This window comes from Agelaius tricolor, unplaced genomic scaffold (assembly GCF_023055355.1).
Source record: "Agelaius tricolor isolate 1412-34295 unplaced genomic scaffold, bAgeTri1.0.p SCAF_14, whole genome shotgun sequence".
Classification (NCBI taxonomy): Eukaryota; Metazoa; Chordata; class Aves; order Passeriformes; family Icteridae; genus Agelaius; species Agelaius tricolor.
Genome location: NW_027269274.1, coordinates 10358673 through 10429978, shown reverse-complemented (window position 1 = coordinate 10429978; position 71306 = coordinate 10358673). Strand labels below are relative to the sequence as shown.

At 42.0% G+C, this 71306-nt stretch overlaps 1 protein-coding gene and 1 long non-coding RNA gene across 5 annotated transcripts; one reads left to right on the top strand and one right to left on the bottom strand.

Moving 5' to 3' along the window:
- Positions 1-25314: 25314 nt before the first annotated feature.
- TXNRD3 (thioredoxin reductase 3) lies at positions 25315-57448 on the top strand. Of its 4 annotated transcripts, XR_011681162.1 has the most exons (20): positions 25315-25734; positions 31130-31190; positions 32793-32902; positions 33085-33201; positions 35013-35085; positions 35939-36058; positions 36463-36605; positions 38004-38119; positions 38231-38456; positions 38674-38766; positions 39183-39259; positions 39794-39950; positions 40149-40256; positions 41137-41232; positions 41439-41573; positions 41698-42038; positions 49696-49943; positions 51862-51999; positions 52268-52383; positions 56407-57448. XR_011681162.1 is itself a non-coding variant. In XM_071439648.1 (17 exons), the coding sequence occupies exons 1-17, from the start codon at positions 29202-29204 to the stop codon at positions 41758-41760; spliced, it is 1815 nt and encodes a 604-aa protein (XP_071295749.1). In that variant the 5' UTR covers positions 29187-29201; the 3' UTR covers positions 41761-42931. The 4 variants fall into 4 exon arrangements, 3 of the variants coding, with proteins under 3 accessions (XP_071295747.1, XP_071295749.1, XP_071295748.1); XM_071439648.1 differs by lacking the exons at positions 25315-25734; positions 49696-49943; positions 51862-51999; positions 52268-52383; positions 56407-57448 and adding exons at positions 29187-29236; positions 29647-29731 and having other exon boundaries at positions 41698-42931; XM_071439647.1 differs by lacking the exons at positions 25315-25734; positions 49696-49943; positions 51862-51999; positions 52268-52383; positions 56407-57448 and adding exons at positions 29187-29236; positions 29644-29731 and having other exon boundaries at positions 41698-42931.
- LOC139595874 (uncharacterized) lies at positions 25402-31134 on the bottom strand. The gene is made up of 2 exons (XR_011681163.1): positions 29627-31134; positions 25402-26247 (listed from the first exon to the last, which is right to left on the bottom strand). It is a non-coding gene; the product is annotated as an uncharacterized lncRNA (long non-coding RNA).
- Positions 57449-71306: the final 13858 nt, after the last annotated feature.

Below are 71306 nucleotides of genomic sequence, written 5' to 3'. Positions count from 1 at the left end.
TTTTCTGAACAGCAGCAAGTGAATATCATCAGCAGCACCTCCCAGCCCCTGCACTAGAGCTTTGTTTGCTTTACTGTTGGCTTGGTAACAGCTGCTGTTGCTGTTTGAGGTGGCAGGAGGGCAAAGAAGTGCTTATTGCTTCAGAGCTCTTCAGGAAAGCCTTGTAGCCAGCCTCCTTGGCAGGGTTTAACAGAGGCCAGGTGCCCTCTGGAGCAATGGCCAGTGATGCTCTCAGGTAAGGCTCTTTCCTGCCCTAGCAGTGTCCCTGTTTCCTCCACACAAGGCTGGGGCAGGGCCGAGCCCAGGGCTGGGATGAGGAACAGCAAAGGAGCAGCCCCTGGACACAGAGAGTCCTGACATATTCCCAGTAAGTAACAGGGCAGTGATGTGCAGCTCTGCCCCATCCTGACCAGGGAACACTGAGGGTGAAACAGGTCTTCAGGCAGCTCCTGAAGCAGACACTCCTGGCTTTTTCATACTCAGTGGGGCAGGTGATAGGACACCCATCCAAAATGCCACTTGCCTCCCTCCATCAGTGCATCAGCCAAGACAGACATCTGGAAGGAAAACTTGGGTCTGTGTTCAGATTTCACCAACAGCTCTGTGTAATGCAGCATGTAATGCAATTACCACCCACCCTTAATATGCTTTAATTCAGCAGGCTGTGTGAAATCCAGGTCTAGGTCCCATTTTTAGTACAGTTTGGGTTTGTCTTCAGTGACAAGCACATGTGGATGCAAGAGCTGCCACTGAACACCACCTTTCTGTCCGTGATGGCTGGGGAAGTTGAAGCTGTGTTTTCATCCTCAGCTTAAAGCCTTGAACTTGCAAAACCACACTAGGTTCAGGTGACACAAATGCTTTGGAGAGAGAGGAAGAGTTTTTTCCTGGGTAATTTTTTTGTTATGCCCTTACTCTTCTGCTTCCATCTGATTACAGCCAGGATATCGCCAAGTTTTCCAGACCACTATTTTTAATTCTCTCTCCCCTGCAACTCTCTGACTCCCTTGACCTGCTACCATAATGGGCTGGCAGGGAAAAGCAATTGTGGGAACTCTGGGCCTTTCTGCTTTGTGAAGGACAGGACTATCTCTGGGCTGCCATTCATCCCATCAGGCAGAGCCCAGGGAAAGCACAATTTGCTGCGAGCCGATAGCAGCACGCTGACACTCAGCAGGATGGGAACGTGCTCCAGCCTGACAGGGAACAGCCACACATCACATTACAGGGAAAAAAGGGGACAGGGAGGGGAGAGGGAAAGAGGTAGAGAAAAGGAGAAAAAGAAAAAAAAAAAAGAAGAAGGAATTGTTAGCTATTCAGAAAATGCCCTGTAATTTGGGTGTCAGTACTAAAATGTTAGGTCAGATGTTTTGATTGAATGTCAGTAGGAATTGTATGTTGGAGAGTCGTGCTTCCCATTTTACTGACAGAGCAAACTAATGGGAGAATATTCCAAAGTGACTGATTTTTGTGCCAAGACTCTTTTACTGATATCTCAAAGTAGCACAGGAAATGCCACTGCATGAATAAACACATTTTTCTCAAGACATTTAAATAAATATATATATTTTAAAAAAATTTGAAAGTAAACTCAAATTCAGCTGGAAGAACAGCTGAGTTGGTGCAGCCCACAAGCCAGAGCTGCCAAGTCCATAAAATAAGCAAGTGGTTTTTTTATTCTTTTTCTTTTATTTCTTTTAAACTCTCTCAGTGATATCAACTTGATGATCTTCCCTCTACAGCCCATGTCTCTTTGGAAGAACAGTGCTGTTAATTTGCTCTCTCACATGACTGGATGTAATACACTTCTATAACCTTTTAACATTTTGCTGCTTGCATGGCATACCTGGGTCTTATTGTTCATCAAATTATGCAGGGAACTCAGAGCCCTGCTTAGATGTCTTAAATACATCTGCATCAAAAATATGATTCTGTAATCCAGGCAGCACAAAATCATTATCACAGCCTCATCTGCATATTAGGATTCATTCTCCCAGCCTGAGAATGCAGCACTGAAATAGCCAAGCATAAAAGAGATGGAGAATTTTCCTCAGGTGGTGCCTCATAAATCATCAGTTTCTTATTTACAGATTTTTTTCCTCTGGATTTCCATCTATTTATTTATTTATCACTTTTCAGAATACAGAGTAATTAATATTATCTTCTCTGCAGACAGGAAAAAAAAGGAAAAAAGAAGCTGTGTTGCCTGAGCACATTTACCAAGAGTCTCCATTTGAGCTTGTGGGGATAGGCAAGTTGTGGAGCTGGAAGAGAGTGGTTTAGGTTTTGGCCAAGAAGTTCTGAGTTCTGGACATGGCTGCTACCTCTGCTCCATATGCCCTGGGCAACCTTGAGCAAATCCATCAAACCATCAGGACAGCTGGAATGTCTCTGATTATCAGTGGGACACTCCTCAGTTTGGGCACTGGCTCCTAAATGCAGATGGCTGGTTTAGAAATCCTTACCTTTTATCTCTCTGTGCTTTCCCTCTAACCCTGGGGCTGTGTAAGTGTGTTTTGGGCTTTGTGCTGCTCAGGCCATGGACTTTTTCCCATTGAGTGCCTGTAAGGTATTTTGGGAGACAGGCTCTCCAGCCAGCTTCACTGTATTCATAAAAGCAGGAGACATGGCATCCTTAAGTGTTTCAAAGCTGGAAACAAAAATAAGAATTTCCCCAACCTGCTGGTGGTTTCCAGTGGCTCTGCTTATGGGTGTCCAACGTAAGAAAAGTTAAGGTGACCTGATTTAGGGACAGTAGATTTTCAGCACTTTTGGTAAAGCTGAGTGCCAAAAAAATTTCAGCTGGTGATTGAAATTGTAAGCCAAAGCTTTTTACTTGCAAATCTCCTGTTCAATTCTGGCTCAGGCAAGCAGGCACTGGGAGTTGTTCCTGTCTGACAGTTGCATCAGTGGCATCTGGAAAATGAGCTGCTAAGTTTCAGCTTAATTTCTAGTGAATACATTACTAAAAACCCATTCAGTGCATACATCCTGGTACCTACCAACCACAATTGCCTATGAATCATCAGGGATGCGTTTGTACAAACGATGCTACCACAAACAAATGGTGGTGATTGCATCATTCTTGCCTCAGCACAGAAATCAGACACTAAATCATAAAACCCATTTTGTTTCTTGAGGCCAAGAGCACAGAAGGAGAGGAAACAGGCCCAGATTTTGGGATCCAGAGCTAGATAGATTTATCAAGCCTATGAGCTTCTCCTGAAATATTGCTGAGAAATGCTCTGTGGACTGACAGAGGCAATGGCCTCAAGGGAAGGCAAGGAGAGCAAATTAATTATAATGTTGAAGTTAAACTGGAACAAAAGCAAGTGGAGGCAGAGCCAACTGTGAGTCCAATGAACCTCTCTAAAGCAGGAATTTTCCAGCAATTAATAGGGACTGTACCCTGATAAAGGTTACCTTGTCACTGCTAACACTATGTGATTTCCCCCCTATACCCATATCTATATCGTTTGTCAGGAATGAACTTTAATAAGATTGTGCTGTCAGAACTCATCAGCAGAGTGACCACACACATAGTACAGTATGCAGGGCAAAGATCTGCTTTAATTTTCTCCTCTGAGGTGCCAAACTAGTTTCAAACATGCATTAGAGCCACTGGCACCAAGACAAGTCACGCAACACCAGGGCAGGAGCCTGCACTCAGAACAGCAAGGAGAGGTGCAAAGACAGGCTGGTAAGAGGTGAGATGTACAGATTCTGGTCCCAGCTCTGCTAACAGCTTTTGATAACTGTCAGGCTGGCTGGGTCATGATTTTTCCAATAGTGCAGTTTCATGTGTGAAAATGCCCACACAACTGGATCCTCAGCTCGGCCAAAAATTGCAGTGGTGGAACATAATGAGGTGAGGGATCCCTATCAAGCCTACACCTGCACTGGGGTGTGCAACCTAGCTAAAAAATTACACCTCTACATTTGGAGTCATAAATGATCATGTGAATGGATGAATCCTGTACCTTTAATCCTCCTGAGTATTCACATCCTTTTCTATTTCCCTCTCCCTACACGTATTTAGAAAATGGACAGGATTCTTAACTACTTCACCAGATTACCTTTGAAAATGAATTAATGCTTGTAAAGAGCTCTGTGATTCTTGGATGGAAGGTGCCATAGGCACAGAGATTATAATTAAACTGCTAAACAGTGCAGCTGGATTTACTCAGAGTGCTGCCAACAACTGTGTGCCATGCTTTCAAGTAGAGCATAACACACTTCCAACCAAAGGGACAGACATGACCCACATTTGTGCCCTCAAGGGCTGTTTGGAAAAAGAGTAACCAGCAAACTTCATCAAGTTTAGAAGGCTGTTTATGAAACAGAAAACTCCTTAGTAGTTCTTTGGGGCCATGAGCACATTGAAAGCCACCTCCCGTGACCCATCACAACAATATTGGGTGGAGGTGAATATTGTTGTTTTATTCAGCACAGGAGACTGAACTGAATCCTCACTCTGCTCTGTGATGGAAGAGCTCAGTGAGGTCATTTTAGCTTGTATGAGACTGGGTAGGCTGGCTCTGTTCCACCTTCCAGACATGATTTTTCATGAGGTCTCCTCCAGCAGGCTGGGTGAGAGGTGCCACTTGCAAGTCTTCAGAATTGCATCCTGAGTCTCAGCCATCCAAAGTAATTTTGGCTGCTATGGAAAGGTGCAGTCACAAATGTTTGCAGCTCTGATCTACCACCCCCAAATAATAACATGAGGATGTATGAGGTCAAGTGGCCACCAAAGGATTAAGCAAATCATTTTCCTGATGTCCTTTCTAAAGTCAGTTACCCATGATGTTGAGCACATTATTATGATCTGAATCAATGTTAGGATCTGTGGAGAGGTAAAGCCTGAAAATACCTTTAGTGTGACTACTTTAACTCGAGGGAAGCTCATGACAGCCCAGCCTGCAACAGCCCAAGGTGAAGAGAGCCAAGGTAAAGAGCCACAGTGATGCTCATGGCCTTGGCATGACAAGCCTGCTCTGATGCTCACTCCTTCTCCTCTACTCTAACCACACTCCTAAGAAGTGTTCCCAGTTTTTCCTCCAGGCATTCTTAGTTCCTACAGGGAGGAGAGGACCACTGTTGGGTGCTCAGCACTTACTGGCACTGAGGCTTTGGATAAGTCAGGGATACAGATACAATAGCAGCCTCCAAAGCATTCATGCATTGCAGTGGTAATATAGGGTGGAGGAAGTGATAATATCTGTCAGACTCATGTTTATTAACCATTTTATAATCACAATACATGCAATTACAGTTTGACAAGACATTGCCAATGTGAACAATATCTGGAAGTGTACTGGGGTCTTCAGAATGAGTACAGTTTTATTTGCATTATTTGCTTCTGCTGAGAGCGGCAGTAAACCGTAGTTAATAAAGGAAAGCCAGCTTTTATGGGCTAGGAAGACTGTAAATATATGCAAAATGGTTTGTTGAATCTAGCAGTGGGGTGCCATAAGAGGCTTCATAAAGCAGGGATAGAGTTTAGCATCATTCTTTTAGGGTTGGGGGTGATGCAGAATAAATCTCTCTTGAGTCTACTTACTGACAGCCCCAGTTCAGATGGTGCATACACAGGCAGTGCTTCTTTCTCTGCAGAGTTTCTGTTAATCACTGTTAATGCTAGTCATCAGATCACTAATCATTTCAAACAAGAAGCTGCAGATATTAAGACAGAGATTCAAAACAAGATAAATAGCACAGATCTCTCCAGGGGCAGGAAGCAGGTCTGAGCCCACTGATGCTGCCTGGTACAGCATGAGGCTGCTTGCCTTCCTAATCTTTATTAGGATAGGAGCTACTCTACTCTGGCACAGAGAAGGAAGCAGGAGGCTTGAGAAAGCTTCCATGGCTCATGGATCCAGGGGTAGATGTGGCCAGACCTGACCATGTCTGTATGTCTGTCTGCAGAGGATGGGGAGAGCACAATAAACCTCCCCCATGGCTGTGCCCTACCAGACCCAAAGTCCACATGTTTTGCAGCAGTTTGGCTATCAAGGTGCAAATGCCAATAGCCACACATGGAATCAGCAGCCTGATGGGAAACAAGGATTTCCTAAGTCCCACATCACTCTTCTGGCCCAACCTGATTCTTTCTGTTGACTACACAAACATGAGAGCTGAAGCAACACCATTTTCTCTTGCCGCTGGGGAGGGTTTAAGAGCAGCTGCATGGGCAGAAACTGGTTCTCCTGATGGCCACTTGTGTCTCAGTTTATCACTTGTGGTCCTGAAAACGTGTCCTGAGTTGTCTGAAACAATTCATTTTTCTGCTCAGAGCAAAGGCAGTGAAAAGGTTATGCCACTGCGGTGCAAATTTTCCTTGTAAATCAGATTCAGAAGTCAATGCCTGGCAGCCACCTCCTCTGACACTGTTGAAATCCTGAACCAAGGGCATGTGCCTGCAGATGTCAACATGTGGATTTACATGGCAGCTTGGGATGTGGGTCTCTGGCTCAATTTGCATGTACTACCAATGTCAGCTTCACCTCATCTGACAATGGCATTTGGTGTCCCCAGCATGAGGCATCTTGTGGTACAGGATCTGCCACTTTAACACAGGCTCACCTCAGAGGGGCTGGAAGCAGGGAGACAGCAGCAAAAATGCAGGACCCAGGGCCTCTCACAGGCAGGACTTGACAAGATAACAAGCAACAAAACTGGAAGTGCAGGGGAAGAGGAGGGGAGGAGGCAGAACAGACTTGTGGCTTGATCTTGCCCAGAGCTGATTTCAACAGGCTCCATGGGGGTCAGGACTATTCCATACTTAACAGTGGGAGTGCAGGTAATTGAGAGATTGAACCTTACAGGGGACCATGACTTGCCGAAGGGGAAGTCAAATAACATCAAAGCAATCAAAGGAATTCTTCAGGAATTACTGAATGAAATTCTATGGCTCAAAGAGGACCTTAGGCTAGATTAATTACAATTGGTGCCTGTAGAGCTAAAATCTGCTCACAAGTAATGTCCATTTCGATTTTGTTCTTGCTCCCAAAATTTTATCTTGAAATCCAGATCTGACTGAAGCAAAATGGGGAACAAGACAATGAGAAGGAGCAGTGCCACGTGATGTCTTTAGAAGAAAGTATGTCTAGAGACAGGCAATGTGAATACCTTTGGAGAAGATGGGTGAGGGCAAAGTTCTGCTTGCCTTCAGTGAATAAATGGAGACAGAGCCAAGCAGGCTGGTGAGATGGCCCCACAAAGCCTGGGTGTAAACAAGCCTAGAGATACCTGCATAAACAGATTCAGTCTTGCTAAATTCCTTAGCACAGCCCAGAGACCCAAAACAACCACCAGTGGGGCTGGTTCCAGATCTGTCTCTGCTGTACAACACAGTACAGACCAACATCACAGGCATTACCTCACCAGCCACAGAACAACTGTGGCCCCCCAGGTCTCCCCATCAGATTACATCCCAAGCAGAAGGCAGTTGTGAAATCCTGCAGCCCTGCAAACACTCATTTAACGAGTGATGAAGGACAAGGTGTGCACATCAGCACTCCTCAGGCAAAAGCACAGTTCAGATCTTGCCTTCAAGACCACTTTGCAGCATAGCCCTGAACCTTTCAAGTCCTATCTGAGCTGAGGAATCTCCACTGTTATTCTGAGGATCTCTTTGGGGCTGTGCTGGTAAATGCTTCATTGGATTGGCAGTGATTCAATGAATTGTTTAATCTCTCTCAATCGATTCACAGAGGAAAGGATGAGGAGAGTAATTTTTTTTTTAATCTCCTTTTTCTCTGAGCTTCTTTAAGAGTGAGTTCCCTCCTCTCTCCCCACTTCCAGCACTCAGCTGCAGTCACATGCACACTCTCAGCCTGGACCCCAACACGGGCTTCCCCTGGGACAGACTGGGTGCTGTATCACTGCTGGTGGATAACATCTCTGAACAAAAATATCTGGGAGATGGTGACCCTTTCTAGAGCAAACAAGTGATTTGCTTTTATTTTGGGTCAAGTGCAAGCCAATGAGCTGCTATGTTAACTTCAGGAGCTCGAGTTCCTCCCTATCTTCCCCAACTGCCAACAAAAAAACCTCGCAAGGCATTTGCGCAATATCAAGGTTGCTTCTCCAGATGGCTAAAGCAGCCCTTCGTGCTTCTTTTTAAAAACTCCCAACTGTTGCTGTCCATTTCCTAACACCATGCTGCAGAGCAGCATGTAAACCTCAGCCCCTCTGAAGAGAAAAGTTTTGCTCTGTGTTGGGTGCAGTTTATACACCCTTGCCTCATCCTGATGGAGTTAATATCCACAGCTGCGATGTCTGCAGCTTACGGGGAACATTCTCCTCAATTAAATCCTTATGCAGGCAAAGAAGTGATTCTGTATTTCCCCATTTCAAAAGCAGAAGGTGAAGCAAGCCCTCAAAGCCTTGCTCAGGAGCCTCATGAAGTGGTTGGACTTCCAGGAGGGGCTGAGTACCTGGCAAGTCTGATGTAATATCAGGGGCTGGGAATCACACAATTCTGCTGAGGCATGGTTTGTATTAGACCTACAGAGAGGTCTCCTCAGCCTGTCAGCACAATGGGGAAGCCAAGTTTGTACTCCAAGACAGTGTATAAATCTTCCATCTGCCAAAATTCAGTAGTATTGGTTCCAGAGCTCAGGTTTAGCTTTATTCCAGAATACATGCACAAATGTAACATCAGAAGGTAAATAAACCATCCTGATGGGAAAATACTCATCATTTTACCCTTCTAGGAGAACAAAGAATTTTTCTTCTTGCTATTAGAGCTATTAGAAAATTGGCTTAATGGAACTACTAATTAAGCTAGTGGGGTTTTTTTCTGAATCATCAGCTACATTGTAATTTCTACCAGACAAAAGGGCCCCATGGTTCATCTGGTGAGGCCAGAGAAAGGATATTGAAAATTATTGTTGTTATTTTATGACAACCTCTCTCCCCCATCCTGTTTGAACCCTTCCTGTGTAGCTTCCCTGATTCCCTTCTGCATTCCTAAGCTTGGAAGTTATGGCATGGGTACTATCTTAAAGCTGTTTTATAAATGGCAAAGATTTTTAAGTAAAATAAAACATTAAAACATTAGGAACTACTTTTATTAGAAGCACCAGATCCATCATTATAGATATTATTCTGTTTTATTTACACTATATATGTCCTCCTAATAGTCTCCCTCAGGTGACCTAACAAAGATTCTTCAAGTCCCCTTCTAGAGACATTTAGGATATTTATGATGAATGAGCTTCCAAAACCTCAGATATTTAATTTGCAGCTACCACGCTTAGTGATGATTAAGATCCCTTTGTTTTTACAGTGTTTCTTAAATAAAGTGCAAACACATCCTGTCCAACTTCATTAAAGAGTGAGACACATGGGAATGCTAGTGGAATTGCTAAGAGAGATACTGAAACTGTCCAGGTACAGAGGAAATACACATGATCACACTTATATGCACCTATGCATGTGTTTGTGCATGTGCAAACAATGCACCTGACACAGATATAGATGTATATAGATTTACAGGCAGTTATTTGTACTCCTTCTGCCTGGCCTTGACTGCAAGTTGTCTTAGTATCTGGGGATTGCCACTAAAATACCAGCTTGATTTCCCACCAGGAAACATGGGAAAATTTAATCAATCTGTCTGGGTACTCATTGAATATAATTCCCTGTTCACAAGTGATGAATCCAACAGACAGGCCCAAGCAAACAGTGCCTGCTGGGAAGTCACACGAGAGCTGCAAGAGGAACAGAATAATTGGCAAGAAGAAAGCCCAGTCCTCAAATAGTCCCTTCCCAGCACAACCCCCCCCGAAGGACCAGCTGGGTTTGTTCCTCCTGTGATTGCACCACACAGAAGTTCACTGAGTTATATGGGGGTTTTAGAGAAGATTATTGCATTGCAGCTTGAAGCAAAAGATTTCACATTCATACATGGAAATCTAGACTCTCCTCATCAGACACTTCTTTTAGGTCCTTCCCCCAACTTCCATTCCTATAGGATCCTATAACAATGCCTATCAGAAGTCCCAGGAGTTTATTCAAAGCTCTGCTTTTCCTCATTCCTTGGCTCACCACTTCTGTTCTCTGTCTGCAAGCTGCAGATCACATGAAGATTCCCCAGGCTTTTCATAACACAATTTTATATTCTGCATTTCCTTGACTGTACAATATAGCTGACTTTAGCAGAAATTGCCCCAAAATGTTGCAGACCATGAAATGTGAATTTCCCTGTGAAGTGACTGTCTATTCAATCTCCTCACTTCTCACCAGATATCAAGGAAATACTTTTATCCTTCTTGTTTTCTGCTCCTCAAGTGCTTTCCAGATACAGCTGATCTTCTCTCCTAAGCTTCAGTTCACCAGGCAAATATCTATATACATTACACACACCCATACATCTATATACAGTGGTAAGAATTAGCAAATAACTAAATAAACAAACAGAAAAACCTGTTACACACTACAACTGCTTCATGAATTTATAACATATGGTGGCAAAGCACTATAAAAACTGTAAACTACAAAGAGGGTTACACAGCCCCATTCATTTATCATGTTACAATGAGTAATTTGTGCACTAGGCAGGGAAGAGAAAACCCACACCGTTGGAGTGTGAATATGTATTTCTGAGGCTCACACTAGAGAGCCTTTTATAAAACACACACATGATTTGAATTCCAAAGCAAAAGCACTGAGAGGCAGTGCATGGGCTAATATTGTTATAATGGTGTATGCAGAGCTTAGGAAGAATGGGCACTAGCTGACCTCCTTTACTGATAAGAGTACTTCCAAACACTCCACGTTTCTGCACCATTCAGAGTCTGTCCATTTAGAAGCTGAGCTCCAGCTGATAGCTATAAAACTTCTCCTTGGTGTTGTTACAGAAATGGCAAGATGGTTCTTGAAGAAGAAACCATGGCTGGGTGCTCCTTCTGCCGATTCTGATCAAGTTTCACTCATTTTTGCCTCCCTTCACATGTCTGGCAGGGCTTATGTTGAACCACATTCCCAGCTGGGTGCATGTACTTCTGGTCCAAGCTGTGTTTCAGACCCAAATCCACATATTCTGTACAGAGAAAACCAGACCAGTGAAGTTAAGTGCTGCATTTCCCTAGAGGGCTTCTGACCACTGCAATGTCTCACAATAAATCCCATAGATTTTCCAGATAGCGCAGAGCTTCGTAACTCACATCTACCTGCTCCTGATCTGACATTTCATATTTTTCATTTCCAGCTGGCAAAGAGCTTTTATGAAACACATAACACATGCCACATGCTCTGTCCTGGAAATGGATTCAATTTCCCAGTGGGGCCAGCAAATGATGTAGGCTGTGTCCCAGTTGTCATGTCCCAGTGCAAATGGTTAAGATCTTCTTTTTATCTCAGCAAATGCCCCATGGAAGCTTGAGCTGGGTTTGGGCCCTTGGGTCATTGCTAAGCAGTTTCTCTTTCATCCTTTTCAGCACCAGAAGACATAGCTTGAAACATGTATACAAGATGCAGCTTTACAGCATCCCTTATTCACTGGTACCTTGGAGACTCCAGTTCATTGAAAGTAATAAAACCAGATCATCAAAAAGAATTCTTTTGAACAGGCTTTGGGCTCTGCTGTGCTACTTGGTTACGGATATTCATCTTCCTGGAAACTGTGCTGTTTGATACAGCACCAGCACGAAAGCCTCAGCTGCCTCCCCCGTGCATTAACCCCCTGAGTGTTGAAATCACAGTCCTTGAATACCAAAATAGTTATCACTTATAATTGCTCGAGGGGAGAAGCAGATTTGATTCTCCCAGATGCACCAAGGGTGCACACTGGGGTCACAGGGTTTCCCTATCCTCATCCTGCTCCAGTGATGCAATGGGCTGTGCACAAAAAGGGAAGAGGGAGCAAAAGCAGCAGCCTCTGTTGGTTACAGCTACAGGCAGGCTGGAACGTGACTCCTGTATCAAAGGGTGCCACAGCACTTAATCCAAACTGAAAACACAGATGTGCTGAAAACACAGGCATTCTGGTACTTGTGGCTTTAACTTTCTGTTAACCTTACATATCTTGTGATCCTGTGTGTTTTACAGAGCCCTGATGTCAAGGCTTTAACCCAAACCCCTTTGATTTGGCAGGGGGAGTGTTGTCACTGTTGTCAGAGTTGCCAGAGTTCTGGTGGTTTTTGATTGCATCCAAACCCTGCCTTCTTTCATCTTTCTCAGCTAGAAAGGAGAGAAGGTCAACACTGGCACCATGAGCATAGATGTACAGCCCCTGAGTTTCATTTCTCCAGATGCAGAAAGAGCAAGGATGGTGCAGCTGGGCTAATTCTGTCCGAGTGGCTGGCAGACTTAACTACAGATTATTTGCATCTGTGCTTGCAGGTCCAGGAGGACCAAAGTCTGAACTGCTGCTCTGGTCCCGCTAGAGCTGTGTGTATTTCTGCCCTGAGACCTTTGTTGAGCTCCACCTTCACCCTGGGGCAGCAAACCCAGCTTGTTTGCAAAATTCCTTCAGTAGAACATACTCTGGGTTCCAAGACTATCCCTAGAACTGCATCTTGCCAGCTGCTGGGGAGGAGCTGCAGAAGAGACTATTCTATCCATTTGGCCTCTTTCTTATTTTCCTTTTCCAGACTCTACCACCATCCCCCATGACAGGTCAACACCAGGGATCTGGATTAGATAGTTATTTGATACCTCTTGGGCTCTGTCTCTCATGCTGCACTGGTGAAACTCCAGTGCTGAAGATGAGTGAAGAGAGCTTCACTTTCCAACTCCCTCCTTATTTCATACCACTTCCCTTGTGAGCCTTCATGTCAGGAAAACATAGGGCTCCTTTTTTCTCATGGCTTCCAAATAGATGCAAAAAAGGAGACTGTCGAGATGCCCCCTTTGAGCCTCCCTCTCATTTCCCTGCCTGAAGATGCCCCACGTCTGCCCTGCTGCACCCTTGGCACCAGAGAGACTGACTGAGGCTTCAGATCCAGGTCACACACCAGAGGCTGCCTGCAGAGCATCCTTCTTTCCCCAGAACAGGCTCTGCCAGGGACAATATTGGAAGGCAAATGGCTGAAGTTTCAGATCAGCTGAGAATAAATCAATGCAGGAGCCCCAGGAGGTCTTTTTTACACAATCGCTCTGCACTAGAAGAGCAAGTAGATGAGCAGGAGAGTAGTAGCTGGAATTGATCACACCTGATTACTTATTAAAGTTTGTAAGGAAAGATGTTGGAAGAGGAAAACAGCAGGAGTGCCTTTTATGACTAGTCTAGAAGGGGTAGGGGGGAAAGGGTGAGGAAAATACCTCAATATTGACTCCTACACTGTTCTATTATATATGACCCCATATTTTTTCTTTAGATTTCATCACTAGTTCATGTATTCTGTGGCAAAGGTGAAACCAACAGTTGAGAGGGATCTGAGGGGAGTTAGGATGCAGACAATAATACATGCACAACTACTACATGAACAAATATTATAAAGAGGCCTCAACTGAACTGCATGTATGAGTTTGTTTCTGCACATCCCTGTATAGACACATGCCTGTGAGGACATACTCTGCATGTACCAGCATGTGTTTGCACATATACATAAATCTGACATTGGAAGATAAGATTTTTCATATGGCAGTGGCAGTGTCTGTCATGCACATGTCTGAACAAAGCCCCCCCAAAACTACTGGGGTTTATGCAGAGAGCCTAAAGCAAGAGGGTCCTAAGCAGGACAGCTCCTAAGCTACTGCAGTGTTAGTTAAGAAAGCAACATCTCTTCATAAAACTTAAAATAAGCCCTACATCAAAAACAGTACAAAACAACTCTAAACCCTCAGGCTACTGCAGGATTATACTGTTGTGAAATACATTATCCAGCCTTTAAAGTCATCTTTGACTATCTGCCTGGGGTCATCCAGACAGCTCTCAGCTACCTAATGCCAAAAAAAAGTTGAGCCTGCAGATGTTCCCAGGAAGGCAGTACATCGAGGTCCAAACTCTTCTTGCAGGGAGAGACCAATGAGATCAGATTTGAATTTTTTGTTTTCTATAACAATGGCTCAGCAGAGAATTAGATCCAACAGAACCTGCTGTTGGAGGGAGATCTACTGTGTTTGGTGGCAGGAAGAGAAAACAAAGAGTGACTGGACTCCTGTGAATGAGTCATTGCATCAGAGGCCTGGAAGCAGATAGGCTATTCCTTCGCAATAAAGAACCGAGACACAGCAATTTCCAAGAGATGGATTTGAAGGTAGAGTTTTCTATTTTATCCACAGCAGGCACACCAACTTCAGCTTCCAGCTGCTGTTTCTGGTTAGCCAGTCAAGCTTCTAATTGGATCTCCTGTTGGACATTGTCAGTGGGACACACCAGGGTGGGAGCAGGGGGCCAGGCTGCTGCCTTGCCAGCACAGCCGAGCCCTGGCAGCACCCTGCAGTAAGAGCCAGGCACAGGGACTACATGCAAAAATCCAGCCAATGCACCACAGAGTGCCCAGCCCACAAGGAGCTGCTGATCCCTCCATCCCAGGGCAGCAACAGACCCAGCCAGCCTTGCACAACCCCCCCATACTGGCCAGTCCATGCTGGTTTTACACATGGGCTCTCGGGACTGGCCGTGCTCAGCCCAACCTCTTCTGTGCTTCTAAACAAGCCCAGGAGAGGGCTGGGATCTCCAGAGAAGATGAAGTGGTGGGAATTAGCTTGTCAGAGGCTTAACCAAAGGACAAGCCAAGGCAATGCTATCAGCACAGCTAAATCCAGCTTCACTTCAAGAGGCAGCTGGACACTGTAGGTGCAAGAAGGCAAGTGTCCTGGGCAGCTGTGCAACAGCTCTTTGCTTGACATTAGGAATTCTCAGACAGGAGGTCCATGTGTTGTGGGCCTCAAACTTACAGGATGAAAGTGTTGAGCTGTCCCCAGCATCCAGACAGGATCTTCCAGGCAGCAAGACGAAGTATGAGATGAAGAAAGGATGTTTTTCTGTGGACAACAGTGATAAGTGTGAAGGACTTTACAGTTCATGCCAATGACTGAGGTGGCACTTTTTTTCCTGCTGATTGTAAAACACATTTGGCCACTCCTTTCCTTGCTTACCAGCTGCTGCAATGGTGCATTTTGAAATGCTTACCGAGGAAAATTGGCACAACTTTTATTTTCTACATAAGAGAAAATATTAGGACATAAGGACGGTAAACACGAAAAGGAGCTCAAAATCAAATTTCCATTGAAGCAAAGGCCACCTCAGGATCAGACAGGTGGCTCCACTCCTGTGTAACAGGCCAGTGCCAGAATCCCTCATCCAGTCAGTCCTGACAGGAGTCTCCCAGCAATCTCTCCTTGGCCTGGCATCACTACTAACCTGAAAACAGATTTCTGTAGTGTAGGAACTAAGGAGTGCAACTGCTTCCTCAGAAGTGATGAAGTCCCTGGCCATGTACAACATGTCACTGCTGTTCCTTGCAGGGTACAGCTGTGAAAGTGCTTGCACTCAATTTATCCTTCTGTTGCTGGAGATTTACAGGGGAAAAAAGCATGGTCTGTGCTTACCAAGGAGCAGTGGGGGCTGTCCTGTGAGCTGTGTGCTCCTAGAACTGCAGACACTTGTGTCCCCATGCCTGTGCCTGTGTGTGCAGCTGGCCACTGCAGAGCCCCTGTGCTGTGACCCTGGGTTCAGTCTAACCAATGAGCCAGCTAATCAGTTTGTGTTAACATAAACAGAGGCACTGGCAGTCAGGAAAGACATCAGAAATCAAACCTGAGGAAAGGAATTAGGGGAAAAGCATTCATTAATTACCTCTTCTCAAAGACAAATGCTTTCCACTCACTCTTTTAAAATGACATTTTTACCTGCTATTAGTTTACTGTGAGTATCTCTGGCGCTGCCTTCCCTCCCCACAGCTGATTCCCTCAAGAACAAAATTAAATTTAAGCTACTAAAGTTGGACCTTTCTGAAGTAAAAGGAATCTTTAAAAATGGATTTTTTAAAAGGTCATTTTGAACTTTATCTGAGCACACATGGAGACGCAGGCCATTCAGCTAAATAATGCCACCTGACCACCTCCTGTCACCATTACCAGAATAAGAACATCATTTATGTGATGGAGAGAGTGGAAGGCTTTTTGCTCATTCCTTTTATTCCTCTTCTAATTTTTGGAGACTTTAATGCCGTTCATTTTTATAGCTGCCTCTTCACTTTCTACTTTCTTTAATAACCCCTAGGAAAGTAATAAACTTATGTTGTAGTAAGACGTTCTGATTTTGACCCAAAACAAGACAGACTGCACTTCCTGCTCTCATGGGATCAAGCTGAATTCTCTAGGGCTCCTTCTGTTCCTCACCCTTAGCATGTCCTGCCACACTGGATGGTGTCAGAGTAGTCCATCCTTCTCCTTGATATGTTTCCCTCTTCCAGAAATCCAGCTTTACAAATTAAATAAATATAACCCATTATTATGTTTCTAAACACATGCTTAACTTCAAGCACCAGAACAATCATGAGCTTCTTTTGTGAGTTTCTGCTTCACTGTGAATTGGTACAGTCTGTGGCACCAAAGCCCTGCTCCAGAGGGAGCTCAGGGATGTACAGTATTTATCCCAGCAGTGTCCCTGTCTGCCAGAGAAACCTTCACCACTGACCTGATGATCCAGAAATAATTAACATTACACTATCTTCAACATCATCTTGACAGCAAAGGCTGGCATGGGGGGATGGCTTTGCACTGCCAGGCTCCAGTCTGAACAAACACAGACTCTTTAAGGCATGGATTTCATTTCCAGACGTGTTAGATCCACCTCCCCACTGTCAGCTAAAGGTAAGGGGGTTGCACACAGCTTGCTGTGTGATGAGCCCTGAGGCAGGGCTCTGAAAACACTGCATGCTCTTTACTGTACCCAGTTCTCTCCAATCAAGACTCAAACAAGGCCATATTTATTGAAGAGATACTTAAAAATGTCCCATGGCATGCTTTGTGTGAATGGGGACTTCCCTGGAATGGAGTTTCAGCATTCCACCTCTTCCTGCAGAGGCATTGGTGTCCCAGTTCACAGCTGCCTGGTCTCTTTGAACAGGCTTCCCTTTAACAACGTTCAAATATTTAATTTGCCAAGTGCTGTGGGAATCCCAAAGGTTTGGAAGAACTATCTATTATAAATGACAAAACATGACATTATTATAGGTAGCCTGCCTACTCAATGTCATCTGTGTTCTATGCTGTTCCTTTAATGAGGCTGTCTTTCAAATCCTGAACAGAATAGAAAAAGATCCTGATGCCAGCAGTTCCCAGGTACTCTAAAAATTAAAACAGCCAAGTCCTTACAATATAAAAAAAAAGCCTGCTTTCTAAACCCTAAAACCCTCATGTTCAGAGAATTGCTTGTAATATTCTGTTATTTAGTCGTACAGGCATTCAGGAGGAGGTTGCTCTCAGCCACCCAGTGCAATTCAATAAGTGTTCCCCTGAAACCTAACCACACAGTGCCCTCTGCTGCAGTTTTCTCCAACATATTAAAAGAAAAAAAAATGAAACAAGAGAAAAAAACAAAACAAAAAACTCCCAAACAAAACAAAAAACCCCAAAACAACTGCAGCCATGCAGCCTATCCTCTGGCTCAAATTGAGATAAGCAGATGGTTTGTTAGTACTTATCAATGACTCAGTAACATCCAAAGTACTACATAAAACACTTTAGCCACAGAAAAGTCAAAATAACAAAATGAATTCTCTACAAGGAACAGTGAAAGCAATTGAAAACTCAAGCAGGGAATGCAGCTCCCTGCCTTAGCCTGGCTGGCCCTGCTTTCCAAGCAGAACTCCAAACCCAGTGATTTAAGCTAAATAACTAGTTCCTATACTGTCATTACTTTGTTCTTCCCACCACCCTCAACCCCACCCAGCACATCCTCCAAACTCACAAGGGCTGTGTGAAGAAGCCAGACCAAAGCCCTCTCTGCCCTCCCAGTCCTGGTGCCAGGTAACCTGCACCACATGGAGCCAGCTCAGCTCCTGCTGAGCACCCTCTCAGCAGAGGAGGATGGGCTGGATAAGCCATTTCTGTCTCTCACTCTTCATTTTTGGCAGCAGTGCCAGCAGCTGACATTCCAGGGGACAGGGGTCTTTGTGGAATACCACAGCAAAGAAGGACAAACACAAAACAGCCTTGGGAAACTCGAGGCCAACAAGGTACTTCAGCAATTCTTACTTTGAGCTACTATCACTTCAGGCTCAGTTAATTAAAATCAATAACTGCATTTGTCTTGGTTTGGAGTTTAGGCCTTCACTGAACAGTACTAAGGCTTTCGTTCACAGATTCACCAATTATAAAGTCAATAATTTTAAATTAGCTAGACATACTGTGAATATTGTCTTGGCAATGTAAGGCACCTCTGAACACAGGGATTCAGAGAAAGCACAGGCATTAGGATTTTAAAACAGCACCCTGCTAGTGCTGCAGATGAAGAACAAAAATATTTCAGATACTCCATAAGACTGTGTTCAGACCCAAACACCAGTGTTTGGGAACATTTCATTCTGATTTCTGGGTTAGCCTGGTAGAAGAATAGGCTCTACCTGAAAACTGTACCAAGAGTCAATGAGATTACAATCTCTAAAGACCTGAGGGTTGAGACTTGCCACCAAAGCCTACAAAAATCAATTGGCTCTAAAATTGTACTATTAAAAAATATTGAGTTTGTTACATAGTTGGCCTGATACTCAAGATTGTCAGACCCATGTTTCCAAAGTACTGTTTGCACGAGGAGCCTAAAAAGATGATAAAAGTTTCTCTCCCCATCACTCTCTTTAGCAAAATACAAAAAATTGAGAGACTTTTAAAATCATGAGATTTGACAGCAGTCTGAGTTTGTGCCTGAGATGTGCTGTTGTTCAGCAAGGTCAAGAAATCTATTTTTTAAAAAATACATGTTTATTTGAACCTTTCCTGAAATTTGAGTTTCATCAATCTCTAAACCTTTAGAAAACACCAGTCTGTTAAGTCTTCTCCTTACCACAATACCTTCTCCTGTGCTTTCTGCATCTTCCTGGGTTGCAGCCAGGCTTGGAAGCACCAAATAACCACAAGGAAGATTGTTCCTTGAGATCACCACCCAGGAGCAGAAAAATACCCCGGGCTGCTTGGGCGGGCCTGTTTTTACCAGAGGAACCACCTTGCAGAGCAGATGTGAAACCTTGAACGGAGCCAGAAATTCAGCCAACAGCTTATCAGCACCAGTTACTGTGAAAATCAACTAATTCCACTGAAGCAGCAGCAATCCTGAAAGGATGGCTTCTTTTGACACATGGAGTCAGCAACATTATTCTGATCAGCAGGGAGCAGAGCATGTGTGAACCAAAATGCACAAAGGGCAGAGTTCTCGACTCCAAAGATTCAAAGACATCCAGCCTGCTTGTCCACAGAATGGAAGACAAAACTGAGCAGGAGACTAAAAACTCTGTGCAAACCTACATACAGAGAAAGATCTCTCTGACATAGCTACCCCAAGGGTGAAAAGCTGGGAGACTCTCTGTTGAGCACAGTATTTAATTACCTAAAGGAAAAACCATGTAAATAGACTTTAAGAGACACACTTGATAATAAATCTATGACAAAAGGCAATGTAGAAATCTGTGCTTCTGAATTTATTATCTGACCTTCCTGCTGAGCATTCCCATGCAGCTGTAGGATAAAATAAATTGCACTAGCTAAAGAAACTGTAGGACACATTTGAATATTCCCTGTTCTGAAATATTAGCCTGTGGTAGTTTTGACCATCTCTCTCTCAAGTGGAGAATGTCACTGTGGACAGAGGAAGGCACTAGGAATTTCACTGGAAGAGAGGATTGCAAAAATGGAGTAGACCCCAACTGAGACCCCTGCACTGAAAGTGCAAAAGTTGTCTTGCTAAAATGGATTAGAATCAAAAAACCCAAACCACAAAACAACCTTCATTAAAATACTCTTCTGGGAAATGTGCAGCATATGACTACTTAAAGGAACTGGTTTTGCTTAGAAATACAGCCAAGTTCCCACATTTCTGAAAGATTAAGGACTTTTTTTATCCTTTATGTCTGCATTTCTTTTCTTTTCCTTTCTCCTTTAAAAAGCCTTCATAAGAATCCCAGAAAGAAAAGGTGACTTTAGTGCACAGCAGATGGACACCACGCTGTTCATTAAAGCAGATAAATAAAGGGCTTATCCTGTAAAGCAGCTGAGCACCAGCACTTTTTCTGTCAGCTGTAGAAAGCTCCTGGCTTGCAGCATTTAATACAACTGAATTGTGGAGGCCATTATTCCACAGGTTTAGATCCAGCCTGAGTCTCTCTCACCTCATTAATATTTCAACTGGGCAAAGGGAGACTCTGGTTCTGCACAAATCCTTGGAGCCTCCTCACTGCTTTCCCTCACACTGCAGCCACCTGAAGAAGAAGGCTGGAACTCTCTACAGTATTATTTATTGTAAAATAACAAAAAACAACAATAACATTTATTGTTGATGATGGAACATCATCAGGAGAACACATTCTCTGAGCCTAAGAATTGGCAATCTAATTAAGGCACGTTCAGAAAATCTCATGCTCACCTCAGACCTTTATAATAATGATACTGTATACAAACTAAAACACTGTTCAAAGGACATTAACCATACATTTCAGACTGAAAGTATGACAGGTAAGATTAGATGAGACACATTCAGCAGACCACCAGAGCCAAATTTTGAAACAGAGGACTACCAACATCATGTTTGCAGGAAAGCAGATACACAGTCCTATTTCACTTGCAGGCACAAACTAGCAGATGGTTTGCAAAACCAGGAAAGTGAACTTGAAGCACCCACTCTGTCTTTTACAACTTCACAAGCATGAGTTTTGCATGGAAAAATTACATGTCTACATCATTAGCAGATGCAGGTCCTAACTCTACCACTTTGATTATTTCCTTTTAACTGCCTTGTTTCTGATGCCTTTTAAAAAGGAGCACAACCGTTTCTCACTATTTATTCAAGATCTTGAAGAAAAATTATTCCTGGTGGGCCTTGAGCTCCCCCCATTGACTTCTCACTAGCTGCTAACATTCAGGCCTCATTCCAACACTGCCAGTGTCCAGACAAGCTTTTCTGGGTGGGATGTTGAATTTTTACAACAATGAAGATGTGATTGCCCTCTGCTGTGTGTATGCTCGCTGTATTTTAGTTGTACCACTGCTAACACAAGTTATTGCTCTGCCTGGCCCTTCCTGGAGAGTGCTGCTACTCAGCTGAAGAGCTTATTTTCCTTTTTCTTTCAATTTCTCCCTAAACTCTTCCCCCTTGCTCCCTGGCCAAAGCCTTGTGTGATCTGACACACTCTACTCATCTCAGCCTGGAGCCCAGGGTTATTACACACTCTGGATTATGTTCACCATCAGCACTTCAATGAGCTGACTTAATGTACTCAATGGTGCCAGAATTTCTGAATGTGCCAGAAGACTTTAGATATCATTTGCCATGAACACTAATCCATAAAGTCTGAGCTTCAGGCCATCCACATGTCACCCAGAAGGCTGGCAAACAAATCAGGTTGTCAAGAGCTTCCAGCATGGCTCAGGCTCCACTGACTCTCCATTGTTGGTGTTGACAAAGGGCGTAGCCATGCTCGTGGCTAAAGACTTTGGCTGTCTCCTGGCTTATGACCAATTTCTACAATAATCCAATGACAGACACTATTATGTTTTTCTGAATAAATAACTAGCATGTGTTTTCTTTCTTATACCCATGAAATACTTATGGCTTTGGGGAGATCTGGAGCTCCTTCCCCAAAACAGGAAATGCAGTTCTAAAATGCAGCACCCTTATTTGTCTCCTGATGCAGATAGGTGAAGTTCCCAGAAGACCAGTGAAGGCACTGGAATAATGTGGGAAAGACTGAGGCCACAGTTTAGGCTTTTTGTCACCTTCTTGGTCTTTAAGGTACATTTTCTACACTTTCTTATCTGTGTTATGCATTCTGGATATATAAAAGAGGGAGGGAGCAACCTTAGAGGATACCATTTCATAGACAGATCCTCAATAGAATATAAAGATGGAGGAGATAGGTCATGCTCTTTCTTTTCCTGTCCTGTGACATGAGGCTGTGTCAGGGAATAAAGGGATATGGCTGGAGGGAACTCTCTGATTATTCTTTGCTGTTAAATTGACTGCCTTCAGCAGCATCAATGCTCATGGCTATCTGACTGCACACAAGGAATGGGAGCAAGCCCAGGTGACAAATTAATTTGGTTTTAGACGAAAGAATGGCTAAAGATTTTCACAGTTATGTTTAACATACTTCCCTGGTTCTGTTCTACAAGCCATTTGCTCTTTCCTCCAAATATCTTCTTGCAAACAACTTAATTTAGAAATGCTTCCAGCACCTGTTGTCTGCATGGACTTGTCTTTTGGAGCATTTCTTTTATGTCAAAGATTGTCTTACTCATGTTTTTCAGAATGGTGTGTAGCTTTTCTCTTTCAAATATGAGATCAGACTTTTATAATGCCAAGAGCCCTCTAGTCCTGTGCAAGAGCTGAGTAAACTATGCATATTCTATTCTATTCTATTTTATTCTACTCTATTCTATTCTATCCATAAACCTCCCCTACCAGTTTCTACCTCAATGCCTTCCCATAGCACACAATGCTACATTATTAAGAATTATTTTATGTGGTTGGTTTAATCCTCAGACTAAGCTGAATAATGCCTAGGAGAGAACTGTCATAATGAGACAGTTTATATTATAGAAAGCAAGCGAGGGCCTTTCATGTGGAAGGTGGGGAAGCTCATCATCATCCTGTAAGCACTTTGTACAGCTGCTGACTGGCCTGCAGGGAGCCACAGTTCAAGCAAGCATGTTTAAACCTTTATTAAACAAGTCTTTTGCATTCCTATCCTTAAAACAGTTTCCAGGTCCTTTCCACAGGTCACTTGCCCCTTCTTCAAAATCTCTTCTTGCATACCACTTCATTTCTGAATGTTATATTCTGCTGTTCCAAATATTTTGACATAATCTCTTAGTGAGTGGAATGGTTGCCCAAAAAGCTGTAGAACTTCTTACATCTCTCCCCAGCACACCTGAAGAGTAAGATCCTGAGAGCTGAGTATGATCTGATATTCTGTAGGAGAAAAAAACCTCAGAGCAGAAAACAGATTCAGGGCATCATCTGTTAATGATAATCAGAGCCATTATTGGGGTACAGAGACAGGACACTAATGTGGCAGTCCATTCATGTCTAGAACTGAGCAATAATTTCTTTCTTTTTCTCCAGAGTTCAATCCTTTCCTTTTCTGTCAATCACCTACAGTGCCTGGAAACAAAGCTAAGCAAAAAACTGCCATCAGAGTGCTTCCAGACTACCCCTCTGTTTTGCAAGTCAACATTGTCTCCCTCCTCCATTCTCCACAGAATCATATAATTACAAAATGGTTTAGACACTATTGGAAGACACCTTTAAAGACCACACAAATGGAAGACACCTTTAAAGACCACGTACTCCAACCCCTTGCAATGAGCAGGGACATGTTTAAGTAGGTCAGGTTGATCAGAGATCCATCCAACCTGGACTGGAATGTCTTCAGAGATGGGGCATCTACCACTTCTCTGGGCAACCTGGCCCAAGGCTTCATCACTCTCAATGTAAATAAATTCTTCCTTGTATCTAATCTGAATCTACCGTCCTTTAGTTTAAAACCATTACCCCATTCTTGCTCTAAGGCAACAGTGGTAATAACAACCAGCAGCAGAGTGCACAGAGCAGAAAATAAACCCTCAAGTGACTTAATTTGCCTTGGACATTTATTCCTCATGGGACTTGGCACACTGCCATCAGTGCTGAGCATGCCAACAGAAAAAGATCTTTTGGATATTTATTCCTTTCTCAGACCCTTCTAGAACTGATGGATGTTTATATTGAAGGAAACAGACCAAGTCTAATATGAAAACCTCCCAACCTTCAGACAGTGGCACAAACCTTTGAGCTTAGGATATTAATTCTTGTACCAATAATAAAGGCAGCACTGTTTCTCACAAGGTAAAACAAGTCTGAGAAGGAGAGAGAACAATTAGCCAAAGCTAGGAACCAAACAAGCAGTTTTGTTTGGACTATGAACAAAGCACAGTGGGTAGTTCTGGCCCATGCATGTTATGTCAAACCTCAGTAGCTGCAGGTACTGTATCCACTTTCCTATACACTGATACTGAAAATAAAAGGCTGCAAAACTTAGATTTGTTTTTCTCTGTGGGGAGTGTAGAAAGTCCTAGTCTAGAACTCCTTCATTGCCAACATTCAAATAAATGCAATATACATTTTTTTCAAGCTCACTGGACAGTGAATATCGTAGGTACATGTGATTGAAAAAGGAATTAAGCAAGTTAATTCAGTTGTCTCCCACCAGGCCCATTTTCATCACTGGTGGCATTACAGCTATTATATGTGGCTATTTTTAGCATTAGTAAATAGCAGTAGGACTGGTCTGTGGCAGGTGTGGGAGGAGCAATGGACTTCATTACCTACGTTGTTAAAAACTCCTTATTGAATCTTATGAAATCACTCCGTGCTTTCCTCACCTACAGAAAATAACTCCCATCACTCAGAAGCTCGCAGGGTTTGATTTAGCGAAGTTCTGAGACGTTAAACCAGGACAGCCGCCTAGAATGGCTCACAGGAGCTGCTGCTGCTGACGGGCACACATTCGGGGACATGACCGAGCTCCGGGGCCTCGGCTCGCCACCGGCACTGCCCCAAGCCCAGGCAGGGCCCCGCCTGTCTGTGCCCTCACACGGGCTCTTGCCATGCCTCTGACAACGGCCCTGGCAACTACCAGGCTTCGTGCGCATTGAGCGGTCCCATCTCATCGCAGATGTACGCAATAAGCAGTACCAGACGCCTCAGCATGCCCTTCCTTTAGACCTGCAATGTGTAAGAAAATGAAACTTTTTCTGCTCTCTTGGCTAATAATCCATTTTATTATAGGAGACGCTCCATTCGTCCCCGTGTGCAGGAGATCCAAGGGGCAGGTGGAGGCACACGGGGGAAGCAGCTTTTCCCCACACTTCGCTCTAACTTAAAGGGCACCGAGGCAGGTCGAACCCGGGCCTTAGGCCGACCGCTCCAGGCCGGGCAAAGGGGGGGCAAAGGACAACCCCGACACCGCCCCTCGCTCCGCCCGCCCTGTCCAGCACTATCCGCCCTGCCAGCCTCGGCCGGGAGGGCGCAGAGGCACCGGCACCGGCACCGGCACCGCCCCGCGCCCCGCCCGACACCGGCACCGCCCCGCCCCGCGCCCCGCCCGGCACCGCCCGCCTGCCGGCCGCTCATGCGCGCTCGCACCGGCCTCCTGTTGGCTCACTTCACGCCCCCTCGCAGAGGGGAGAGAGCCTTAAACAACGCAAGTTTGTCCTTCTATACGTAGTCTTTAGGCAGATACTGACACTTTCGCCTCTGGTATAAAAGACGTTTTTATTATTTTGCAACGATTCATAGTGCTTGTGGCTGAAATGCAGGGTGGAGAGCCCTCCTTGGCGTTTTGTCCCCCCCTCGCTCCCTCCGAATAGGTCGGCCCGGCTTTCCTGCCGCCGGCTACGGAAGGGGCGGGCATGGCCGAGGGTCAGCGCGGCCGCCGCGGCGAAGGCGATCTTGCCGCCATGGCGCCGCCGCCGCCGGTACAGACCCGGCTCCCGGACTGGGACGGGCTGAAGCTCCGCGTGCGGAACCTCATCGCCTCGCACCGCGTCATGATCTTCAGCAAGAGCTATTGCCCCTACTGCAACAAGGTGAGGCAGCGGCGGCGGCGAGAGCCCGCTGGGCAGGGTCCCCCGCGGGCCGTCCCCTCGAGGCAAGCACGGGCAGACCTTGGCCCGAGGGCGCCCGCTGGGCCCGGGCACGGCGCGGGGCTGAGGGAGGGCGGTGTGGGCATGCGGCGGCCCCTGCGGGCTTTGGAGCGCGTGGAAGTGGCGCTGTGTCCATCCCGCTCCAGCAGCACGTGCTGGAAAACCGCTTGCTGCTCGAAACCAGGCGAGGATCCGTGGCGTTCGTGGAAGTTCTTAGGCTTTGCCACGGTGGGAGGTGGATGTGTGGCGAGTTCTGCACAGTACGCTTGTTCCTCAGCTCTGCAGCTGCTCGAAGCTCACGGTGCTGGCTGTGTTCTTTCCTCGCTGGAAATTTGGGTACCACGTTGGTGTTCAGCTTGGACAAAGCTGCTCTCCACGGGAGGGATGAGTTAAGTTTTCTGCCCTTCCTAGATTTAAGGAAGGTTGACTCTGTAGCAGGTGCATAAGTTCTAAATCCTGGTTGCAGCGTGTGTTTAAAAGAAGAGTAAAGCAGTCTTGGTTAATTGTAATGTTTAGAGAAAAATATCTTTTTAGCCCTAATTGTACACCAATGTACACCCATTTGCTATAGCTAGTAAGCCAAACTCATTAAAAACTCAAGGTCTTCATTAGAATTTTATTGTACCAGCATACTGGTCATAGTCCACACAGGACCTGAGGGTTTGTAGGCCTTGGTTACCTTGGATAGTTACATAAAGTATGTTATGAAATTTTATTTATACCTCACACTATGATATTTGATATGGCCATTGTGTAAGAACATAAGTGGAACTGTTGGATCAAGTCCTGGTGTTCCTCAATAGAACTGATAACCAGGAACATACTCAGAAACCTCACTCCCATTTCTGGGTTAGATTTAGTTCTGGGAAGGGAAGAGATATTAGGACCCCCTTGCAGAAAACTGAACTGAATATATCCTATCTCACTTGCAACTTAACTGAGGTTTTGGGAAAGGAAACTTCTGTGTTTGGGAAGATCAACCAAACCAGTGCCTTCTGTCTAAGAACTTTTTGGCAGTCAGTAAATCAGAGTACGTAGCTCAAATCCATTTTAACAGCTTACTCGAAGTTTCAGTAAATGAAGAGTTGGAGTCTTGCTCCTGTCTAGTCCAGCTGACAAAAATGTTATCTTCTGCTGAGGAAAAATAATTTCTTGAGGACTTCAGAGTTGCCCATTGAGAAATACCTAGTCAGTATTGCCCTGTGTGCTTTTAGTGCTTGTGATTGTAAATGCTGATGCTCATGACACTCAGTTTCGTGGGTTTGAGATCACATGATGGCACTGTAACTTTTTAAACGTTGTGCCTTTTTCCTTCATCTGTTTGTGGTCTTGCAGAGGCTCTAGACTAAGACAAGAAGGGGAGCAAAGACTTGTTTGTAGTCCAGTAATTAAATTCCAGATTTTTCTTTCCTGCATTTGTTCATAGCTTCTCCATTAGGCAGATTGCTTGCTTCAGGGAAGCAATCAGATATAAGGAATATTAGGAATATTATTCTTACTGTCTTGCAAAGGGGAAGAATGAACACAGGGGGTAGGAGGACCCTCTATCATGGCCCTTTCTAGGAGGGGGATTTGAAAAATGCTGTGTGAATTTTTGTGAAGAAACAGGTCATAAATAGGGCTGGGGGAAGAAGAGGTGACTGCTCTGGTAGGCAGATTTCCTTGGCTTATTTTCCTGCTTGGAACAGAACAGAAAGGTAATATAACAAAGAAAATGTGGAGAAGAGGTGTAGATTGCAGACAGAGAATTAGAAGAAGAAAGTTTAGGGAAGAAGGAATCCACACATGAGACATCAAGTGATAAAACAGAGGAGTACCTGTAACACTAAGGGTATTAAAAATCCCTCTTACTAAAGACTTAGAAATTAGTGAAAGGAATGGGAAAACAATGGCTAATGGAGGATTCTTGTTAGCTGATCAAGTCTATAGAATTAATGAAGTGGATATAATTTGGAAGTGTAGTTACAGCTTGGGTACTTAGACTGTAATCACATAGTTCTGAGTTCTTGGACACATATGAATAGTGTGCATTGTATATCTTTTACTGTGGATAGTTGTTAGCAGTGTGCTTTTGGTAGGATTAATAGAAAAAGATGTTTAGTGCTCATGGTCTGAAAGTACCTAATTTGGGTGTGGAAAGAATTCTCCATTTCAAGTGGAGGTAGCCATGCTAGAAGAAAATTAAAATGGCACTTTTCTTTAGAAACACAACTGCAAATAAATTCCCTAAGTGAATTAGGTAGGTGATTGTATTCAGGTTAGCTAATAGCATGACTTGGCAATTGTGCTGTTCTTCTGCAAATGCAATTTGTTGTTCAACTGCTTTAACAGGGCAGTGGTGGAGAGGGGGTAGTGGTAGAATTACTTCCTTGTCATAATTTAACTTGGCTGTTTTTTCAATTGCTTAGCAGCCAGAAAAGATAATAAGAAGATAGAAATGCATAAAGAAAACATAGTTTTTGAGCATGAAAAAATGGCAAGGCTGAACACTGTGATATGTTGATACTTTAGGAGCAACAGCTGTGATTGCATCAAGTTACTGGTTATTTTAGTTATATTTTATGCAATTACAGATTACATTCTCTGTCCTCGGGGGGTTCTGGCCAATTCAGCTGTAGCTATTATGGAGTGTTAGCTGATACTAGAAAAAGCAGACCTCGGACATACCATTATTATTTTATGATGTGAAGCTGATCTCAAACCTGCTTAGCTTTCCTAGTGACAGAAAGCATCTCTGGGAAGCATTTCCTAAAGCTAGACTAATTTCTTGGTTTCAGAGGAATTATCTATTGTTTAATAATACTTGGAAGTGTTTCTAGTCCATCACTTGTGAAAACTGAAAGGGTTTAGTAGGTAACTGAGGCCATTGCATTGGTGAAAAGGGAAGTAAATGCTTGTATCAGTGACCCTGCAACCTTGTACCCCACCCCAGACATTTGAAGAAATGATAGTTCTGTCTTTGGGCTGTAAGAAAATCTCCCACGGCACTGCTGAAGTTTCCAGTGGGGTGTGTGTGTGAGACACACGAATTTCTTTGCCTGAGTTGGTATTAGTTTTATTGGGTTCAAAGTTTTCAGTGGACTTTCTTTTTCATTAGTTGGTCTAATAACTCCTTTAATCTCATTTTAATTTTGGCTTTTACAATGCCAGATAGCAGTGAGTTTTCTGGTTGTGTTCCCTAGGGAGATTTACTTCCTTTTCATTTCAAAGTTGTTTTCTGGTAAATGCAGTTATTGCTGAGTGCTCCAGTGAGTATTTCCGAGAAATCATTTCCTGTTCAGCTTATCTTGATATTAGTCATGATTAGTGTGTTATCTTTCTACTCCTCCTAATCATTTCCTTCTCCAAACCAAAGTCATCTATTATCTCTTGCCTGCATTGAAGATTTTGTAACTGCTCATGTGCTTGCTATGATCCTTCCTTCAGTTTCATTAGCACAACACAAGTATGATTTGTTCATAAGTGCAAAGTGCAATAGTTACTTCTAATTAGGATGCTGGTGTTTGTCTGATTTTTTTTCTCTCTACTGAGTACCTTCAGTAGAGAATAAAGGTGGTCTAAATGCCTTAAATCTGTCCTTTCTTGAGTGTAATCTTTCTTGGTTTAGTAATGTTCTGTCCTGTCCTCCTTCGTGCCAGCTGCTGTTGCAATGTTTTGGCAGAGTTTTTTAAAAAAGAAAACAAAACCCGGTGAATGCTTGCCTGTTACTCCACTGCTTTGCTGCAAACTAAACCAGCAGCCAAGCAGCTAATTTTCTAATTTGCCTCTGCATTCTTAACACTTCCTAGCAGCAATCACTTTAAGCTTTGCTCTTTGGATCTTGCATGGCATTTACCTTGGGGTTTGTAACAGCAGATGCAGAACAGGAGGTCTGGAGTGGTTCCACTGCTGTTTCCCTTTCATTCTGCCTGTAGCTGTAATCCAGGAGGCAAGCCTGAAGGTAATGGTGAGCTTAGGACAAAAAATTTCAAGGATCATCTAGATGGTAAGAGGACTGGAGGATCACACACACTGAATGTGTCAAGGAAGAGCTCAGTTTGTTGACCCTTGGTAAGGCTGACTGGAAGTTTGTTGCTGCCTTCAGCTGACAAGTGGGAAGACAATCAGATTGTTATTCAAGTTGCAGAGGGAAAGGAGAAGAACCAGCAAACATGAGTTGCAATGGCAGACACTCCAAAGGGATAAAATGGAAGTTCTTTACTGTGAGGATGGTCAAACATTGAGCCAGCCCAGGGCAATTCTGGTGTCTTTGTCCTTGTGGATGTTCCAAGTGAGAGGACAGTGCTTGAGCAATGTCATCAACCTTCACATTTGGCTCTGCTTTGAGCAGGGAGTTCATGCAGGTGGCCTGAAAAGGTCCCTTAGAACTTCCACTATTCTAAACCTGTAGAACCAATATAATCAGTTACAGAGGCAAAGCTTTTTTTTTGAATGTTACAGTTGATATATGAGGTACTAAGAAACTTAATTTGTTGTTGGTACAGAATACAAAATCTTCTTGTTTGCCTGCATAAAGCTGAAACTTAATCAGAAAACACTGGAATACTCAGTATTCAGTATAGTAACAGTGTGAGTCACAGCAATATTAAAAACATTCTATTCCCTGTGTGTTAGACATCTTTAAACTTACTAGATGGGCCTCAACATACTCTTGATGAAGCTCTGTCAATAAATTTGAGGTTCCTCAGAAAGCTGATTTTAAAATGTTCAGGCTCCATGCTGGCAAGCGAGTCCATCCCCAGACATTCAGTGATTCTTGCTAGAGCTGTTTTCAAATGCCAGCTTCACAAAAAGTGTTGCTGTAGAAATCTTGTTTCTAAAAGGTTGCCTGGTTTGAATCAGGTAATGATACATTTTGTCCATCCAGAACTGAGGTTAAAAAAACACCCAGCTGAGTGCTGAGTACTCAGTATTTGGAACACGTTCCTTCTTTCTGCAGCTTTTTTTTTTTTAATTTCCTTGATAGCATTTTGTTTTGCTTATTATTCTTTTTTTTTTCCTTAGTATTACCAAGGAATCTTGCTGCTGCTTTATCTCTCTTCTTTGGTTTTTTATATGGCAGTCAGCTCCATGGCTTTTGGTATGTCACAGGTGGAGAAGTCAGCAGCTAAGCAAACTGTATCTAGAAGCTTTTTCTTAAGGTAATGGGACTTGTTTTGGAAGGTTAAATGCTCTGGCTTTAAGTGAGGAACACACAAAACATAGAGCCAAGCTACCAAAGCTGTGTGGAGCCTGTGCCCCAGAGCACAGGAACTGAGCCTTAGAGGTGTCTAAGCAGGGAAGTTGTCCCCTGAGCTGAGAAACCTTTGCACTGCCATGGTGTCTGTTCCTCTTGCAGGTGAAGGAACTCTTCCGCTCCCTGCGAGTGGACTACTATGCTCTGGAGCTGGATGTAACTGGTGAGTAGCAGAAACAACAGTGTATCACATGCTGCTGCTTAATGTAACTAAAAATGAGTGATTCCTTGAGCTGCATGATTCCTTAAACTGTCCTGAACTAACTGGGGGACCTGTGAAACAAGTAAAATGCATTTTAATATATGCAGAGATAAAGGCAATTAGGCTTCAATGTGGTTTTTTATACAGGATGTGTTTTTAATATAACTGAAGGCTTTGACTGTAAAAACCATCAGGTGATAGAGAATGTGAGATCTGATTTCTGTCCAAGGAGCTATGGCTTCTGGGGAATAAGTCTGTAATTTTTTTTCCTGTTCCTGGTTCTCTTGTGGCTTCAGGTGAATTGTTAATGTTTGACTTGGTATGCTGGTGACCTTCTTTGGGAAACGTGCTGAGTCACTGGAAGGAAGGGCAAATTCCAGTAACTTGGCTGCTGCCAAGTTTCAAGTTGTTTTTTTTCCTTAAAGCCCAAGCTGCTTTAGTTTTAGGACATGTGCAGTGCCTTATGTGTATACAGACATAATGCACATAGCTTTTAATGTAGTTTTAGGAACAAATCGTTTCTAATATGGTTTTTACTGAGCTCTTAAATGCACATTTGGTAAACTGTTGAGTGTCTATTCTTTTTTTCTGCACAAAACTTAAATTCCCAATGTTTTTTTAAAGTTCTAATGCCTTTTTGAAGTTTTTACTTTTGCCTAAGCAATGTTTGGGAGAAATGTACCTATTTATTCATCTCTTCTTAGTTCCTTTTGCTTCTTATTCAAGTTGTCATACTGTGAATTAATTATAGCCCAAGATACGTAAAGTACAATGCACAGCCTTTTTTTTTCCTGGAATTACTTCTAATTAATAGTATATTTCCCTTGCAGTTGCTGTGATTACTGATACTTAGTAGATATAATCTTGGAATAAAAAGATTTTAGTCAAAGTGATTACTGTAAATCCCCATTCCCACATTTACTGCTGAGAGATCTAAATTGAGCCTGTGTGTAGGTGCTGATGATTCAGATGGCAGGTGAGGTCAAGCAATGATAATTTTAAAACTAGAAAGTTTCTGACAGTGTGGTGGGTAGAAAAAGGAGGAAGGTAGCTTTAGGGTAAGTAGAAAAGCATGTTCATACTTCCCTTACCCATTGTCTCATAATACAAAGCTGCTGGGCAAAATTATGTTCCTGTGCAAAGAACATACTCCAAAATAAGAAGTTCTCATGAAAGAAAAGGTGTCTGTATGATCTTCTGTGATAGCTGGAAAAGGATTTTTGTGTAGTGAACACTGTAGTGTGTAGCAACAAATGTGACACTGTAAGAGATAAAAATCCTTGAAATAGAAGAGCTAAACTCTTACTACTTCAGCATTACTCCATGCTGTAGAATTGTGGCTTGAAATATCAATTTAATTTTTGTATTTAAGCCTGCTCCTTTGAGAAGTAGTTTCTGAAGACTTGCTTATGTCCAGGAAACCTGCAAATGGAATGTTTATAATAAAATGGTTGTCTTGGCAGGCCTACAGTGTTCACAGTCCAAACCTTTAATACTCCAGGTTGTTCTAAAACCTCTGTTCCTGAAATCTGTTTATAATGTACATATTTCTTTTATTCTTAGAGGATGGAGCCAGTATTCAGCAAGTATTGGCAGAGCTGACCAACCAGAGGACAGTGCCTAATGTATTTGTGAATGGAACTCACATTGGTGGCTGTGATGCAACATACCAGGTAACCTGGCTTTAAAAATCAGCTGGAAGTGGACAAGAGTGAGTGAATTTGCTGTTTGGTTGTAGCTGAATGTTGTGTGACACAGCAGACTGGGTGACGTCAGTCAGAGGAGGCAGTGTTATCAGTTGTTTGCTCAGAAACATGTGTGCCAATTTGATTATTTATTTCTTTTTCTCTCCCAGGCTTATAAGGATGGATCACTGCAGAAACTCCTTGGGGATAACCAAACCATTACAGAACCCTATGAATATGATCTCATTATTATTGGTGGTGGCTCAGGTGGACTTGCATGTTCTAAGGTAGGATGTGAAAATGACATTAGAGAACAGGTGGTATGTAAAACTTATTCAAAAGTTACTCACTATTAATTATATTGGTATAAAACAGTCTATATTTTTATGAGTATTACTGTTCAACTTGTTAATTAATGAACCAGTAGTGGTCTAGTAATGTGCTTACTTAGGGGATAAAGGGACCAGTTTGTAGCCAATGTTTATTCAGCTCTTGATCCTAATAATAGGTTTTAGTTTTCTGGCTGAGGGTGGAACCAAATGTTTTTTAACTATCTCTTCTGCATGTGTAATACACAGGTGCTTCCAAACAGTAATCTAGAAAACTTAAGGGCTGCTGTTGAAGCCTTTTGACAGTTTAGGATTCAGTATCACCATTCATCTAAAATTAAGTGCTTCCAGCAGTCCCCTTCAAGGAGCTGCTTCCCTCTTTAGTTCCCTTTTTAGGTGCTTTCTCAGAAAGGGAAGCTGAGATTGTGTAGCTCTTACACAATTAGCTGTTTTTCAGAGTGTCTCAGGACCTAAGGTCCAGATTCGGTTTTCCCTGCTACCCAAGGGATTTGGACTCATGCTCCCATCTCTCAGAGGTCCTAAATTGTCAGTTTATGTCTTGGGCAGGGTGAGGCTCTTCTTGACAGCCTTGACACTTGCTGAACTATACAGCCAAACATGCAACCTTCATTAGAAAATACAAAGCAGGCAGGAGGGGCTGACAATGCAATTCTTCAGTTGGCCAATTGTGTATTTTCAGAATGTTCAGATCTTTCTTCACAGTACCTTCTGGGACATCAGTTGTAAACTTGGTGCTAATTGCCAAATTGTTCAGAGTAGCATTCACAAAATATAAGCCAGCCAGCTAAACCTTGTTTGAGGCAGGATTGCAGTTGATGTTCTTAAATAGATTTGAGGCACCTAGAGATTTGATTTAAGTGCTTGAAAAATCAAACAATGTGTACCTGGTAATTTCTTGAATAGAGGAATAGGCTTATTCAGGTTGGAATGGACATGAGAAGAATATTTAATGTAAGCTTCTTGCTCCAAGCAAGGTCAGCTGTGAAGTCACCCAGGACTGTGCAGGGACTCATTCATTTGGAATAAGCATGGGTGGAGATGGCACAGCCTTTTTGGGAAACCTGTTTGATTGTCCTCGTGGTGTGAAAGTTCCTTATATCCAGTCTGAGTCTCATGTTTCAACTTAATGCCATTGTCTTTTGTCCCTTTGCTACTTGGCCATTGTGAAGAGCCTGGCACAGTCATCTTAATGTACTTCTCATAGGCACTGGAAAGTTGCTCTGGTGTCCCCTCCAAATTCAGTTGTTCTGCAGGTTGAATGTGTCCAATTCCCTTGGCCTTCTCATAGGTGGTGTGCTCCAGCCCCTTGAACATCATGGTGGTGCTCCATTGAAATGTCTCCAGTGTGTCACCTTCTTTTCCATGCATGAACATGCCAAGTCAGTTCTGTTCTTCTGCATGGAAAGCAGAGCTAACAGTTTAAGTATTTCTTTAGGTGGGGTAGATGAGAATCACAGGCTGCTGAGCCCATCATGTACCTTTTTCAGATCATGGCTTTTGACAGGATAGGGTGATCTTGATGTAGCATTGAACATGCAAGGAGCCATTCAAAGTTTGGAAAAAAGTCAGTTCTTGAGGGATTTCAGTTTTTGTCTAGAGGTGGAGACAGAAGAGCCATATATGTTAATGACTAACTGGTGAAGGTAGAAAAGAAACCTTCTATTAGTGCTAAATGTATCCTGGCTATGAATGAGTGGACAGACTTGCTTTGTTCAGTAATGCTGACTGGTCTTCTCCATCTTTTATAGGAAGCTGCTGCCTTGGGAAAGAAAGTAATGGTATTAGATTATGTTGTTCCAACACCTCTTGGAACCTCATGGGGTAAGCTTTTTTAATCTTGTATTTGATGATGTTTGAGTACCAGTGATACATACTGAGATGTTACATATGGATTTATGTTCTTAGGAATTGAGGGTAAATTCCTGTAATTCTGGTGCACAGATAACATGAGTTATTTGCCTGGCATGCCTGCTGCTTTTATGGATAGTTATTTCTGCTTTGGGCATTGCTGTCTCTGTTCTCTGTCAAGAGTTTTTCTAGCTTTGATCACTTTCAAACCATGTGTGGGTAGTGTGTGTCCGTGCATGTTCACATTCTAATGTTTGTGGGAATATTTTGCTTTTTAGTTCATCCAGTTCTATATTGTAGACAACTGGTAGGCTCCCTTTAGAACAGTGACTCCTTGGCTATGTATGTCTCACATTTTCCTAATTAAGGGCAGCTGCTGGCTGACCTCATTAGTGATACTGGCAGCTGAAAATGAGTAAGAAACTTCAGTGAGACTTCTCTTGAGTCAAGGAATGGATGTGCTCTTGTAGATAGTATTTCAAACACAGGTATATTTAAATACACATAATAGATGATACTAAATTGTAGAAACTCTGGGCTTTTTACCTTGCTTACTTGGCAACCTGACTAAAATCTGAAGCCTTGTGGAGTAAGTAACCAGGCTCTATGTTTGACATCCTGTACCTGTCTTGGGCCAGTGAGCCTAATAACATCTTAAACTGAATACAAGTTTAGTGTCTTCATTGTATTCTAAAATGTCCCTTGCAACAGAAATTTCATGTTACTGTATCACCTCCCTGAGTGATATAGTGAGTATACAAAGTATGTGCCAGGGAAAGCATACATGGCATTAATGGAAGCAATAATGTGATTCTTTCCATCTTAGGACTTGGTGGCACGTGTGTAAATGTAGGTTGCATTCCCAAGAAGTTGATGCATCAAGCAGCACTTCTGGGTCAGGCACTCCAAGATTCAAGGAAGTATGGGTGGCAGTATGAAGAACAAGGTTGGTAAGAACAGAGGGAAGACCATGACTGTACAGATGAGATGCTGAACTCAAGACTGTTCTTGTATTTGGACTTAATAAATTAGAGGCAGAGTTCACTACTTTTTTTAGGTGAATCAGAAGGTGTCCTCCTCCTTGAGTCATAGATATCTTTGGGGTTGAAAGTTAATTGTGTTTTGTTCCCTGTATTAACTGAAATAAATGACAGAACTTCTAGAGTGGGTTTAGCTCAGATAGTAACAAGTCACATAAATATTAATATAGTAGAACAAGACCTTAATATGTATCCTCATTACTGATAATGATGTTTTCTTAGCATGATGTACAATGAAGAAGTTAATTTTTTCTTATGGTGCACATTGCACTTTTATGTTCTTAAATATTAAATTAGTGTCTTGTTTCAGTTAAACACAACTGGGAGACCATGGTAGAAGCAGTTCAGAACTACATTGGTTCTCTAAACTGGGGATATCGAGTGTCTTTGAGAGAGAAGTCTGTGACATACCTCAATTCATATGGAGAATTCGTGGAACCACACAAAATCAAGGTATACTCTGCATTTCAAATACTTAGCTGGGAGGGGAAAACTCATGTTCTAGAACTGCCTTACAAAATTCAACACCAAAAAGGCTTCATCTTAACATTGCCAAGTGAGGTCAACTGAAGTTAATAACTCATTTGTGAAGTTCCTGATTAAAATAATTATTGTGCCTTAGTATCTGCCACAGTGTTTGCAAACCTAGTTCTGTAAGAGTGATGTGGATATGTGTAAACCTGTGTCTTGTAAGAATAAAGGAAGGTGGTCTTAGTTTGTACCTTCATGACTGATTTCAGCAGCCTGAGTGAGGAGGGGGGGAAAAGAAAGGAAACTCCAGCTGTGTGATTTTGCAACTTGGATAATCCTCATACTAAAGCATAAAAACTATTGAAATTAAATTTAGATTAAGTGCTTGCATAAGAGCTCTGCTAGAACCTTGTGCTGTATCAGCATACAAATTAAAGTGTCAGTTTGGCAAGACAAAGCTTGTTCTGCCAATCTTGCTATAAGTGAGCATACTGAAGCAAGGTTAACCTAGAAGTGCATATTGAAGGCAACTGTTGCACTCAGTGGATGTAATTGTTTGCAATATCAAGGCTGAACTACTTGTGTTTTAAACCAAGAGCTCAGCACTGAAAGATAATAGTAAAGTCAATTTACCTTGTGTACCACCTGTTCAAGTGTCCAAGCCACTTAAGTGTCCTTAATAAATGAAGTAGAACAGAGAGACTTCCCAGGAGGAGGCTGGACTAGATGACCTCCTGAGATCCCTTCCAACCTGAATTACCTGTTGACTCAATGGGGAAAATGTTTCCCTTCATCTGTGATGGAAAACTAACAAAGAGCAAGAATGAAGGTCAGATTCTGGGAGAGGTGGATTGGCAAGATGGAATTTCCAAAGACCAAGGGTCTTTAGAGTTGAAATTAGTTAGAATTCATGCAAGGTTGGGTCTTAGGCCCTCTGAACTGAAATCATGTAACTTGTTACCTTTTTTTTTTTAATTACTTTTTTTTTTTACGTTAGCTGAAGGACTAATTAATGTTATGCTGTCCCTCGCATTGCATTGGCCTTTTATTGTGGGGATAAAGGGGGTGTCTTAATTTGTTGTGGCATTTTATAACTCGGAAGTCAAGTTCTCATGAGTAATCCCATCTAACTTAGTAGTTAAAATGGGCATGATTCAAAGAGTAAATGATTTTAAGTGCTCTAATGAAAGAAAAGCCTGATAGTTGTTTAAACCTGTTGTTCTTCAGTGACCTGTGTGGCATCTCTAAATGCATTTGTTCTTGTTTCAAACTGCTTATTCTTGATTTTTAAGCATATCTACAATAATTAAGGAAAGGATGACATAATTTTTATCTTAAAGCATATGAAAATGTCAGTCTTAACTGTATCTTCATCAACAGGCAACTAACAGAAAAGGACAAGTAACCTATCACACAGCAGAGACTTTTGTGCTGGCTACAGGAGAAAGGCCAAGATACCTGGGTATCCCTGGAGATAAAGAATTCTGCATTACAAGGTGAGATGAAAAGGCACAAAAGACTGAACTTGTCTGCTCTAGTGTTTGCCAAGTCAAACAAGCTTGTGTTGGAAGGACCTTTATAACTTAGATTTCTTCTCTTTTTTTCAGTGATGACCTCTTCTCCCTGCCTTACTGCCCTGGCAAGACTCTGGTTGTGGGTGCTTCCTACGTGGCCCTGGAGTGTGCAGGGTTTCTGGCTGGCCTGGGGCTGGATGTCACTGTAATGGTCCGTTCCATTCTTCTGCGGGGCTTCGACCAGGAAATGGCGGAAAAGGTCGGAGCCTACATGGAGACACACGGCGTGAAGTTCATCAGGAAGTTTGTACCTGTTCAGGCAAGTGCTTTCTTCTCTTAACACATCATTGCTTTGAACAGCACATGTAAAATGCAGGTGTTGTCTGGGAAGGCTTTGGCTCTGTGCAGAAATAAATGTTTTATGAGACTGAGCTTTTTTAACTGCTTAATGATAGATTAGTAGGTCGAGGCTTGAATGACAATGGAAGTGAGCTCTGCTGCTTCAGGTCATTCTAAGCTTACAAAAATTTGCACAGGTTGAGCAGCTGGAGCAAGGAATGCCAGGAAGACTGAAAGTGACAGCAAAGTCTACTGAGGGATCGGAAACCCTTGAAGAAGAATATAACACAGTAAGCATGTCTGGATTTGAAATAAATGGCTATTGATGCACATGAATAGTATTCAAATACTTTTTCTTGAACAACTTGAAGGGAACTCCTCCTTAGAAAGTTGTTCATGTAATTTACTGGCAGAAAAAAAAAGTGGAAATTCACTATTTGTCTTTAGTTGAACCTTGTCAGCCTGGAGTTTAATTCATATAAACAGTGTTCTTGCTTGTTTTTGTTTTGGCTTTTCTGCCTGTTACATCTCTAAAACAAGTTGTACCTGGAAGAGCGTTGTTGGTGGCTCTTTCAAATTTTGGAAAAAACAGTGTGGAAGGCATTTTATTCATATGCTTCAGTTTTTTCACTGAAATACCAAAGGAAATCTTATGTTATACTTCTCTTGTGTAAAGTTATTGCATTTAATTTTGGGGTTTTTTTAGGTTTTGCTAGCCATTGGTCGTGATGCATGTACCAGGAATATTGGGTTACAGACAATTGGTGTCAAAATCAATGAGAAGTGAGTATTACTGAACTCCCTAAAACCACTAAATGCAAGGATTTTTTTTACCTCTGTAAAAATAGCTCATGATATTGGTGGTCTTTTAATTCCCACTCTTATATATGACAATTATGTGAACCTTTGAAAACTTTTTTGTTCTGAATTTGAGTATAATTGTCCATTAACTTAATTTCTTCAGTATGTACTTTGTAAAATATTCTGAGTGAATATGTACTAGTTGGTCATTGTGCTGAAAGCACAGAGCTCTGTAATAATCAGGTGAAAGATTGTGAGTCCAAAGATGTCTGAGTAGCTTGACTGCCATCAGCCAGGCACCGTTGTTCATGTCTGAACTGGCCCACTGAATACAGACTTCAGCACAGTGTCAGAGTTGGAGGTGATTGATGCTCTGAAGAGTTTGCAGCTGAAGTAAAAAGGCATAAAGATATTTAATGAAATGAGCTCAGTAGTTAGAGTTTCTCCCCTATCTTTTTACAGAGATCTGAGAAAAGTTGTGATGCTGAATTCTGTGGTCTTCTGTTTGTTTTAAAGGAATGGTAAAGTCCCTGTAAATGATGAAGAACAAACCAATGTGCCTTATGTTTATGCAATTGGGGATATCTTGGATGGAAAGCTTGAACTTACTCCAGTTGCCATTCAGGCAGGGAGACTGCTGGCCCAAAGGCTGTATGGGGGTAGTTCCAAAAAGGTAAAGCTATAAGCAGACAACTTCAACTTATTTCTCAATAAGATGCTTTTTGCCTCAAAACTGCAGTAACATGAGTTAATTTATCCACTTACCTGTTGACTCTGCAAGTATTTTGTAAAAAAGAAGTAAAGTTCTTGTATAACTTTTTCTGTTATGTAGTGCATAGTCTACATATGATTTTTTTATTTTTATTTTTAGTGTGACTATATCAATGTACCAACAACAGTGTTTACCCCTTTAGAGTATGGCAGCTGTGGGTATCCTGAACAAAAAGCCATAGATGAATATGGAGAGCAAAACTTGGAGGTAAGAACACACAAGATTACACACAAGTCAATTAACTTGTAGCTTGAGGGTGTTTTTTTTGGGCCTTGCTGCTTTAGTCTCAAGACAGAGATTTACAAGATTAGAAGTTTAGACAGGTAAAACTGTTGTGGCTGTGTTTTCATCTGGCCAGCAAGGTTATGGACTCACAGAAACCCAGGACTGGATTGAATGACATTAGAATTGTGCATAACAATTTGCAGGTGGCTGAGAGAAGCACTTCACCTCAGGAGGCCAGACTTGGGTTGCAGAGCTGTAGGAGTGGTTTTTGTTATCATGAATTAAAGACTTTTATTGCTGAAGTGTACCAAACTCCTGGGATGAACTATTTTCTGCTGGTTCACTCTACTTGAATTGTGAATTTATTTTTTGCTGACCTAAACATATGTCTATAGGAGTAGTGGGGATAACTTCCCCATTTTATGGTAATTTCTGGCTTCTGCATATCTCTAAGGAGTTATGAGGAAGCTGCTTGCATGCCTTGTGTTTAATTTCTTATATCTTTCAAAGTCACTTGACATTATTGAGCTTCTGCTGTTACTGTTTTGCATAGTATGTTTAGACTTATAGGAACTGGATATTAATTTTGTACTTCTCTTTCTGAAAATCTGATTTGCAACTACTGTATATTGTAGCTGTTTTTATCAAGCATTTAAATCAGAGCTACATGGTTTGAGTCAAGTCTTCCTCTGCTGAGTTTTGGAGTATGGACTCTGTGGGCTGAGTGGAAAAAAAATTACTCATCTCGTTTGTTATAGACAAGAATATAGTGGGTTAAATGTCAAACTACCTATTTATAAAGATAATAAAAACCTGACGAATCAATGAAATTCTAATCCTCTTTTTCTTGTTTTTCTCCCAGGTTTATCACACTCTGTTCTGGCCACTTGAATGGACAGTGCCAGGCAGAGATAACAATACCTGTTATGCAAAGGTTATCTGCAATAAACAGGACAATGTAAGTAGCAAGATGGATATGCTGAGGGTATTCTTGAAGGGGAAAGAACTGCATAACTACTTTATTTGAAGTAGTTAATTTTTTCTTAAAGACTCTGCTATTGACCTGCTTGCATAACATTTTTAGTGTAGTGGGAGTTACACACTAGAGCTTTTGTCAAACTTTGCCTGGTACTGACTCATATTTTTCTCTCACCTGTTCTGCAGAATCGTGTGATAGGACTGCATGTTCTTGGACCCAATGCTGGTGAAGTTACCCAAGGTTTTGCTGCTGCAATCAAATGTGGTCTCACCAAAGAATTACTTGATGAAACAATTGGTATCCATCCTACTTGTGCAGAGGTAAGAAAGGGAGAAGGCACAGCCTGATTTAAAACTGCTCTTGAAGGCAGTTTTCCCAAGAGATCAGTAGCCATGTGGATGATGCAGGCAACAGTAAATAAGCTCTTGTTTTGGTCTCTTACAGGTGTTCACTACAATGGATATTACCAAATCTTCTGGCCAGGACATCACTCAGAAGGGCTGCTGAGGTTAAGCCTGCTGTTTTACTTGTTTCCATGTTGTGCACTCTCGGTCCTGTGGAAGCTCCAATACATCCAACTGCTTTGCAGCAGTGTAAAGGTTTGCATCAGTGCCACTGTGGGTGCTGCAGCTGGGAGTGGTGCCTTGGAGAGGCTTCCTCAGCACGAGTTGTGTTGCACATGGAGCAGTAAAGCAGCAGAGGAATCTCAGACTGTGAATCCTGACTTTGCCTGGATTAGCACTGCGGTGCTTTCTTGACGTTGTTGCTCAAAATCTTCTTGTGAGGTGAGCTACAACTGATGACTGCCAGGCAGGGCTGGGAGCTTCCTGTCTAGTCAGATGACTGAACTCCTCCTGAAGGAAATTCTTAAATTGCACAAATTAAAGCTAATGCTTCTAGTTCCAGTGTCTTGTACAAATGCTTGAAATAGATGACAAATACATAATTGAGTGATTCTTGCCAACAGTTTACAGTTGACTGATTTATCTTTTTGATGCATTTTGTTATACTTAATTGTATGTTCAGTTGAGACAAGATGGCATAAATAGGATGCAGTGTTGAGCAGTGCAGTTCAAGCACTAGTCTCCCATCCCAAGCAGTCTAAAACTTTAGAGTAATTAACCGAAGACACCATTGTTGTTCACTTTCACAGTTTTTTGACCTCAGGTGACATCATGTCTTCAAAATAAAAATTTGATTTGTAGGTGTCTTGTGTGTCAAGGCTAAAGAGTGTAAGTGCAAGGCCATGTCAGTTTGTTGAAATCTGGTTTCAGCTCTGTAATTTAAAACCTCACAGAACCCAGAATTCTCTCTGTGCTGTTATGTGGAATGCTGAAGTCTTGGAGAAGCAGACTCTGTCCACTGACACAGCAGGCATGTGGACTCACCCCATGAGTGAGGCAGAAGGTATTGTACAGAGCTGCTCTGATTCATGTGGCAGCCCAGGGCAATGACCTGCTGTGCTTTGTGTAGTGTTGTGTACTGTCAGTACTTTGAAGCTCTCTTCCACCCCTAGCATTCTGTCCTGGGGGAATTGTGCTTGAATCTGGCTCTTAGTTTTGTCAAAAGAGCTGTTTTGAAAGACTGTTCTGAACATTGTATGATAGTAACCAGTTTTTAACTATTTAATCTGTGATCTACCGTGGCATTTGAAGTTCAATAAACAATGCATACAACACTCTGTGATGTCTGACCTCATGATTTCTGTTGCCTGAGATTTTATTGGGCTTGAGTTATGTTTTGTATCCCATACAGTAATAAAACCCCCGTGGATTTGTGCAAATTGTAATCTTTTAAATGGAGAAACAAGTTCTCTTGTTACCCCTGGGGGCTTGCTCAAGGTATCAAATGTGCTTCTGTTTGGGTATACAGAATTGAATTTAGGTGAGTTCAAACTTGAAAGATCAGTTTTATACCATTTCTGTATATTCCAGAAGATTCTGAATACCTTGTATTGTTTAACTGCAGCACAGCTCAAAGAGGCTCAGTAGAATCTAGGTGGTATTAGCAGCAAATCTTGCTCAAGTTCAAGTTTAGTAACTCTTGGAGACTTTGGGCAAAACCCAAAGTCTCTGTAGCACTGCAAAATACTTGACAGGGGAGATGCCTGCTGAGCTGCAGGGGCTGCTTTGCTGCAGAGTTACTTCTGGTCCAGTAGAAATGATGACAGACTGACTGGGAATAGCAAAGTTTACCTGGTGTAGCCCTGCTGGAGAGGAAGTGAAGGAGGAAGCCAAGTCAATGAGTGCTAATTCCTGAATTTGCTATTAGTAAGCACTAATTGAGTTTTATTTCAAATTAAGTTTTGATTTGCAGGTTCGTGTTAATTGGTCAATAATTAGCACTTGCATATCTGTAACAGTGTCCTAATTGCAGATGTTCCTTTTGTCATGCTTGCCCCAGCTGTCAGCTCTAGGTGATACACAGCTGGTGGCATCAAGAACTTTACAGAGTTACTCTTTAAAGCTTTCAACTCTCCAGTTAAAGTACACAGTAAGTAGCTTATAGCTGGAGGAAGTGAGCATGTCACTTGTGTTTCAGTAGGCTCACGTGTAAAATAAAATGTGCTGTGACAACAAGCCATGGATCAAAGCCAAAATTTTAAGGTGGACAGTAGGTGTTAGAGAAGAAGGTGAGATCTGAGAAGTGGGACTTGTAGCAACAAAATAATATCCTGAATTTGGGTAGTAAAGACACTCCAGCAGTGGCATTAATGGCAAATTGGTGTTTACATTTCTGTTGTCATAAATGTTGTTGAACAAATTCTGAAGAGCTGTTCTGTGTTCTTAAAACACTGGTATTTATTCCTGCTCTAATACCAGGGAAGCTTTTGTAAGCTGTAGTTGAAAATGCTCAGTTGTGACTGAATTTGTGCTTAGCTGCTTGTCTAGATCACTGATAATTACAGCACTCTGTATCTGAACTGGAGCTCTTGAAACAGTGGATGAACAGCAAAGCTCTGTGTTTTTTAAATTTATTGGTGAAATTTATCCATTTCAGGTCCAGAAGTGGTTATGATTATAGTTATTGTAAACATTGAAGACAATCATCAAATTAGTAGATGGCTTTCCACATAGCATAAGTTTTAATTATATCTTGAGCACTGTAATTTATCTTGAGTAACACAAGCAGCTAAAGTTGGCCTGTGCAAGAACTGTGGGGGCAAGTAAGAGACAAAAGGGGGAGCTGAATATTCTGTAATAAGCCATGCAATGCCAAAATTAGACACGAAAGACTTTTCCTGGGTAACTGAACTGTTTAAAGCTTCTGATTCTCACAATTCCCCTTGGAGCTGCTTTTGACAAAGATTTGAAGTGTTTACCCTTTTTCAGCACATCTCATACTGGCAGAAAATTGAAAAATAAGGTTGGTTTTTTTTCCTTAGCTCTAAACTGAAGTTAAAAGTACATGGTTAAATCCTATGCTTGTCAAGCCTTCCCTGAATATTGGCAAGGGAAAAATTCCTGGATGTGCCTTACAAGAGTTGGGAACAACAGAGGAAGGAAGGATCAAGCATTTTAACTAAAAATAGTAGTGGATCTATTGAATGTCATGTGCTTTGTGGTTCCTGCTCTGCAAGGGGAGAAATGTTCAAATTACCAAAATCAGCTGTAAAATTGTGGATGGATATGAATAGAAAAGAAAAAGGTAACTCTTATCTAGAGGTTCAAGTAGAGATAGCAGAGTTTGGAGGTGTTTTGACCTGTAGTATTTTTTACTAGCTTTTCTTGAAATAATTTGCCTTTTTACATTGTGTACAGTTCAAACGTTATAGTGGTGAAAACCTAAAGACTTCTAGCTTCTACGTAGAAAAATTTGCCTTAAAAGACTTTTAGGAAAATTTATTGTGGGCTTTGCAACCATTTAGCAGCTTTGTGGGTTTGAGCACTGAGGGGACAGAACTGTTATTTCTTTAGTTAACTTGGTTAAAAATTATTACTGCACTCTTTTCTGAAATACAAGAGTTGGGGGCTCTGTGTGTGCTGTGGTGTGTAAGGAATTTGGTTTGTCTCCCTTTGGCACTCCACCCTGTTGGGATGGAGTTGCCCTCTTGGTGCTGCTGCACCTGAGCTGTGCCTGAGGGGGCTGAGCCCACAGTGACCCTGAGAGCCTGGACAAGAAACTCCCTGTGAGCAGCACTTGCTGTGCTGTGTGCTCCTCACAGGGGCTGGTGGCTGTGGGCAGAGGCTGGCAGGGCTCACCACTGCTGTGTCTTGTAAAAATGTCACTCCTGGGAGCCTGGCACTGAGTCACTTGTGTAACCTTCCCTGGACGTGCTCTGACTTGGGGCTGGCGTGCTGTGTGGGCGAGGGCAGAGCAGGGATGGGGTCTGGGCTCTGGCAGCTGGGATGGAGTGGGACTCAGGGGGCTGGAGCTGGGCAGCAGGAGGGCAGGGAGCCCACGCTGGCACAGGTTGGGCAGAAGGGGAAAAAGAGTGGTCTAAGGGGAAGGATTGATTTCACTCCTTCTTTGCCTCCCTTGCCTCAAGCAGGATGAAAAATTGTGATAAAGCCCATACCAGCCTGTGGTAAAAATGCTTTGCTGGGACTGTAGCAGCCAGGTTTGTTGCCAGGTGATGTTTCTGCATGTTCTATCTTTTCTGGGTGTAGGTAGAGTCCAGTGAGCAGACTGAGAAATAGACTTTACTATGCACAGTTCCATTCCTTTGCAGGAAGAATTTCCTTCAGCTTGATTAATTCTGTTCCTCTACTCACTGTCCCTGTTGACAAGATTATTGCTTCTCCTGTGGGATATGAGATCTTCCTACTCTTTCCCCAAAAAAGGGGCCCCACAGTTTCCCTGGAGCAAATGCCCCCTGCTTTAATTCTCTGCCCCTTCCTCTGTCACTTTCCAGACTTTCAATTACAGCCCAATTGCATTTCTATTGCTCTTGAATGTTAATATTATTGACCTTTGCCAATCCCTGCCCTCCTCCCAGCTGAGGGACAAGCTTGAAAAGGATTATTCCCCTCGAAGGTGATGAAAAGTGCTCCTTGATTGCCAGATTGGCATCTCCATAACATTCAAGGTCTCTGCTGGGCCAGGGAGGTGGAGGAAAAAAGCTTGGGAACCAGGCCAGCCACTTCCCACGTTGGATGAAGCATCATTAAACAGCCCCTTCCCTTCAGGCTCCTGTTTGTCTCTCCCTCTTATTAAAGGAGCTGAGTTTCTAAATTAGGAAGCCTAAGATTCTGCTGTTGAGATGTTCACATTTAATTTATTTTGCACTCTACAGGAGCTGAAGTTCATCTCGCTGATCCCGACCTCAATCAGCAGGGAATGCAGACTTTTTAAATGTGTTTGTGCCTTGTACTCAGGTTTGCTAATGTGGGCTGTGACAGCAGAGGTTAAAGCTTTGCTTTGTCTTGCATTTGCGGTGTGACTGGGTTGGTTACTTAACATCTCCAAGGATAAGCTTACATTGCATGAGTGAGAGGATTAGTTGGTGTTTGCACAGCACTCCAGAGGTCTGAAGTGAGATGTGTTAAAGGCAATGTCACCAGCAGGATCCATTTGACACAGAGCTGGTTCTGGCTGGGGCCTGCAGCTGTGTCAGGTGGTGCTGGGGGCCCTGAGAGGCTGAATTCCTGCATTTCCCTATGCCAGTTCTGTAAGCAAGGTGAGGTGGGGTAACCTGGGATGGCATCACTGCCCACCAAGCTGCTCTCTCATTCTGCCTCCTCTGCACAGGGAAGGAAAGCACAAAGAGAAAGCTTTTGGGTGGAGATGAGGACAGAGACCACTCACCAGTCACTGTCATGGGAAAAGCAGACTCAACTTGGGAAAATATAACTTAACTTACTGCAAATCAATACTGGAGTAAGACAGTGAGAAATAAAATCTAAACCAACCTCCTTGCCTGGCTCAGCTTCACTGCCAACTCTTCCAGCTCCTCCCCAGGAGCCCAGGGAGATGGGATGGAGGGTTGTGGTCAGGTCACCACCCTTCATCTCCCCTGCTCCTTCCCCACTCTGTGCCCCTGCTCCAGTTTGGGGCCCTTCCTGGGGAGAGCCATCCCCACACCTCCCCATGGGGCTTCCCCACAGATGCAGCTTTACTTTACTGCCTTCAATCCCTTTCAAATTATCAAGCACAAATCAGTAGTTGATGCTTTTGGGACGGGAATTTCTGGCTTGGCACTTCTCCTGTGGTCCTTCTGCTGTTCACAAAATACCATGAATAGGGCAGAGCTGTTGTGTTTAGTATCACACCATCTGTGCATTGCTCCAGTATTCCAAGAGTCTGTACTTGTAATCAAGGATTAAACTATTTTTGCAATCCATCCTCGTGGCATATGATAGCAAGCATAGACTGCTCCTAAATATTGCAGAAGATTGTTGAGTCTTGAGTTACTTTCTTCCAACACGGTAGCAAAGACAGATGTATTTGTCAGACATCAAAAAAGTAATACACTTCAAAATTCAGAAAGTTCTAAAGATAAGGTGAGTTCCTCAGTAGAGTTTGGGCACACTTTCTTTACATGGTTATTTTCTTCTCTTCTAAAGGAAAAAAAAAAAATTGGTTTCAGCACAGGTCATCACTAGTATTTTAATTTTAATGCTTTTTATGCATAACAATGCAAGATAATAAAAAACCATTCTATTATCTCTAAACCTAACATAAACAAATGAGATTAGCTACTCACAATTTTGGATAGCAATATAAATATCTGCTGCACTTTTTGATTTGGGGGGAGGGGGGTGTTTATTTTTGGCATTGTTCTGGGTTTTTGTAGATTTAATAGCTCAAGGAAATGAAAAAAAAAAAAGGAGGGGGAAGCATAAGAATGGATCTAAACGTATCTGCCCCCAAAGGTTTTTGATTTGTGTCAGGAAGGGGCAGCACAGTTTGCAGCAGAGATGAGATTTGTCAAAGTCAGAGATGAACATCTCTGTGGCTTTTTTTCATGTCCTACAGGAGACATCAGAGCTGCCTCTGGCAGAGGTGGCTTGGTGGGCTGCACCATGGAGAGCTCACCCTGCTGCCTTTTCACTGCTTCTGTGCTCTGAGCAGAGGGTTAACACCAGGTAGTTCAAAAGAGTTTTCCAGCTAGTCTTAAAAATAGGAGTATGTATTTAAAAACTTAATGATTTTCAAAGTGAAATATAAAAATTTCAGGGTAACTCTTATACTAAATTTTTGGAGTCTTTTTAGTTTGTGGTTTCCTAAGTCATCCTTTACTGGAATGATAGTACATTAAATGTATTTAATAATTATTACAATGTGAAAGATTTTAGCCTTTAGTTTGAGGAGTACTTACCTACAGTGAAGGAAACTAAGTGGTAGTCTAATACTCTAATACTCTCTATCACTGATTTGTGTCACATTAAAATTAGGATCCCAGTAACTGGAGCAAAGACAAAATATGGCATGGCCCCTTTTCAGCCTCAGCTGCTGCTTTGCTTCTTAGGTGGTTGTGTCCTGAGGTGAGCTCGAGTAGCCAGCCTGGAAAATGCTGTGTCCAAAGGACATCCAGGGTTCATTTTCTGGGACAGCAGCAGGCAAAGAGCTCAGGCAGTGCCTGCTCACCAAACTGAGCTCTAACTCAGATCTGTTTGTGTTCCTCAATTATCTTTTCAACTGCCTGTAAAAGAGGTGTCAGTGGTTTTAATTGCCTGTCATCCCTCAGGAATCTCTCCCTTAAACTCGTGCCCTTAAACTTCTGAAGGTGATGGACTTGTTCTGAGGCTGGCCCTGACTTTGCAGCTGCTGGTAAGCAGGAACATCTGGTTGTTGCTGTCAAAGCCAAAGCTAAACACTGGAAAAATGTCAAGACTATACAAGTTTGTAGTGAAGTTTATCAGGAAAAAGGGTCTTGGGCACTTTTAAAGCTTCTTTAGAGGTTTAAAAAGCCCTCTGGCTGAGAGCCAACTTCTGCTTTTCTTTTTTTTTTTGTCATTACAAAAATGAATTTTTCCTTTATTCTGTTTTCTAGTGGCAATTTCAGGAAAACAATTGGATGAAATTATTTTTATCTTCCTAGGAATTAATCTTGTGTGATCTGATAGTTTTTTATTAAAAACAGCAGAATGCTGGAGTAAAAAGGGCAGTTTGCACAAGTCACAGACATACCTAGGCTGTCACAAATCTTGTCCACTCAAATATTTCTTTTTTATTTTTTTTAATCTTTGAATTCTTGGCTGGAGCAATGAGATTATATCAGTGGACACCAAAGCAGAGGTTTTGCAAATATTGGTGAGTGATTTGGTAGAATTTCAAGTGACAGGAGGTCATCCCTGAAGGAAGATTATTTATACAAACTTGTGAATTTCAGCATGAAAGGCAGATTTTTGAGAGGTGCCATATGCTCCCTGCTCACTACAGGTTAAAAATCCCAACATAAGATTCCCTTATTGCTTCCTCCAGTCAGGCACAGCCTCTTTGGTGTCCTCAGCTCTCAGGTAAACATCATCCTGATGTTTCTCCTGCTTTTCATTTCAGGTGGGTTTTTATTGGACTCAGACCCCCTCAGTGCTGGGTGTTGTGCTGCCAGCAGTGTCTGCTGCTCCTCATGAAGGATTTCACTGAACCTGAGCCTTTTTCCCAACTCCTGTGCTTTTGAAACTCTGGGGCTCATGCTCTCAGTGCTCTGGTCTGGGAGCCTCTCAGTGCTGAAACAAAGGAAAGAACCCTACCCTGAGCAAATGAAATTGAAGTTTCCAGTGAAACTGTTCCTCTTTCAAATCTGGGTAAGAAAAATATCTTTATGTAGACAAATAGAGCTCATTTTCTTGAAGTGTCATAAGAGCAAAACAGTGTTGGCTAAACAGAGATGATGGAAAGAAATCTGAATTTTTCCTAGGAAAGAAATCTGAATGTTTCCTATGACATGCACAGTCAGACTCTGCAGTCTTGCAAGAGTAATTCAGTATCCTGCTCCATGGCAAGGATTCAAGGCTTCTCCCACCCATGGATTCTGGCAGAAATGTTCTTTGGTGGGAGAAGGCAACAATGCCAAAACTCCTCTCCATCATTTAATCATTACTACTGCTTTATTTACATGAAGGTTCAGCATGAAAAGGATCCTCTCACATTAAAAGACCTCTCCAGTGAAGTGTTACTGTTTGTGCTAAAGCTCAGATATGCAATGAAATTTTTAATTCACAGCAGCAACGAAAAAATAAAGTAGGAGCTTGTATCTTATTTGCAGTGTATCTTCCTGCCAGTAATAAAAAAAAAATCTCCCTTTCTGAAGCATATGTAACTCATAAAATCAGAAAATTGCTTTGAAGCATTGGCCTTGTACAGAGCTGCACTGTGTAATTGGCTTTTTCAAGAAACCTCTGCATCATATGCTTTAAGGTATGTACTAAGTGATTTAATGGGGTATGTAATTTTTAATTACTGTGGAAGAGCATTCATAAGTATAAAAATGCAAGTCATGTCCTCTTGGCATTACTGCCTCTAAAAGCATTTTTATGTAACCTGCAGGAACCAGCACAGTATTTCCTTTATCCTCTAAGTGCATGGTAGTTTTACATTTTTGTGATCTGCAGGATGAGTTCAGCGGCTGATTTGTGGTAAATTAGCCTTAACTGAGCTCTCAGAAAAACTGCTGCCAATATCTGAGTTTAAATGGTCTAAAATTAGCTCATCCAGCTTTACAATACATCACTGTCTTAGAAGCATTCCAGTTTTCTCCACCCTCTCAATGCCATCTAATGCAGCATAATCTCTGCTAACAGGAGGGAAAAAGCCATGTCATTGTCATTGCCCCTTCTGTGCCACAGCAGCATCTGAGTCCACTGGCCAGCTGTGGAAAATAATTGATTTTTTTTTTCCTTTTTTCCTCTTGATATCGAGTTCTCCGCAAATCATTAGAATTTCAAAATGACACAAAACCTCTTTATAGGAGAAGGTGATTTGCTTTGAGAAAGTGTCGTGTGCAATTTCACCTGCAGTCCATTGTAATTGATGTTGGCTGCCTTTGACAGTTATTTCATGGTTTTCTCCTCTGTGCCTGTGCTCTGGCCCTGCACGCTGAAAGGAGCTGATGCCTGACAAAGGAGAAGCTGCTGTGCTGTTCTCGTGGCAGCCCCTGGGCATTTGGATGGCTTGATCCATTTCTGAGTGTCTCAGTCACCCAGCCCACAAAATGCAGTGAGAAATCCAGCAGAGCAGGGGTGCTGGTGGCTGGCAGTGGGTTTGTGCATTTGTGGGAATGGCAGAACACTGAAACATTGTGTATTCCAAAAAACTGAAATGTGTGGGGAAGGTCCCAACCAACCCCAAAGTAACCTCTGAGCACTTAGAGGTGGAAGCACATCTGCCAGCAAAGTTGGAGCTGGACATCTCCAGCTAGAGTTGGTCCTTCATCATCTGCAACACTTCTAACAAAATTTGAAAGTTTACAATACTTTTTAGTGTTTAAAAATGTATGAAGCATATGCTGCCCCCCATTTCATTGCATCAGTGGGGGACAACTTTTAGCATGAAATGAGTGTGGAAACACTCCTGGAAACAGCAAGGCTGTTCCTCAGCAGAGGACTAGTTGATGGAAGCTCTTTCACATTGAGATAGGTAATACTTTTCCTTTAATGAAAATTTAGCTTTAATTTATCATTTTCCCTCTTTTTTTTTTTTTTTTTTTTATTTTTTTTGGCTAAGATTGAAGTGCTCCCTCTGCAGGCAAACAAGATGGGGCCTCTCTGCCTGTGTCCTTGCTGCAGCCAGCCATGAGCCTGCTGTCCCAACACCCCTGTGGAACAATTCATCTCTGGGGGACATCAGACCCTGCACAGCAAGGTCCTGGCTTTACTTTAACCCTTTCCCTTGCCCAAAATGCTGCTTGTCCCAAGTTCTGCCCTTGGCTGCTGAGAAATTCTGTCCCATCTCGCTCACTTTCTTGGCAGAGGAAAAACGACAAATACAGTTTTATAGCTGAAGTCAGATGAGATGATGGTGAGGGGGTGTGTATACATGAATATAGATACAAGATATATCTGTATTGCTACATTACATATTTCAGTGGCTTCTGGCTGCAATGTCAATATTGGCTTTCTTCCTTCTACAGGAATAAACATCAGAGAAGCCACAGGAAACAAAACAGAGACTCTGAAGTTCATTCAATGCATTTGCTTCACTTAAAGTAGGCATAAGTCTCCTGAAAAGGATCTTGCTTGAGCTATGGTAAGCTTTGAAATGCCCCTGCTTCAGTTGTTGTTTGTGGTTACACATGTTTTGTGGGAAGGAGGGTAGAAAATGCTGCTAAGGAGAAGGGATGGGGAAGTTTGGAGCCATAGAAGCAGCAGTGGTGATGCTGGAGCCAGGATTGCACTGGCCTTGCTAAAGTCTGGATTAAACACACAACAATTTAACATTTCATCTTACCTGGGCTGGGGGAGTGTAAAGAGGGTGGGTGAGAGCTTAAGCAGGCAAGAGCTGTTGGTTCTCTCTGTAAGGCCTGGTTGCCTGAACCTGTTTATGGCAAATGATGTGTTGAGAGCCTCAAATTAACTGAATGCTTTCACATCCCTTTCTTATGAACCTCACATTACAGAAATTGTTATTCTGCAAAAGCTGTGACATGGTTAAGAGAAAGCTGTGCTGATGTAACCTGATGTTTCCCTTCCTAGCACTATTAAAAATACTCAGGCTTTTATGCCTTAATATAAGCTTCCACCTTGCTAATACTGCTTATTCTCCTAGACTGAATAGGAAGCTACAAATGCTGAATTGTAACCCCACTGAAGATGAAGGAAACTGAGAAAAAAATTTTGATAGAAGAATAGGAGTCAGAAAATTCATTTCCATTTTAATGGGATTTTAGTTGTGTTCTGAATATGCTTCAAGTTTAAATCCAGCACTTATAAAGCTCATATTACAAATGGGTTGTATTTTCAGAGAAGGAATGTGTGTGTTGTCTCCTGAAGCACCCACTGTGGTGCATGCAGAGAGGATTGAGTGTGTAATTGTTTATTTACATAGGTGTCTGTGGGATTTAGAAGCATCACAATATGTTCAGAGTCCATTTGTATTGTAGAGAGTTTTTTTGGGGTTATGTGAAGGCATGTTAGATTAAGAAAACTAAAAGAACCTGTGAGGATGCTGCTAATCAGGGAGCTGAATTTACATGAGCTGTAGCCAGAGCTATGCAGTGGTCTTATCTGCTGTAAATAATCAAGCAAACTTATTAGTTTTATTTCCTTTTTATCTCCAGACTCTATTTATAATTTCTCCCACAATGAATTCATAAGAAAGAAAAAGAGACCTTGAGTTGTTTTTTTTAAAAAAACCCAAACAGAAACAAAAGGAAAGCAATACTTATTTCTCTCCAGCCCCTTTCAAATATTGTCTCTCCTAAGTAACAAAGAAAATACCAATTCAGATAATCACTGAATTTTAAAATAGGTAGCATCTCCAAATAGACTCTGTTTCACTGTCTAATAAAATAATTCCAATCTTGCTGAATTGTTTCCTGTGTAATATAATAGTGACTCTGGGGTGCTTTCATTGGCTTTGCAGTGGAGCTGATTACCAAAGGCTGTTCTAATGTGTTTCTAGGGAATCACCAAGTGACCCAGAGCAAAAATTCTATTACTTCCTGTGTATCTCAAACAGGAAAAATACAAAAAGGAACACATTTAAGATATAGACTGTAGACCAAATTGTTACAAAACTCACAATATGGGCCACTGTTTCTGCTGTCTCCTTCTGTCACAAAACATTCTCATCTCCTTTTCCAACAGCAAAGCTGCTGCACTCCTGCTCTCCTTCAGGCCAGGAGAGGATTCCTGCTGCTGCTGCTGTGCTCAGGGAGATGCAGAATTTCAGATAAAGCAGCAGCAGCAGTTAAATCACTGTTCATAGGTGTCATTCATCCATAATGCCCAGGATTAACTGGGATTAGTGCCCCACTGAGTTTCTGTGTGGTGAGGGTGCCCTGGGCAGCCAGGTGCAAGCAGTTCAAGCAGCCAGGAAGGCTGGGGATGGTGGAGTCACCTGCTCTGGTGCTTCTCCCTGCACCCCTGTTGGGTGGGGTCTCCCCTTTTTTTACAGTATCAGACTTACAGATCGAGAGATGGAGCACTGAGAATGAGGCTCACAGACCAATTTTTATTTCACTGAGCTGTTGTTATCCTGGTCCTTTGGTGAGGCTTATTCAGGAGTGTTGTGGAGCAGGTGGAAAAGAAGCTAATGTGTTATGGATTATCTGACACCTTCAGCTGCATCTTTCATTCCCAAGGAACAAAAGTCATTCCAAAAGTACAGAAACTTCTTTTAATTAACCACCAGAGGTAAAGAGGTCTCCACCTCCTTCCCAGGAGCTAAGTTGTCAAATCAAACCAGGGCTGGTTGATCTGCTCTCTCTGGTTCTGATAGTTCTGTTCTCATGGTTCTGGTACAGACCTGTGGGTGGTGGAATCAGAGTCAAATCCATTTTCTCTTGAGTCAAAGAAGAGATTGGAACCAGGAACTTGAAAAAGAAAACCTTCATCACAGCATTTCACAGCAATGTGGGGTGTGGATTGCTCTGTCTCTAGGTAGAATTACCTCTTTTTTCTACTTTTCTGTTACTTCTATTTTCTACTCTATTGCAGAATACTCACATAGCTATCACACCAGAATTGATAAAATGGCTTTTAAGATAGACATTAGGAATCAGGAAGCCTGACTCCTTTCTTGGCTAGATTTATATTAGTCTTTCCACTTGTATTTAAAAATAAATCTAAAAAAAAACACCTCCAACAAAATGCAAGTCATTGTCTCAGGGCAAATATCACACTGAAGCCTATTTAGGTGGATATCCCAAATCCTTGCTGCATGTGGGGTCTGTGACTAAGGGACACCAAGGATTTAAACAGAAAGAGGGTAGGTTTAAGTTAGAGGTTATGAATAAATTCTTGCTTGTGAGGGTCATGAAGCTCTAGAACACATTTCTCAGAGAAGCTGTGGATGTCCCTTCCCTGGAACTGTTCAAGGCCATGCTGGACAAGGCTCTGGGCAACCTGGATTAATGGAAGATGTCTCTGTCCATGGCAGATGTGCTGGAACTAAATGGTCTTTAGTGCCTATCTAAGCAACACCACTCTGTGATTCTGTGATCATTTCCATGAAATATAGGCAGGAGAGGATGAGTCCCATGGAGTTCTGGTGGCCTCTGTGTCCTTCACAAATATTAGTAAGCTGCTATTCTTCTGTGGTTGAGATATTAAAATCTAATGTGGCTCTAGGGAAAGCTGAGGAAGAAAAAATAATACAGCTTCTCAAATAGAATAAATCCAAAGTGAAAGCTCATAGCTTTGCCTAGGAACATAGGAAGGGAAATCTGGTTTAGAATAGCATTTTAGAGGTTGTTAAATCTGAACAGCACAGCTTAGGGTGCATTGGGCACTAAGGGAAATCTGCTAGACAAATTCCAGGGCAACTGCAATTTGTACTCTGCCCTCAGTAAGAATTTGGTAACACCTGAAGTCTCAGAGGGTGTGTGCAGGTGTATCAGAGGGCAGTGGAGATCAGCTCTGCATCTGAAAGCTGCTTGAGGGTTGTATTGACAGGGTGTGAGAAATTACAAAATACCAACTGGATTCTCTAGGAGCAGCAATGATATTTATAAGAGAATGTTATTAAAGTATCTGTTTTCACTAAAGTGAGCATGTAGAAGTGGATTACAAGTGCAGATCTATATGATTGCTTGTCACTGCTCTTAAGCAGAGGTTAATTTCAAAATGCACTGCACAAGCCTCTGCCTGTGGATTTAATCTTCAGACACACCATTGATTTAAATATTTTCTCCCAGAAAATGGTGAGAGATCTACCTATGTAGCAAGAGGAAAAAAACCCAATCCTCCTTCCTCCTTGTACACATACACAGCACACTCCCAGAGCCAGAGGTGCAATAACCCCATAACCCCCATTTAGCTGGCAGAGCTGGTGGAGAGTAGTGGTGGCCCCAGGCAGAGGTTATGGGGCAAGTACAGGGAGTGACTCCTGGTGTTATCTAACACAGCTTTGTGGGGCCCTGTGGAGCCCTTAGTAATTGTTTTCTGACCCTTCCCTTCGCTGGAGCCAGCTTTAAATCCCCGATCAATAGAAGGAAGTTGCGCCATGGCTTTGAATGAATAATGCAGCAGTTTTGCAGCACAGTGCAGCCACTGAAGGGCAGCAGTTCATGATTCAGGGCTGATCAGACTCTCACACCTGCTCTCACAGGCCTGGCTCTGTGCACTGCTGAAGTTCACAGGAGTTTTCTCCATCTCCATGACGAGCTCAATGTGGGAAAGGTTATTATTCTGCTGACTTATCCATGGCTCTGGATGCATGGGTGTGTCCCTGCTGGGATGTTAAAGGTATGGGAGTCACCTTGTGTTGTGCAACCTGTGAGATGGCTGCATCTGGACAAGCTTTTTACAGCACTCAGTCCAAGAACACAGAGTGAGCAGAGCTGATCTCTCCAGGCAGCTTTTCTTGTCCTGAGAACTCCTGAGCTTTATTGCAGCTCCAGTCTGAGATGTGAAGATAAGAAAGGAGCTACAGTCACAGTTACAGAACTCCATTTCCTGGAAAAGTTTATGGAGGGAAAATCACAGCATCATGCAACACTATGGGTATGCAAGACATGAAGTGACTGCCCCAAAGGTGTAGTGGTGGCAGAGCAAAAAAATTAAAACACTGAGGTAGAACTAAGGAAAAAGAAGAAAATCTCTAGGAGATTTTCCTAGAGTAAGGTCTACATTTTGCACTAGGTTAGCAGTCTAGTTAGCAGTAAAACATGTGAACTTGTCAAAACTTCAGTGTTTCCAAGAAGCACATGAGCTATGTTAAAACTAGTGTTAGAAAAGATCCTAAAGACCAGGAGGAATTTTTTGTTATTTTGTCCTGAGCAAGAAACTGTTCCCTGTGGCCAAGATTAAATCTAGGAGCTGTAGAGTGCAAGTTCACATTTTTGCTTTTTCCCATTTGGTCTGGGTGGTTGAATATGTGTTTGTCTCATCCCAAACAACTGGGAAATTTGACCTTTCACTGTTTCCAGGCACTGGCTTCGTTAGCATTCCTCATTAAATGGACATGGAAGCATCACTGGAGTCATTAGAGTTTAAAAGGGTGAAAATCCCCACTTTAAAGTTTTAAATCCTATAAGTACATAAATGGATGAGTTGATTTGTGTGTGCTGCTTTTACTATGAGAAAAATACTTATGTTTTGAAGGTCATAAGCCGTCTGTAATTAAGAATAAATAAGTCATGGCCAATTTATTAGACTTGCTCTTTTATATGAGACAATTGTCTTTTAGATTTTCTTTTCTCTCTCTAGCATGCTGATCCTGTCATTGCTGTTATATAGTGCTATTAATGGCTATAATCTATAACAGCACTTCACACATAGCATGAGAAGACAGCAGTGTGAAACCAGAGAAACACATCAAGCCAAGAAGTGTCTCAGGTATTTCCCCAGCCCTTTGTTGTTGCTCTGTTTATTCCTGTGTGCTGCTGTGTTTTGGTTTTGGTTTTTCAGCACTGAGTGTGCCAGGGCTTGCAGTTTATCTGCTGAGCCCACTCCTGATACAGCACCCAATAGACTGGGTGGTGATTTATGTTGGGAAAAATACCTAACATAATGATAGATCACTGAATCCCTCCATTTGGGACTTATCTTGTATCTCTGGAAAGGTGCAGGCTGTGGCCTTCCCTAACGAGTAAAACACGAGAATCTCTTTTCCTGAGATGACATTCAACTATTTCACTCAAAAGCAACCACAAACAATATACTTAGATTACATACAAAATGGAAAGCTTTAAGTTTTAGGCAACCTCATCTGCTGGAACTGACCTAAAGGACTCTCTGGAAGGTTTTGCTGCGCAGGTCCAGCTCACCAGGTGATCAGCAGCCATGTAGAAAGGGGCAGACATTGTGCCACCAGCTTTCTGAGGTTTTCTCAGTCTGAAAAATAAAGAAATACTTTTGTTGCAGCAGAAGTAAATGAAAATCCAGGAATCTGAGAAGACTATTTTAGTAATGTTGTCAGACTCACATGGGTTTGAGAAGCCCAAGTTTCCTGGGCAGCTGCCAAATGCAGGTAATGAAAGGTTGTTTAGCACTTGGGAAGTGTACAAAGCAAATGCTAAACACCAGTTACATTCTGCTGTCCAAGTCACAAGACTGCCTAGAGAACTGCTGGTGATAAATGTTCACAATTATGGTATAGAAATACCATCAGGAATTTAGGGTGGAACAAGGCAGGGCCACCCTGGGCTAATTACATGGACTCAAGGAGAGGAGAAACTTCCTTGAGAGAGAAGTTTGGAAACAGACACATTTGACTAGAGAAATGCTGGCTGTGTGGTAAGAAATACTTTCATATTTCAGGAGGATGAACTTAGCAATTCCAGCTTGGGAAGTGTGCTGGGGCATTCACAGAGCCACTGCATCTGAGGGCCAAATGTGCTGCTTCTGTCTGGAAACCAAAGCCACTTCTCACTGATGTTTTTGCTCTTTGCAGTACTTTGCTTAAGCCACTTAAGCATCTGCAAGAAGTTTAGTGGTGCATGAGATGAGGAAAGGTTCAGTATTTATGAATAGGTCCAACTGTGCTTCCAAGACAGACTTTTTCCATGCACAACAGCACCAAAAGTTGGGCAACAGCCAGAATGTTACACTAAGTTCTTTTATTTGTCCTCCTTATTGCTTTATTAGCAATTCCAGGGTAATCTGTTGTTTCAGACTAATTTTACTCCCGTTTTGCAGGGTTAGTGAAAGAACCATCATAACAATCAGCCAAGGACACTGAAACACTTGAGGTCTGATCTCCATTTGCACCTGGGGAGTGGATGTATCGTGTCTGTACAGAAACTGCACAGGCTGTAGATAAAACACAGCAACATCTGAACAGAAGGCATCCCTTATCTTCATGAGTTGCCTTAATTAGCTGTGTGTAGAGTTAAATTGCCTTCCCTACAGAATGAAAGTTTCTGCTCATTTATTCTTTGTTTTCTGAATACTGCTGAAGTCTTGCCATTTATATAAATGTGGAGTTTCTTTCCCCAAAGAGTCTTGAAGTGTTTAAGCTTAATGCAGGATGAGAGACAGGTCAATGAGTTAGGAGACTATTCCTGGGGAGAGAGAAGAACTTTTCTAGGCTGTGACAGCACAAATTCTGCAGAGTATTTTGTAAGAAAGCAGAAAAGCTAAAGAAGGAAGTAAGGGATGATTAAAAAGAGGTATGAATGAAGAAATTACAATTAGAAGAGAAGGAGGAGCAAGGTGATACAGGACAAACAAGGTGCAGGAACTAGAACTGAACTGGTAAAAAGGAAGTCAGACACACAAATTTATCTCCCTGCCAGGATAGTAAATTGGGCACTGTGGTGTTGGTACAACAGAGCAGCTCTAAATTCTCACAGGCAGGATTACACTGGAAAAGTGACCAAAGCAGGAGCTGCTGCTGAAGGTGGAAAACCACAGGAGCTGCAGAGGAAAAGACAGAACTTGTGTTCAAATGGTTTTATTCATGTCAGCAATTCAGTTACTTATCTCTTATGAAGTCACTTTAGAGCCACCTGTAAGTCCTTTGCATATGATTGACAATTACTGTGACTATTTGCTTTTCCTTCTTGGGGATGGTGAAATTTTAATCAAAATTACCTCAATATAGTAAGTTTGCAAAAGCTGAATTCCTAATGGTTTTTTCCCCAACGCTTTTACAATCTGATCAATCTTTAATAATGAGACTGAGCTGAAAAAAAAACAACCCAATTTTCTACTCAGACAATGCAATTTCATCAGAAATGAATCATCTTAAGTGAATACATTGATTTAGATTAAATTTGATAGGAAAATATCAAAATGAATAATTTTACTTTATTTTTTTTTGGCAATGTTGAAATATTTTATATTGGCATTTTATTCATTTAATTTCAACTTCTATGATATTTACATTATTTTGATATTCCTGTACTATTGCATATAAGAGTTTCAGTGATTCAAACCCTGTATGTTTGTTATTTGCACTGAAAATAAATGTCAAAATGTTGGAATTTCCCATGGGATCAGAATTCTACTTTCTATTTACAATAAAATGTGTAAAGAAATACAGTACTCTAGAGTAAGTCTGACCTTAGTACTTCTCAGCTCTGGAATGCCAGGCAATCTAATATATGGATCAGGATTGTGTAGGAAGATTTCTGAATGATTTATGCCAATCACATTTTCATTATTTCCTCACCTATACTGGCAGTGGTAATTCCTTGTACACTAATGCATCTTTTCCATCCAGTTAGATACAACTTATGTGAAATAAACTGCCAAGAGTCTCCTTGGAGCATGGCTTCCTGCTTTAAGGATTGTTCAGGTATTTCATCTTTTTTTGCTGAATGAGGTCCAATGCTGGTCAATTTATGATTTCAATCCCCAGTATTATCATTGATACTTATTTTACAAAATGTTCTGCAGTGTTGATGAGTTTCAATCCATGCAGAGATAATGGCAACTATTCTCCTGTGCTTGCTCATAAAATTGATCTGAAAACGATCAATGAAATGGTGAAACTTTCTCTAAAACACCAGAATGACACTTAAAAAGATTAGAGGGGATTTTTTTTTTTAAATTAAATGCATAATCAATATTCATGTAAAGCAAGATAGCTTCAGCTTGTGCTGAGGAAGTAATCAACACATCAGGTGAAAGTTCACCTTTGCAAATGGTGTTCCTGAAGGTAAGGGAAACTGAATACATTCTAAGATTGTTCATCTGAAAAATACCTGTATAAAAATTGATTTGATACTTTCCTGAAACAATTACAGCTGCCATTTCCATGTATTGCATAAACTATTTCATCAGCTTGTCTTCTGGAGAAAAACTTACACAAACCCTTTGCAGAACCCACCCTGAAATTTAATATAGGTAAACTTCTTGATTGAAATGTTTGAATTTGGCCTCTTCCTTCAGGTCAGATTACCCTGTCCTACAGCTGTAGGTTTGGATCTCTTGATAAGCTATCTCCTCTCAAAACATTGATAAAGAGCTCAGATAATAGTACTGAGTTTAATTCAGTGTCATTAGCCCCACTGGAGTCTCTTACCCATCTGTTCTCCTCCTCATAGGAAATACTCAGAAACCCAGTGCAATGAAGGGAAGGAGGTTACACAAAGGAGAGATGGGAACCAGAGTTCCACAATAGGCTCTACTGAACTCTCTGAGCCCAAAGCCACACGCAGAGTAAGTTATCTTCTTATCAACCAAATCTGCTGGTGATCTGAAAAACAGGATTTTTGCATTTAGCTTCTCAAATGCAAACTTAAGATACATTTGCTGATGCCTGCTGAAAATTTCCAGAGCCCTCGTGCATGTGACTCCACCAGAAATACTGCATGGAACCTGTTTGTGGAAACCCTGGGGGGAAAATGCTGATCAAAACCTCTGAAATTCTGTCAGAAACTATGCAAAATATCAGCATAAATGATATCAACATAAATGTTTTTGCTGTTTCTGTTATCTAATAAGTCCAGTCTAAAAATCTTAAATGTATCTGGTTTTCTCTAACCAGAATATTCTTACCCTGTTTTGGTCTGCAGGGTAGCTGATCTCCCTTCCATGACAGAAATATTGCTCTGGAAAAAAGTTTTTCTGGCTTCTTCTAGACTCAGGTTTTGGGCTCTACTTCCTATTTATTTCAGTTATTCCACTGACCAGGGACATGACTGAAAGTCTTTTACATTGAACAACTCCAACTACTTGAACAACCCTCTCTCTTCCTTGGTCCTTTCCTGCTGGGTTTCTGCTGGGCTGAGCTTGGTAAGAGTGAGTCTATTCTGTCTTGGAGATGGGCTCTTTTGTGGAAACCCGCTCCTGAAAAATGTATTTACTGGATTATAAACACATTACATTAGATTTTGTGCAATCTGACAGACTGATCTCATAGCAACAACACTGCAGGAATGTGGGTTAGTAAAGATTTTGTGTTGTCAGCTTTTTATATCATCCTTAGGATTTTTTATTTATTTTTTGGAACAAAATAGGGTAATATAAGTCACTATGTTTCAGATGTAATATTTAAGGACATTTTCAAGAATATTTTTTTTCTAGTGCCATCTCTCTGAAAACACCCTGCCTCTAAATTCAGGCCGTGCACTTTGTTCCACATGGAGAACAATTTACAGCCTACACCAGCTCATTTCCTTGTCACTGGTTGTTGTCCAAACTAAACCATCCATCCCACATCTACAGACAATCCCTGTTTCACCTGGGGTTCCCAGATAACCCTTAGGGTTCTGTAAACAGGGAGTCAGCCAATTGTTTCAATTGTTTTAATGCTGTTTTCTTTGTCAAGAAGAGTTTAAACCCCGTCCTCTGCTGGCAAGTTTCCCTCCTAATTGCAGCACAGTGGTGCTGCCAGTGTCATTGGGAAGTGGCTGATAGTGGCAGGGCTCTAAATGACAAGGCACAGAAGAAAAGCCCCTGCTCTCTGGAACCTGCTGTAGGAACAGATAAATGTGTGTTAAGTATATAATTAGTGAGGCAGATCTTGCAGAGGAATCATTCGTGCCCTTTATGGAAAGGATGTGTGAATAAAAGGCAAGGGGGTGGGGGATGCACTTAATAAAGGCAAAACCAGAGCTAAGGCTGGACTGACAAGTGCAAAGGGGGGAGCAGATGAATTCTGAGAAATTCTGGGGCAGAGTGTGAGGATAAATGAAATAAAAGATACACAGGGAGGGCAGGGGCACAAAGGCCTGGGGTTTGTGAGGAGGGGAGAAGATGTGGCTGTGATTGCTGCTGGGTATGGATTGAGGGGGCGCATTGCAGCTGTGGGAGGAGGTTTGCTGGAAAAGTTGTCAAAATCAAAACAGCCAAAGGACTGACAAATATTTTAGCCACAAATTTTTGAAGGAAAATCACGTACTTTTATAAAAAGCTGTAATTGTAGTGGAGAAAAAAGCAAAGGAAGTCTTGCTAAGGGCAGTGTGGACATGCCACAAGGATGATTCCAAAGTCCTGAGAGAGCACTGAGACAGGGAACCTCAATGACAGGATAAATGCTTTATTTTTCTCATGCAAGCTGTCAGAAATAATTACACTTAATTTATAGTTTTCATTTGAAGATATATTCAGTAGTTCTCAAAAGACACTCCTATGTCCAAAAGCACATTCCAAAAGCTCTTACCCCTCCGGTAGAAGTAATTGTTCTCTTTTGTAACTTATAAAAACATGTTTGGCCTCCTCTCACATCTGCCTGTGGTACACAAGCTTAGCAGATGCAGACATTCCCGTGCTGTTTGTTCCAACAAGGTGAATTATGATTATAACACAGGGATGAGCAGCTGACGTTGACAAGGTTTTTCTGCAAGTCACCGTGAGGTAACGAGAAGTGTCTGCTTTAATGATTTTCACTGTTTAAATTTTTATTGTATTCAGCTGGATTATTTTTTTTTATAGTCTTTGATTAAAGTTCAGAGGGAAGATGAATTTAAAAGTCTTCAAGTTTGTTAGATGTGCTACAGCTTGCCAGTCACCCTGCCAAAAATTTCCACTGTGTACTTCTTATAGTTCTGCGCGGTCTAAATTTAATTGACTGCAGATGAGAAGCATTATTACAGATCTGTCATTGCAGCCACTCTTCATGTGTTTCACTAGCTGGAATGAGCAGTCACTGGGTTTGTTTCTGACCTAATTCATAATGATGTAAAGCAGCAGTGATTTCACAGAAGAGGAAACAGATTTAGCTGGTGTAAAGGGCAGAACTGGGCTCAGTGCTGCTCCAGTAGTGCTCATTTACAGGTGAGTGGAAGAGTAAAGCCCATTGTTAAAACACTAAATTTCAATTTTGTGGGAACAGAGGTACATTATATAAGCTGTTCAGTTGATATAACAACATAATTCATCATTTTATTTCCCTGATTCTGTTAAGACATTATGAAAAAAGACAATAATCTGGGCTTTCCAACCTAGCCCTTCCTTAGGATACTGACTATTGTCAGTAAAGATCAAAGAATGGACAGAGATGTATTTAACATGCCAGCTTACACAAACTGGTAATGTTATTTTGGTATATTGAAACATTACCATTCCAGCATCCTCATTTTAGTAAGTTAAAGTAAACTAATTTATATGTGAATGTCTGGATTTGTCTGCCCATTGATTTATCAAACATATTTGTTTATTAAATCCCCCTTACTGATAACAAACGATCACTACTTCAGGTAATTTATTTAAAACGTGGGGGAGACCATTGCCAGCTGATCCTGTGCCAAGAGTTATAGTACAAATTAATACAGAGCAGAAGCCTACGTGCCTTGTACTGGCTCCACCAGATCAATATGTGAAGTAAGACTGGCATCCTCCAGGTTTGTTAACAGTCTTTAACAGGATCTTGTAGGGAATACAAATGTCGAGCACATTGCTGGTGGGATTCTTTTTTTCCTGCATATAATTTGTATTAACAGCTGACTTTGGGAGAAACAGAAGGCACTATGATCTTAGTGGGAACACACAGGGAGAAGTTGAGACTGTGATCTTGCCTCTATTAAAATTGATTGCCATGTGATGGATTTGGTCTCTCTCTAATCTGGGACAATCTCAAAAATTCCCAAGAGTCTTCCTGCAAGATAGGAAAAAACAGAAGGTAAGATGGACTGAGAAGCCTTAAGATAAAGCCCTCATCAGAGCAGAAATGTCCAGCTTCCTGTCAACACCAGCAGTTAAATAACTCAGAAGCTTTTCAAACAATTGCTTGGGCTGGAGACAGGAGCTGTGGCATCTGTGCTGTCAATTAAAGCTCTGTGTTAAGTCACTGGAGAAGGACAAGAACAAACACTTGTTAACAGGGTATTGAATATGAATAATCGTCCTCTGCCCTCACAAACTGAAAGTGGTGGGTAGTGATTTACTGCTGAGGAAGAGAGGCAGTCTGGGCATGACATGGAATACTGCTTCTCCAAACCAGATTTTCAATATTGTTGTATAAGTATTATTAAATGGATCACTGAAAGTAAAGGGTCAAATTAAGGTTTGGAGTTTTCTTCCTTAATGACTTAGTTTCCTTCCTAGTTATGTCAATAGCTTTTACCTTGCTGAGGACAGTAAAAAGTTTAATTGTATTCATAGGGTTGTTTCATCCAAAATCCTGAAATGTCTCAACTTTATTTAAGAATTTGGGCTTATTTCAATGTCCTGTACATCATATCTTCCTGCTGGGTTGTTTCTCCTACTTGGAATATTTCCATTTGACAGAGAAAATCTGTATTATATTTGCAAATTAGGATTTTCAAAATTTGGTCCAAATTCAGAAGACGAGACTCAGATTTGTCTTTTGATAGAATTTGTGCCTTGGGACTCTTTAGATTTTCAGAAGGACAGGCCAATTCTCAAACATTTCCAGCAATAAAAATGTTCAGTTTACTTTAGATTTTTTGGCCTTTAAAAATGTGTTTTCTACCATTTCTTGCACTAATGGTTTGTTGTTTTTTCACAAGAGTGCTCGCAGACGGCAAAGTTTAGCTAATAAACATGCAAATGTGTTCACAGGGAGGTTTGTGCCAGAAATTTTTATGGGTCGCTGTTCTGCTCCTGATTGAATAAATCATGGTGGCTGCTCTGACTTTCTTCCTCTTTTCAGATTTGGTAACGAAGGACAGAGTAGGGAAGGGCTGGGTGAGAGAAAGGTTGGAAACATTAAGACAAAAGCCCCACTGAGTTTTCCCCAATCCAGAACTGTACATAACATGACTTTTGTTGACAATTTTAAATAGCCAGTTGAAAGAAGTTTGACTCAGGAGTTATTAATAAGCAAGTAATTTGGGATTTTTTAAGAAAAATGTTACTGTTGCAAAATAGTATTCAGGAGGGGTTTTGTGCCAGGAAGTTTTTTCAGTTCTTTTAATTGAAAGAAATTAGAGAGCAAAAGGTGTAATGGTGAAACTTTATGGAAATGTGCTTCTCCATTTCAGGTTCAGGGATCTTAGATGCTTCTCACTTCTCACAATGGTGTCTTTCAGTTTCTTTCCTTGCCTCTTTCTCTCCTCCCTCTTGGTCTTTGAAACACATAATACCTCTAAACCAGAACATTTTACAGGTAAAATAGTCCCAGTCACTTGTAGACTTTGAGTAATAAGAGGAGAAATTTCAAAGACGCATTTAAAGAATAAGAAAAAGAATTTGAATGGTGTTCCTTTCCTCTGTTCACCTTCCCCTGGCAATGTTCAGCACTGGTTTGAAAGGCTCAAGGTGTGGGTTGTGTAAGGCAGTGCCAGTCCCAGTGTGACCTCCCCTGTCCTCAGTCACCAGCTCCCACTTCCCTTCATGTTCTGTGCCAATGTCGCCTGTGTGGGTGTTGCTTTTGGAGCCTAAATCTGGCTCATGGTCCGGGGCAAAACCCTCCCTCGTTTGTCCTGCTACAAAAACTCAGAACTTAAGTTTAGTTCTCAGGTTTCTGTTATACCAGAGACAGAAATAAAGCATATTTCAGAGTTAGCTGGGAGAATATTAAGGTTGGTTAGTTCAGCCCCTGTAATATCCTCTACTACAAACACAGGCTTTACCTCCCTCAAAATAAAATTAATCTTAACATCTGTATTGCCAAACATTAAAACATCCTGCAAAGAACTTGAATGTCAGGTCTGTGTCCCTAAAGTATTGAAGAAATTTGGGTCAAATCCAATGAAATAAATCTAAATGCCATTGGGAAGATCTAGTTAGAATTTATACTTTTGTAAAGCATCTTTTAATTCTGAAAAAGCACATGGCTATTATTACTTCTCTTGACAGTTGTGTTTACAGCAAAAAAAATGTTCAATTTGTGTGTGATATGGAAACAATGAAGAAATCAAAATATTTAAGATCTATTTAGACTGCAAAGCAGGCCAAATGGAAAGATATCACTGCTGTGACTGACCTACAGAGGACTTGTTGATAAAGAAAAATTGGTGTGCTGATGCTTATTCTGTCAAATGATAAAGAACAAACAGAAAACAAGGCTGAAACCCCTTTTGGTAAATACACAGCTAAATGCCTCCCAGACCCGCCTCAAGCATCCACTTTTGCTGCCTTGTGATTTGGTAGGGCTGTCTATAGATCCAGCTTGCTCAAAGATTTTCCATTTAAGTGTCAGTTGCTGTGGTAACAGCATGAAGAGCAGATCAGATGGATGCCAGGACCAGATGGGTTTCTCTAAGAGCTCCACACACGCGGACAGTTGGTGGTGACCCAATTCCAAAAGGTTACCCTCACAGATTTCTACTGCAGCTGACTTCTCCAGGGGTCTTGACCTTGTCTCTGAACCCCAGGGGTTCTCTTTTTTGCAGCCCTGGGCTTTCATCAGAAGCTCATGGGCTTCCCACAGAGGAAATTCTGGCAGATTAGCAGAAATGATGGAGTTTCATACCCTGATGTTTATGCTGCCTCCTCATTGTCAAGGGCTGGGCTGAGCCCAGTCTTGAGCTCTGTCAAAACGTTGAGTAATTATTACATGATAATCACACACTGCAGTTTCTCCCAGGCTTAATCTGATTTGCTTACATCCCACCTAAAATCCACCCACATGTAGTTTAACCAATATCTCTGATTAGATTCAATTTTCCATGGTCAGAGCTGTGTTACATACAAGGTGTATCAGCAAATATTTGACCTTTGCTGAGGTCTTCTTGGTTGGTTTTCCTGCATTTAAAAGTGAACGAATATTCTGATGAACAATTCAGTTGAAGTCATAGTGTAGTAATGGTCTGGTGGTTAGTGTTTGGTAAAACCCCAAGCTTCCCTTTCTGTTTTGGAAGGTTGGGTTTTCTGTTTGTTTTTTGTTTTCCTGAGAAATGTGTGAAGGGAGTGTGCATGTCGTGGTTTAGATTCAATTACGTGGGCTGGGCCACTCAGCGTTCCAGCTTTATCTGGAAAGGGGATGGAAGGCAACTCCTTAAACAATGCTCATTTCCCTTCCTCTCCTGCCTCCAAAATATGTTCCAACACGTTGGTTTGTTCAATCTTGATCCAATCTCAAGCATATTGTGGGTTTGTAGGGGAGTGATGCTAAGTCAGAGATTTGGGGGAATTAGGGAATACTCCCAAAACAAGGCTCTGCCTGTTCTGTATGGGTGATGTGTGTCCCTTGCCCCCTGGCCTGGCTGTGCTGGCAGATTCACAGCAGTGCAGCTGGGTAGATAAGGTGTGGTGGATCTTGATTTTAGGAGTGTTAAAATATTTTATTTTTTTTTTAATTGATATTTGATAAAAATTCATGAGAAGGCATTCACAGAATTGAGAAAAGTTTTGTTTTCTGCTTTTCATTGGTGCAGATTCAGTACTCTGGGGTACTGTTACTGGGGTTAGACTGTGCCATGCAGATGCCAGTTCATCCTCTGATCTTCAAGCCTCTTGCTTCATGACCTCACCAGAAGATATTCAGCCCGTGCAAATGACAGGTGATTTTGGACTCATGGCATTTTTTTGTCCCTAATCAAGCAAGCACAGCTCTAAAAATGTCTGTCAGGAGGCTGGGAGCAAGGCTCCACATCAGCTGGATTCTGTCAGCTCTGCCAGGCAGTCAGAGCAGTGAGATCTGTGAACGTGCTGGTTAAATTTATGTGGTTGAATTTATGTGGAGATTATATTCTTTCTTCCTTCCCCTTGGTCACATGTTGGGGACTGTGCTGCAGCTGGAGATACAGCACTGGCACCAGGGAACACTCTGTGCCTCTGGCAGGTGCTGCAGGCACTTTGTGCAGGGCAGGCTCCCAGTTTCCCTGGTCACAGCTCAGCAGATTAGCCTGCCCATGGTGCTGAAATGAACCACAGGCTGCTTGTCCTCACAGGCTGTGCTCATCCACACAGAGAAGCCTCAAAGTGATTAATTTCTGCATTTGCAGCTCTGGGCTTTGAACACAGAGATGAAGAGAAAATACTTGGCAATAGAAACCCAGAGAGGAGCAGATCAAAAGAAACAGAAGAATTCAGAAATATCTGCACTAGCAAATGAGGAGACTGGAGCCTTTCTAGGACAAGGCCACTGAGTAAGGAGGTAAAAAGTCCATTTGTACACTTCTGGCTTTGGACCAGAAAGCAGCAGTCTGGGAAGTGTTGATTCACAGGACTCTAAGTGTTAAAATAGACAGCCCTTCTGCTGGAAATTGTAAGAAATCAGCTCAAGTTTAGCATTTCCAGAGAGTCAGAGCCCAGCCTGGGATGTTTCAGACAGGCTTGTGCTGGCTCAGGATGCCCCACACTGGTGTTTGTCAGTAGGCTCAGCTGGCTGTGCATGTGTTGCCTCATCTCAACTGAGATGGGCTTTGCTTTTCTAAGGTTAATTTGGTTTTTGCCTGCTGAGGTTGCTCAGTGCCTGACAAATGGAACAAAATTACCAGGTGATGGATTCATCTTGTGGCAATGTGGCAAAAAATTATTCCCCAGAGAGGAATCCCCAGGCAGGGTCTGCATCACTCAAAGCTCTGCTCATGACCTGTTTTGGGGAGCTGATGGGTCTCAGGTCTCCTGAGCCTCATCTAGCCTGGGCTGAGCTGTATTCACAGGCAATTACTAAATCAGTTTTAAGATTGTTTCATAGATGGTCTTGATTCCTTTATCTTCCAGTGCAAGCTGTTCAATAAAGCTCTAGGATATTTAGCAGAATTTGCTGTTTGAGAGCCTTCTTGATAACACTCCAGTGCTGTTCCCACACTGCTTTTGAAGGTATCCTAGAAGCTTTTAAAAAAGATCTTTATATCTTGCTGTGCAGTTAATGCTCTAAGTTTCTCACTGGTATGTACAGATGTTTCTTGGATATTGGTAACTGCTAGAAAGTGGGAATGTGTAAAAAAAATGCTTAACCTCATGGATCTTCCCTTTTCTTCAGCTATTTTTTTTTGTGTCTGTTTCCATCACCTGCAAAATAAACTGCACTGTTCCATCAGAAAGCAGGACTGAAACAAAATATATTGCTTGAAGGAAATTTGGATAACCTGAATTTCAATAAGATCCAAGCCTGGATTTTTGAATCCCTTAATTTTGGCCATTTCACAGTGTCCTGTTAATTGGAATAAGTGCCTCAAAGAAATATAAATATGCAAGGTTAATTCTGCGTAAAAAGGCAAAAAAGCAGGGCTCATAATTTAGATCCAAACTGCAATGGAAAAAAAACCCCTTCTAATTCTTATATATATTTAAATGTTTTATTGGGTTACTTCTATTTAGACAAAAAAAAATTGTTTTTATTTCTCTGAAGTGCTTGCTGTCCATACACAATAGCACTGGGCTATTTAGTGTGGAGAACCCAGAATAAATCACACTCCTTTGACTTCTGCATTGAATGAGCTGCTGAAAAAAGAAAATAACAGCATCATTTGGAGACAAAAATCAAGCAGGAATGGGATAGGGTTCCTAGTGGGGAACCTTGATTTGGAACTCTGCAAGCATATTCATATGTAGATAAATGAGCTTTTAAACTTAATGATGTCCAGTTTTATTATGTTCATAAAATATTGTTCTTTTTATATCCTTACCACATTCATCCATCCTTGAAAATCCATCTTTAAACACCAAAAGGGAGAAAAAGCTGCTGTTCCTGGGGTCACTGCCATCGATTCCCACCTGGAAGCTTTCTTGATGAGAATGTAAAGTATGAGCAGCCATAATGAGCCAGACCAGAGGTCTACAGAGCCCAGTACAGAGCCCAGTATAAAGGAAATTAAAAGAACAGGAAAACATCCCATGACAGCCCTCCAGTACATCCTCACAGCATCCAGTGCACTGTAGTATTGCTGCTACTTGAGCTTTAACTGGGACATCTCATGGATTTTTCTGTCTTGGGTTTGTCTGATTGATTTTTGAACCTGTAAAAAATTTAGTTGAACTTGCACTGCTGTGAAAAACGAGGAATTGAATTCTGAATGAGCTGCTGCATTCAGAAATGTAAGAATCAGTTCAGAGTGAAGAAGAACTGATCCCAGCAGCCAAGCCTGCCACCATGTGCTAAATATACTTCAGAACAATCCTTTGTGGCAGATCTCTGGAGGTGCATTGTTGGGAGTGAAAGGAAGGAAGAAAGGAACCTTTTGTGAAATCCAGAGCCAGGGCACAAGTCCTGCAAGAACTGCTATTTTTCTGGACAAAACCTGGAAAATTTCCCATCCTGCTTTG

Bases quoted from the DNA above. Each gene is read 5' to 3' on its own strand.
- TXNRD3 (XM_071439646.1), top strand. From the start codon at position 25,558: ATGGCCGAGGGTCAGCGCGGCCGCCGCGGCGAAGGCGATCTTGCCGCC. The intron at 32,903-33,084 runs GTAACCTGGCTT...TTTCTCTCCCAG, and splicing joins GCTGTGATGCAACATACCAG to GCTTATAAGGATGGATCACT. The intron at 39,260-39,793 runs GTGAGTATTACT...TTTGTTTTAAAG, and splicing joins GGTGTCAAAATCAATGAGAA to GAATGGTAAAGTCCCTGTAA.